The sequence below is a fragment of the Larus michahellis genome, chromosome 12 (assembly GCF_964199755.1).
Source record: "Larus michahellis chromosome 12, bLarMic1.1, whole genome shotgun sequence".
Taxonomy (NCBI): domain Eukaryota; kingdom Metazoa; phylum Chordata; class Aves; order Charadriiformes; family Laridae; genus Larus; species Larus michahellis.
In genome coordinates this window covers 17590624-17659370 of record NC_133907.1, presented here as the reverse complement: position 1 = coordinate 17659370, position 68747 = coordinate 17590624, and the positions used below count along the sequence as shown (strand labels likewise).

The following is a 68747-nucleotide window of genomic DNA, read 5'->3' as shown; positions in this document are numbered from 1 at the left end:
GACAGGGATGAAGTGTAATGTGTTGGGATTCTTAACTTTGGGGGGCACGTATGTATGTATAAAGCTGCCCCCCGCTTTAAGGGGGCTCGTCCCCGTCCCCACTGTGCAGTTGTCACTGGGGCTCCCGTTGCCATGGCCCGTGTTCCATCTGCAACTGCCAGTGCCCGGCGACGGGCACAACGCATCCCCTCTGCCCTGCGCCCGACAGCCCTTCTCTCCTGCTCCCCACACAGCCCTGCTCTCCTGCTCCTCACAGCTCCGACCCTCCACCCAGCCCTTCCCTTCCCATCCCGCCTGCTCCATTACCTTTCCCAAAGCGTTGTGATAATGAAGGCGACGAAGACCAAGATGCTTGCACTGGCAGAGGTATGTCCCTGCTCCCTGGAGGGGGGCACCCCCCAGTGGTGGGGGGGCCGGCAGCTTGGCTCGCCCTCTCCCCCCACCCCTGCAAGGCCAGGGGCTGGCAGAAGCCCTTCTGGGCTGCTCATGCCCTGCTGGGGTGCAGCATCCCTGCGCGGGGGGACACGTCCCCACACACAGCCCAGGCTGCCCCGGGCTGCTGCCGCAGGGATGCTCGGCGGGAGCAGGCGGGTGCTGGCCGGAGCCTGAGCCGGTGCCTGCGCTGCCCCTTTCCAGGCTGGAGCCGTGGGAGCTGAGCCCTGCCAGCGGAGCAGCGCTGAGCCCAAAGGCCGCCTGCACCGAGTAAGGAGCTTCTGGGCGCCCAGGCACACCACGCGTGGACCGGGGTCTGTGTGTGGGGGCCCCGGCGTGTGTGCCCGTGGCCCCACGGGGCAGGGAGCAGGGCTGCTCACCCCTGCCCTCTCTGCACCATCAGATCCAGAAGACTGTGCCCCACCCGAAAATGATGAAGATGCAGAAGAACAGGAGCCTCCAGCTGCAGGCGCTGGGGCATCAGCTCTGGTGGGTGCTGGTGGCCAAGGAGCTGCCCAGGTCCAGCCAGCTCCTGCTGGGGATGTGCCCACGGCTCTCCCTGGCCAGCGAGAGGGGCAGGGGTGTGGAGAGCCCTGTCCCACGGGTCCACTCAGCTGGGCAGGGCAGGACGAATGCACTTTTCTGCTTGCCTCTTGTCTTAGGATGTTAGAACTTGCGCTGGAGGCTGCGGAGGATGCTGCCAGGAGTGTGAAGACAGAGGAAGACATGGAGGTCGAGGAGGTGGAGGAAATCGAAGAGATGGAGGTGGATGTGGAGGAGGAGGAGGCGATGGATGTGGACCCGCCATCAGGAGGACAGGCACGTGCTCCCCATGCACTGCCCGCAGGGAGGGAGGGTCTCCTGCCACCGGGATGGGGCTGGGGCTGGGCTGGGTGGTCCCCGCTGCAGGGACACGGCGCCCGCTGCCCTCCTGCTGGCGGCACAACGGCCCCCAGCGCGCTGCCCTGAGCCCCCCTCCGCTTTGGGCCGGGAGCGGTTTCTTAGGGCCGGGACAGGCAAGTGTAAGCCCGAGCCCAGGCGGGGCTCAGCGCTGGCGGCAGAGTCCCGCTGTCCCCAGCGTGTCCCAGGGCTGTGGCCATCGAATGCCCGTCAGGGCGAAGCCTGACCCGAAGCAGCTGCTGCCGCTGAGCCGGCTCGGGAAGCCCCAGCTCTGCTCGGCGAGGCGCTGCTCGTTAGCCAAACGGCCGTGCCGCTGGCTTTTCTTCCAGGGGCAGCAGACCAGTGGGAGTTCGAGGCAACGTACTGGAGCTGTGAAGAGGAAGAGATGTATATAGTTGTATTTCTATAGTTGTTATATTTCTATAGTTTTTATGTTGTTGTATTTCTCTAGTTGTTGTATTTCTATAGTTGTGTTTCATAGTTACTTGTGGTTTTGTCAGTAATTGTAGGTAGTTGTGTTGTTGTTAATAAAGAGTTGTGTTCATGTTTTTCACACCCAAGTTCTCTTTGCCTTTGTTTGGGCACCCGCGGCGTTTGCAGAGTTGTGGTTCCAGTGTGTCGGGGATCGCGGGGCTGGAGGCAGCTGGGGGTGGTGGCACGGCCGCCCCGGGGGCAGGGGGTCCCTGTGCACAGATGGGGTGCGGGTGACGGAGGGGACGTTCCTGGGCACCAGCGGGGTTCATGAGCTGCTGGAGAGTGGTGTCCCCAAGAGCAAAGGGGTCCCCAGCCAAGCACGGACTCTGCCATGACCGACCCCTGCCATGATGCCATCAAAGCAGGCAGGAAACCTGCTGCTGCCCTTGCTGCTGGAGGGAAATGAAAGGGAGGGACGGGGCACAAGCCAGGATGGGGCTGTAGAGCTGTAAAATGCAAACTGATCAGCCGAGGGCCATGACATCCTTGGGAATGGCTGGTACAAGGATGATGGGAGAAGGTTTTGGAGCTGCAGGGGCTGATGTTTAAGGCTTTGAACATCCCCACGCTCAGGTCCTTGCTTATAGTTCTGCCTTGCTTTACCCGGGGCCGTGCCCAGAGCCAAAGCCTGGAGCAAAGCCCTCCTTGTCCTGTGTCACGTCCCACTCCCAGGAAAGAGGGGGAGTAAGTGACTTCAGATTCATAAATTCTCAAGAGTGCGCACTAAGGTGAGATAAATCTCAAGGTCCATATAGAAATATTTATTAGCTTCCCCAAACGGTTAGCATAGGTTTTAACAAGTCCACAATAATTGGTTAGGTATATGACAAATTACGGCAAGTGGTGGGGTATGCATTGTGTTACTTAACAACAGGTACAGGACAACTTATGGCAAGCGGTACTTAAGGTCATACTTAAGGTCATTACTTAACAGCTGTAAGAGTAAAGAGAAACTGAGAGATAGAGAAAGGAAAAGACAGAGATAAAGAGATCACCGTTCCTGGTTCCAGCGTCTCTTTCAGGGGATCTTCCCAGCTATGATCTTCTTTCTTGGGAAGGATCTTCCCAGGCATTATCTTCTTCTTTTGTTTCTTCTTTGTTCCCCCTTAGGGGCACTTATTTTCCCCTTTTCTGTTTGCTGAATGAGCATGGTCCAACCCCTCTTGCTGAGGACAGCCTCGTCCCAGGCTTCTCCCTTCTCCCAGGTGAGGTGTAGCTTGGTTTGGGTGGAGAGACGAGTGTCATAGTCATACGTGTTTAGCGTGATCCCTATAATCCTCATTAGCATATGCAGGGTGTGCGCTTTCATATGCATTTCGCGGATAATGATGCAAAGGTCACTTATCGGATGCAATGGCCTGGAGAACTGAGAACTAGCGAGCTCACCACACGAGTGGCAGAACAATCCTGTCTTCACAAGACAGTCCTCCCATGCTTTCAGGTGCCAGAAGTGTTGGCCTTACCAGTTCCTTGAAGGCCGGTCCTGCATTATTTATTTCCTTGCGAGCGTTTGAGGCATTCCACTGAAGGCTTGGAGGGCCTTCTGCCCCTCGGCAGGGAATTTCCAGCCCGTCTCTTACACCCTGCCGGCATTCCTGCTGCTGGCAGCGGCCTCGGCCCCTGGTCCCCACTCGGGGCGAGCCGTGGAGGGGGCAGCGCAGGCTGCGGGGGGCTTTGGGGAGAGGGAGCTGGTGCAGGGGTGCGGTGGGGCCCGTGGGCGCAGTGTGTCGGGGTGCGGGGAGCCGTGGGTGCCGGCAGAGTGGCGAGGGGGGGCGATGCCGTGCGGGCCGGGGGTGCGGGATGCGGGGAGCCGCGGGGGGCCGGGGCTGCCGCCACGGGGCTGCCGCCGGCCGCTCGGGAGCCGCGGCCCCGCCCGCCCCCTCATTAGCCGCGCCTCATTAGCGCCTCATTAGCGGCGGCCGGGGCGTGGTGCCCTCCCCGCGGAGGCGGTCGGGGAGCGCTGCCGGCCATGGGGGTTGCGGGCGGCGGCGCCCTGCCGTGCTGCTGCTGGCCCTGGGGGAGGCTGCCCGGGCGGGGGTCGGGCTACGGGGGCCGGGCTGCGGAGGGGCCGCTGCCTGGGGTGCGGAGTCGGGGGGCGATGCGGGGTCCCCTCTCTCCGTGTGGCTGGGTCGGGGCTGTGTGTGTGTGTCCGGTGGGTGTCGGCTGGCGGAGCCGAGCTGTCCGTGCCCCCCCGGCTGTCAAGGCTCCCCTGGACACAGGGGCTTCAGCCAGGGACTCGCAGGTGTCCGGGCTGTCCCAGGGTCAGGCGCTGCAGGGAGCAGCCTGCACCCGGTCTCCAGTCGGATGCTGCTGCCCAAAGCCATCCTTCTCCCTTCCCCCCCGCATGCTGAGACCCTTCCTGCGAGAGCTTTCCTCCTTGTGGCTTGAGTTGAGCTCAGCCCTGGTGTTGGTGAGTTTGTAGCGAGTGCCCCAAGATGATGGTGTTGGGAGGGCATTAACTTCAGCAGAGCTGTAATAATCCCAGATGAGCTGGGTAAGGAGGGTGGTGTTGGGCGGGTTTGGGGAAAGGTCTGCTTAAAGAGCAATCGAGCAGAAGGGGCAAGGTGGGGGGCAAGTGGGAAGTCAGCAATAAAATGTTTGCGGGGATGACTGGGGGCATCTTTTTGTGCCCGGCAGTGAGTTGTGGGGAGCGCAAAGGAGTTGCGAGGAACTGCAGGGAGCAACGGAGGGAAAGCCCCGGTGCCTTGGCTCGGAGGAAAGGTGCCAGGGCAAGGCAGGGGCCGAGTGCCCGGTGGGTCAGGCTTCCCAAGCTGCTGCCGAGCCCCCCGCGGGCTGGGACGGAAGGCATCGCCCTCAGCGGTGGGGTGGAGGCTGCGGGACGCGCTCCTTGGTGCCAGCCCCGCTGGCTGGCATGTGTCAGGGCTGAGGCGGGCGGGTGGCAGCAAACTGTTTCTTCTGCCAGCAAACATGCCGATGGGAGGTTGTCTGTGACCTGCTCTTTATTGCCCCCTCAGCCTTCTCTTCTCCAGGCTAAAGAGTCCCAACTCTCTCAGCCTTTCCTCATAAGGGAGATGCTCCAATGCCTCCATCGTCTTTCTTGCCCTACGCTGGACTCTCTCCAGCAGTTCCCTGTCTCTCTTGAACTGGGGAGCCCAGAACTGGACACAGTATTCCAGTTGTGGCCTCACCAGTGCAGAGTAGAGGGGGAGAATGACCTCCCTGGACCTGCTGGCCACACTCTTCCCTATGCAGCCCAGAATTCCATTGGCCGCCTTGGCGACAAGGGCACATTGCTTGCTCATGGATAATTTACTGTCTACCAAGACCCCCAGATCCTTTTCTCCAGAGCTGCTTTCCAGAAGGTCCACCCCTCACCTCTACTGGTGCCTGACATTCTTCCTCCCCAGGTGCAGGACCCTACACTTGTCCTTGTTGAACCTCATTAGTTTTTTCTCTGCCCAGCTCTCCGGCCTGTCTGGGTCATGCTGGATGGCAGCACGGCCCTCTGGGGTGTCAGCCACCCCACCCGCTTTGGTATCATCGCGAACTTGCTGAGCATACGCTCTGTCCCCTCGTCCAGGCCCTTGATGAATACGTTAAACAATACTGGTCCAAGGATTGACCCCTGGGGGACACCACTGGTTACAGGCCTCCAGCTCGACCCTGCTCCATTAATGACGACCCTCTGAGTCCTGTCACACAGCCAGCTCTCAGTCCACCTCACTGTCCCCTCGTCTAGTCCACACTTCCTCAGTTTCCGAAGGAGGATGTTATGAGAGACAGTGTCAAACTCTGCCCTCATCCAGCCAACCAGTTATAACATCATAGAGGCCTCTGAGATTGGTCAAGCATGATTTACCCTTGGGAAATCCATGTTGACCACTTCCAATCACTTCCTGCTCCTGAACATGCGTGGATATGACCTCCAGAACGAGTCGCTCCATTACCTTCCCAGGGCTGGAGGTGAGACTAACTGGTCCGTAGTTCCCTGGGTGCTCCTTCCTGCCCTTTTTGAAGACTGGAGTGATATTTGCCTTCCTCCAGTCCTCAGGCACCTCTCCTCTTCTCCATGACCTTTCAAAGATGATGGAGAGTGGCCAAGCAATAACATCTGCCAGCTCTCTCGGCACTCGCGGGTGCATCTCATCAGGGCCCATGGACTTATGGATGTCCAGTTTGGCCGAGTGGTCTCTAACCTGATCTTCCTCTACTGGGGAAAACTCTTCCTCTCTCCAGACCTTCCCCCTTGCCTCCAGGGCCTGGGATTCCTGCGGGTCGGCTTTAGCAGTGAAGGCCGAAGCCAAGAAGGCATTCGGTAGCTCTGCCTTCTCTGTGTCTTCCAACACTAGGGCGCCCATCTCATTCGTTAGTGGGCCTACATTTTCCCTACTCTTCCTTTTGCTATTGATATACTGAAAGAACCTCTTGTTCTCTTTAACCGTGGTGGCCAAGACGAGTTCTGCTTGAGCTTTGGCCCTTCTGATTTTCGCCCTGCATAGCTTCACTACATCTTGGTATTTTTCATAAGTAGCCAACCCCCTTTTTCAAGGATCATAAACTTTCTATTTTTTTTCCCTGATGGCCAGCCTAAGCTCTCTATTTAGCCAGGCTGGTCTTCTTCCCTGTCTGCTTGTTTTCTGGGACTTGGGGATGGCCTTCTCCTGAGCTTTTAAGAGTTCCTCCTTGAAGTAAGACCAGCCTTCCTGGGCACCTTTCCCCTTCAGGACTGTCCCCCAAGGGACACTCTCAACCATGCTCCTAGGCAGGCCAAGGTTCGCCCTTCGGAAATCTTCGGGAACCGCTGTCGGGAAACGTCTAAATTATCCCTGCCACCCTCAGAGACACCCCACTCCCACAAGGAGTCAGACAGCTGAAGGTGGGGGGGTTGAGGTAGGAGGCAGCTTTCCACCAGTTTTAAGCTGTGCTCCTGAAGCGGTGTTTGTGAAGATGGTTATGGGCTTGGAGGGGCTTGGTTTGTGGATTTGTTTGGCCTTAAGTGTATTACCCTTCAGGGTAACGCTTTCTGTGGCAGCTGGAAACAGTCCTTCTTGTACACCAAACCCAACCCCGTATTTGGAAGGGGCATTTCGGCTGCTGCAATGTGCGTTTTCTTCCCTGGGTGACACTTGGCCCCAAGCATACACAGCCTTTCACTTTGGCACATTCTTGTCCCCCTGGCTGAAAGATTCTGTATTTTCACGGGTTGAATGCGTCCTCAGCCCACCACAGGCCATAATGACTGTGCCTTTACAGACCACTTCCCTTGCTCACTGCTTTCAGATTTGAGCATCGAAGCCATGGAGGGAGCAGGAGAGCAGCAGCTGGATGTAGAGCACAACCTGTTTAAGCAGCGGTGGGATAAAGGTGGCAATCGCGTGACTCCAGGGGCCGAGAGACACGGTAAGGCGCTCTTCTGCCTTTCTTGGGCGGATGCTCTGGTCGTCCTGCCATCACTGTGTGCCTGGTTTGGCTTTCACGGGAACAAGGGACAGCTGACGAGCATTTAAACACCTTTAAGGTGTTTAAAACTGAAACACCTTAAGGTTGAACCTTAAACACGTTTAAGGCACGCAAGTCTATGAAACGTGCAGATCAGTCCGACTGCTTTTATACTGGCTACTTTTGCGTGGCAAATCTTTGCCTAGTCCCTCTGAAATTATGACAAGGGCTCATGGATGCATTTCAGGAATAAAGCTCCCAAGTTAATGGTCTTTTAAGACTAGAAAGGAAGCAGCTGTTCTGGCCAAACTTGGCTTTGGTTGTATCTTTAAATCACAGCGGGCTGACAAATGGGATGACCTGGTTAGAGGAAAGAGCCTCTCCCCAGGGAAGGTTCTGGCGACTCAAGCCTTGAAGCCTAACCTTGCCCCTTACTGCAGGTACTTTGTGTGTGTTCATGCAGACCTGAGAAATATATTGTAGTTGACTTATCGCTTACAAGTTGTAGGAAGTGGCCCTTGGCTACGTGACCCTCTCCTCTACCCTTTCTACCTGTTCTGACTCACCCTCGTTCTTTGATACAAACCAGAGAGGATTCTGGCAAAGTGTTGCAGTCTAACAGGAATACTGTCCTGACTTCTCCTTTCCAAAACGTGATCTCCTGACTACCTTTTCTGGGAGACAGCGTCATTCTGTGTGTCAGCATAAAGGGAGTTTGTTGGTTTGCATCACTTGGATGTAACTTTCGGGTGTTGAAGCTGAAAGGCTAAACTAAGGCAAGAGCTGAATGATGGGGAGGTACGAGGATTTCTCCCGTTGTCGCGGGAGTGTGGTGATAGTGCTCTCGCTGCGGTGTCCCTTGGCAGCCTTTCTCTACTCCCAGGACAGACGAGGCCGGGGGGCAAAGGGGACTGAGCCCCGTTTGTCGTGTTTCCCCCCTGAGCCCATGAAATAGCGCTGTATTCCCGGAGCCCGTTGCCCTGGAACTCGGAAGCTTTCCCTCCCGCCCCGGCTTCCCCGTTGCCTGCTGGCGGCCCGGGCCCTTCGCGCCGCCCGTCGGGGAGGACAAGGTCCGGGAGCTCCCCCCGGGCACGTCGGCGTTTCGCCCCGGGCCGGGCCCCCCGCTCCCGCGGCAGCCCGGGCCGAAGCCGCAGCCTCCGGCAGAGGCTCCGGCGCTGCCGCCGCCTTCCCCGGGCGACGGCCCGTCCCCGCGGCCCCGGCTCTCGCCCGCCGTCGCGGGCCCCCCCCGACACGCGGCTCGCGGGGACCGTTTCCCCGCGCTCCCGCCCCCAGCGTCGGCCGGGGCCGGTAACGGTCTCCGAGCGGAGCCGGCCGGAGCGAACCGCGGCCGGAGCGGCCTCTTCCCCCGCGGCAGCCCCGCAGCCCGCAGGAAAGCGCCGCCGCAGAGCGGCCCCGAGCGAGCCCGTCCCTCCCGCCCCGCGGCTCCCGGCGGCGCCCGTCAGGCGGCGGAGCCCGGCCGGCGAGCGGGGGCATGGCGGCGCCGGGCCCGGCCTCCCTGCAGCGCCGGCTGCAGAGCTCGCAGGAGGCGCGGCACCGGCAAGCGGTGCTGGTGCGGAAGCTGCAGGCGAAGGTGAGGAGCGGGGGCGCCTGCCCGGGGGGAGCTCCCCGAGGCCGGGCCGGGGGGCCCGCGCCGTCGGCGGACGGGACTCGGCGGCGGAGCCCTCGGGGGGCGAAGGCGCGGCCCCGGCGGGGTCCTGCCCGGGCCCTGCCCTGCGCTGCCGCGGGCGGGACGGCGCCGAGCCCGGAGCTCGGGGGAGGGAGGGAGGGAGGCCCCGGGAGCCGTCCCGTCCCGTCCCGTCCCGTCCCGTCGGCGGTCACCCCCGAGCCGCTCGCCGGGGCTTGGCCGGGCTCGGGGGAAGCGAAGCTTCCCGGTCCCGAAGGGACTCGGTGTCGGAGCGGCAGCGCCGTGGCGCGGGCTGAGCTCGGGCTGCAGAGAGCGAGAGAAAAGCCGGTGCCGGAGGAGCCGGGTCCGTCCCCGGCTGCAGTCGCTCATCTTCATGCCGTGTCTGCGCCCAGGTCCTGCAGTACCGGACCCGCTGCCGAGAGCTGGAGCAGCAGCTGGAAGCAGGAGCGGTGAGTGCGCAGGGCGCGAACTGAAGAGAGCGGCCGGAGCGTTCGGGAGCGAAAAAGCTCCCCGAGCCATGGCAGGGGAAAGCAAGATTGTGCTCCCGGAGGGTTTCAAGAAGCGCTGCGAGTTTGCCCGCCCCTGTTCTGCCCAGTTGCCGCTCTCAGAGCAGCCAGCAGTCCCAGAAATGCAGGATTTGAGTTCGGGGCAGGAGCGCTTTATTGCCGGGGAACGTTTTGTCCCGGCTCTCAGGAGAGGGCTTTGCTCCCTGTTCCGTTTTAGGGCTGTCTGTGAAATAGAATGGGGTGAAACACAGCGTTTTGGAAGGCAAGAATGCTGGCTCTGTGCTTTTTGTTCTGCTTCACGGCTAAAGCAGAGCTAGGAAACGAAGGGTAGGAGCGTAGGAGAGCATTGCCGGGCTTCAGCTGGAAGAACTGGACTAAACATTCGCTTTCTTCTGCAGGGCTGCCTCGCAGGCAGGTGGGAAGAAGCCACAGAAGCCCTGGAGAAAGGCCTGCTTCAGGTGGAAGAGGAGCAGCAAAGGTACAAGGGAGAAGCGTTCCCCCCTACTCGGTGCCCTGGAGAAAGGATCTCGACACAAAGACCGCCAGAACCCCGGCTTAACAGAGCTGGGGCAGCCCCTCCGATAGCCCGGCCGCAAGGCTTCCCAATCGAGTCAAAAGCTGGGTCTTTGCCTGTCCCAGGGATTGGGAGGGAGGAAGAGGAGGGAGAACATTGCAGGGAAGATGCCCAGACAGACGCAGTATGGCCTGGCCGGAAGGAAGGAAGGCACAAGCAAAGACGTGGGAGTAAACTCTTTATTGCAACGCAAGCGGGTGAGGTCTGTGTCTGCTGCCCAGGGGCTCTACACCTCGCTTGCCGCACACCTCCTCAGGTCATGGGCCACAAGCCTTCCCGCGAACCCCCTCCTTTCTGACGCGGGCGGCTGGGGCTCGCCTCCGACAGGCTTTACACGCAGTGATCTGCGCCGGGCTCCTGTCTGGGCAGGGGGCTTGGGACCTGCTGGAGGGACGGGCTGTCGGGACCACTGCGCGCCCATGGAGGGGAGGGCGTCCTTAGCGGGACAGCACAGCTTTCCCTCTCGTGGTGCGCGTGGTTTTGTGACACGCCTTCCAAAACTCAGTTCGGGGGACAGGGCAGGCCCACATTGACAGAACCGCTCCGACGCAGAGTCGACCGTGCAACGTGACCTGGTCCTCACACTCAAAGTGCTGGCTAAAGGTGTCTCAGAGTCAGCATCGCTACTGACCCTCCCGGCCAGCTTGGCCTCTTCCCGTCCCCACTCGTATTGGGAGAAGGTGTGGCCTTCCTCCAGATGTGCTTTCGCTCTTCTGCGTCGCCCTGATTTCAGGGAGCTCTTGGGTGGGGGTGGGCAAGCTGGTCTTCGAGGCTGCAGCAGCCGCTCGCCCAGGCAAGAAGTGTTGATGGCTCCCGGTCGTCTGGGGGCATCCTTCAACTTGGTCATGTGTTGCCGAAGCCTTTCCTGAGGAGGAGACACCAGGTTGTGGCTCGCTGTTGCCTGGACAAGCGCTCGCAGCCCTGCGTGCTGAGGCTTCCCGTGGGCGCAGGCCAGGGCTCCGCTTCAGCCGTGCGACGAGGGCAGAAGAGAAGGGCTTCCCTCGGCACTCTGCGTGGCTGCACGTCGCCTTCCTGCCCGTGCCCACCCCAGCACCCTGCGCAGGCTCAGCTCCGAGCCCCGTAGTCCTTTCCCCGCCACACCGCCCGGCCCCCCCAGCACAGCCCTCACCTCTTCTGCACCGACCGCCTCCCCAGCAGGCAGCAAGTGAAGCCCCAGCCCTCGGCACCATGCCGCTGACCGGTGCCCACCAACGCTCGGCTTTGCCTACCTCTTCTTGCCTGGACATCTGCTCGGCGCGCAGCTTGAGCGTGGTCAGGTACTGCCTGTACTCGTTGAACTCCTTCAGAGTGCAGACCACCTATGGAGAGAGGAGGGGAGAAACCCCCAAGAACAGTCAAGCCAGCAGACTGCCTTCCCCGAAACAGCCCCAGCCCAGCCGAGGGGAGCTGCTCCTCTGCAGGAGGGGCATCCCTGCTCCCAGGGAACCGCTTCTATGGGCCCCATGACGTCCAAACCTACTCTGCCATCACGGGTGACCAGGCCCTGCCTCCGCAGCCTCTGGAAGTTGTTTTTGCGGTTGTGATAGTCCTGCAGATACGGGTCGTGCAGGCTGTTGTACTCCGTGCGCAGCAGGCGACAGTGGGGATCTCCCAGGTCGTAAAAGCCTGAGGGCCGTTGAAGCTGTAAGAACAATGTTCCAGAGTATGAACGGGCCAGGAGAGAGCAGCAGGGAGGAACGCACTCCCGAGCTCCTCACGCACACAGGGTGGCATTTCCAAACCTGCGAGGTATAGCCTAATTCCTGGCTTACTTCCCACCCCGAGGAAAGATCTCTCTACTTCGGAGACCCTCCAACGGAGGAGAAACCCTGTGCCTACATCCTCCTGTCTGGTGGCTATCCCCTCTGGCTGTAGGAATGCAAGAGCTGCACCCACTGCTGCACCTGTGAGGAGCTCAGCTGAAATGTTGCCTACAGCCACGTCTTCTCCTCTGGCAATTCACTCTGATGGCACCAGTGGGCTTGTGCTCCCCAGAGGTGCCAAGCTGTCCGTGTGGAAAGGCAAAGGGAGTTTGAAGGCCTGACACCAACGCTCTTCTCCATCCGGCTCTAGGCAGCGTGCAGCTCTGCGATGGGCACGTCCTCCTTTCTCTCGGCACCACGGCGCCAGGAGCTTCCCTCGACTCCCAAGCCCTGTCCGACTGAAGGGCTGCAGCCCCCGCCGTAGCGCAGGTGGCCTCAAGGACTTCTCCGAAGGACGGGGACCCCGTAAAAGGGGAGAGCTTTTCTACCCCTTCCTACTGCCCTTACCTTTTCCCCCAGCTTTGCTCGGCAGTAGACAGGCTTGGAGCCGCGCACCACAGGGATCTTCACCCCGAGCGGGAGGTCCACCAGCAGCTCAGGGTCCCTCAGCACAATGGAGCCTTCTCCCAGGTGCTGTCTTATGTGCCCGAGCTAGGAAGACAGAGACACTCAGGCGCTAGCTCAGGAAGCCTCCCGCACGGCGCTTGCAAAAAGGGCACGTGCCGAGGCCCCGGAGCAACCCCCGTGTCCCAGGCTGAGCCCTCTCCATCGGCCCACTGCTCACATCTCTCCTCATTTGCAGTGCTCTCGCCAGCGCGTCTGCCTTTCGGACGCCAGCAGTGAGACCGTGCTCCATGGCTCCTTCCAAGACTTCTCCTGGAACTGTGACCTTGCGCTGGCACCTCTCGCTACAGAGGCACCCAGCTGTAGTCACCCTCGCCAGTCCCCAGCCAGCGGCTATATAGAGCACTCGCGCATTGTTGCGTCGTCGCGTTGCCGCGTTGTGACTCACTGCGTCGCCGCGCCGTCATCCTGTTGTATCACTGTGCTGCCATGCCACCGCCCGGCTGCTGCGCACCGGCCTGGGGGGACCTGCCTGCAGGCCCGTTTGGACAGAGCTGTGTCCACCCGCTCTTGCTGGCCCAGCTTGGAGAGGTCATCTCCACCGGCCCCTTCCCACCTCAGCTCCTCTGTGATTCGGGGAAGCAAAGCAGGCATCCTCGCCAACCGGCAGGAACTGCAAGGAGCTGCCGCACCACAGATGCTGGGTTTTGGCTCAGCTTTACCCCCTTTTCCGTTTTAGAGCTCTTCCCTCTTTGGCCGCTGGTATTTTCTGGTGCTGACGTGGCTGCACAGAGGGTCCGAGGGGCTGGCTGCTCACAGCGGCAGCCGAGCTGCTCAGGAGCAGATCCAGCTGCTTGCAGCCAGCGCTTCCCTCTCTGCGCTGGCCGTCTGGCAGGGGACAGGAGGGAGCTCTGGTTTGGCCAGCCGGGAGAGAAGGACGCCTGGGAGAGAGGGGCCGGCTGTGGAGGCGTGGGGTGAGCGCTGGTGGTCCTGAAGGGCTGGAACTGTCCTGGGAACCAGGCTGGGATGGAGAGAAAGACGGAGGGAGGTGAGGCCCTAGCTTGAGCCGCTGCCCACAGCCTGCAACACAGAGCAGTTCATGTGGCAAGGCCTTCCAGAAGTTGGAGCTCAAGAATTTCTGCACAGCATGTCCCTCGTTCCCTGTGTCCCAGGGCTGTGGCCACCCCTCGAGGTGCCTGCTGTGGGCTACCTGCAGCTGGGGTTACTTTCTCTCTGCAGATGGGCAGCGTTAGACCAAAGACGTGAGAGGTTTTGCGGGCAGGCCATCTTCTCTCCTCAACAGAACTAGGAAAAGAAGCGAAATCTAATGAAGCTGCAAAACGCCGCAGCTCAAAGGCTTCGAAAATGAGGGGCTGTTTGCGGGCACGGCCTGGTCAAGGGGAAACGTGGTGCCGAGGAGAAAAAGGGAGAGGTGACGCCGGGGACAACAGAAACACCCCGAAAGCCTGTCAGGGGCGTAGGCGCCTCTGGCTGGATGTTACGGTTTGAAGAACCCGCAACAATTGATTGTCATTCAGAAAATTATTCTCTCACTCGATGACCCCTCCCCACCCGGGAAGGGGAGTCGGGAAAAACCAGGAAACCCGAGGGTTGAACCTGAAACAGATTTAATAGAATCAGACTGGATAATTGACATTAATAGCACTAAAGAACCCAGTATTGATCCCGATCCCGATATAAAATACATGAGGATTATACGCAGCCCCTTCTCCCAGCAGGAAGCTGCAGCCGCGGCAGGGGACAGCAAACGCGGGACACTGTGAGTGCTGCGGCCTCGGGAGGAAGGGAAGGGAGCGGCAGATCTACGAGCAGAGGCCTGCGTACGGCCAAGGACGCAGCGAGCAGAGCACACCGAAACAGGGACGCAGATGGCGATACGGATGGACCGAAGAGGAACTGGTTCGATCTAACCATGGAACAAGAAAACAGCTTCGCCTGCTTCTCTTGGTGGGAGCTCACTAAGGCGACCGGGTTAGTGATCCGAAATATGTGTTTACTTGCCCAGCAGGTGCACGGAAAGTTTGAGAGCTTTAGAGCTCGGGTATAAAAGCCGAGGCTTGAGAGTGCTCATCACAGCCGGAGTCCACCACAATGGTTTACTGCGTTGGATTTAAAGGATGCTTTCTTTTGTATCCCACCAGAAGAAGGAAGTCAGGAGTTGTTTGCCTTTGAGTGGGAAAGTCCCACTAAGGGACGGAAAACACAATTCTGTTGGACTGTACTACCGCAACGATTTAAGGATTGTCCCGCGATTTTCGGCAATCAGCTGGCTAAAGAATTAGAGAACTGGCAGAAGGAAAGTGTGACGGTGACCTTGTTACGGTAGGTGGATGATGTTCTTCTGGGGACACAGACAAAACCCCATTTTGTGCAATATACAGTTGATCCCTTGAATTTTCTAGGAGCAGCTGGATAGCGAGTATCTCAGGAGAAGGCTCGAGTGGTGCAACAAAATGTTGTCTGTCTGGGTTTTACGATCACGCAGGGAGAAGGGAGCCTGGGAATGGAGCGGGAAGAAGCAATCTGTCCAATACCTGAACCAGGCTCTAAACAGGAGCTGAGAGCATTTTTGGGAATGGCTGGATGTGGATCATTAATTTCGGCTTGTTCGCGGAAACCCTCGTATGAAGCTATTGAGGGACCTGGAAATCTACAATCGTTTGTTCAATTGAAACGCGCGCTCATGGCTGCCCCGGCTCTCAGACTCCCAAAGCTGGAAAAACCTTTCGAGTTATTTGTTTACGAGAAACAACGTATTGCTTTGGGAGCACTGATTCAGAAGACCGGATCCTGGAAACGACCGGTAGGATATTATTCCAAGCAGCTGGACCTAGTAAGTAAAGGTTGGCTTTCTTGTTTGCGGGCGGTGGCGGCGACCGTAATAGAGCTCGTAGGAGAGGAACAGAAGTTAACCCTGGGACAGAAGCTGATCATTCAGGTCCCACATGTGGTGGCTGCTGTTTTAGAGCCAAAGGGGGGGCATTGGCTGGCCCCTGGCCGAGGGATGAAATATCAAGCTGTTTTCTTAGAACGGGATGAGGTGGGATTAAAAGTGACTTCGGTACTGACCCCAGCAACCTTGTTACCTTTTCCGGGCGAGACCTAATTAGAACATGATTGTTTGGCACCAGTTGCCCAAGTTGATTCTAGCCGAGCTGATTTAAAGGGTGATCCTACAGACTCAGCAGAAATTAATCTAGTTGTGGACGGGAGGAGTTTTGTTGGTAGCGGAACTAGGAAGGCAGGATATGCTGGAACCCTGGAAGCAGCAGTTAGAGAGGCAGAAGCACTCCCTCCAGGAACTGCAGCACAAAAAGCAGAATTAATTGCGTTAATCAGAGCTTTGGAAATAGCAGCTGGGAAAATTGCGAACATAGGGACTGACTCGAAAGATGCTTTCGGGGTGTTACATGCCCACGGGGCACGGTGGAAGGAAAGAGATCCCCTCTCTGCTCAAGGAACACCAGTTAAATGTGGAAATTTAATAAAGAAGTTACTAGAAGTGGTGCAAATTGCCTAAACAAATTGCTGTAAGGCACTGTAAGGCTTATCAATTCGGCAACACTTTCATCCTTACAGGAAACCAAAAGGCAGATCTGACTGCTAGGCAAGCCGCAGAAAAGAAAAGCCTCGGGACGTGGCCTGAAAGATACCACCGTTTAAGTCAGCCTCCCAAGTCTACAGAAGGGGATGAACAATTAGCTAAGTTGTTAACGTCTGATAAGGATGAAAACAGATGGTGCATGACCAGGGATCAGCGTGTGATATTACCCGAGAATCTTATGCGAGACATTTTAGAGAAAGCCCACGAAGAAACTGGTTGGGGAATGGAGGCTTTAATAGATAATACTAAGACTTATGCTCTGGGAGTGGGAATGACCAGTATTGCAGAAAGTGTTGTAAACAAACGTGAAATATGTCAGAAGAATAATCCCCATAGTAAGCTCTTCCCTCCTCCTCCCTCACCTGCTCCTTTCACCAGTGGGCAGCAACCCCACTCCCGACACCGACCCGGGGGGGGATTCTGCATCTCTGGGGCCTCATCCCAGAGAGAGTTTTCATCCCGAGCCAGCCTGTCCCGTGGAGAAGGGGCAATAAAGAGCAGGTCACGGCCAGCCTCCCCTCGGCAGGTTTGCTGGCAGAAGAATGCGTGCACAATATCAATAAAAATTAAAAGAAAAAAAAAAAAAAGAGTAGTAGTTAGTTTTCCATTCTCCTTGAGCAAAAGAGTTTTGCTGAAGTGTTTTCCCCTCCTGGCCACAACCAAAGCTCCACATTTTGGCTGGGGCAGGCGGCAGGGCTGAGGACCCTCCGCTTGCCTCGGCAGCGGCACCTCGTCCCGGCTTGTTGAGACCCCCCCCGGCGCCACCCCCGCCCCGTCCCGGCTGCCCCCCGCCCGCCTCAGCCCTGACACAGGCCAGCCAGCGGGGCTGGCACCAAGGAGCGCGTCCCGCAGCCTCCACCCCACCGCTGAGGGCGATGCCTTCCGTCCCAGCCCGCGGGGGGCTCGGCAGCAGCTTGGGAAGCCTGACCCACCGGGCACTCGGCCCCCGCCTTGCCCTGGCACCTTTCCTCCGAGCCAAGGCACCGGGGGCTTCCCTCCGTTGCTCCCTGCAGTTCCTCGCAACTCCTTTGCCCTCCCCGCAACTCGCCGCTGGGGACACAGAGCTGCCTCCATTCACCCCCGCAAACAGTTTAGTCCCACCCTTCTGCTCGCCCCCTTTTGCGGAGCTCCGCCGGGGCAGGGAGCCCATGCGGGGGCAGCCGGGGCCGCCCACACCCAGCACCGGCACCCCCGGCCCGGGACCCAGGGCAGGGACAGCCGGGGGGGCTCGGACAGCTCGGCACCGGCAGCCGACACCCACCGGACACCCACGCACAGCCCCGACCCAGCCCCAGAGAGAGGGGACACCGCATCGCCCCCCGCCTCCGCACCGCAGGGAGGGTCCCCACCCACGGCTCCCCGCACCCCGACACCCTGCGCCCACCGCACCCCTGCAACCAGCTCCCTCTCCCCAAAGCCCCCCGCAGCCTCCCCCCCGCAGCCTGCGCTGCCCTCTCCACCTGGGGCCCCGGCTGTGCACAGGGACCCCCTGCCCCCGGGGCGGCCGTGCCACCACCCCCAGCCGCCCCCAGCCCCGCCATCCCCGACACACTGGAACCACAACTCTGCAAACGCCGCGGCTCCCAAGAAATGCACACAGAGCTTGGGGGTGAAAAACAGGAACACAACTCTTTATTAACAACAACACAACTACCTACAACTACTGACAAAAACACCAGTAACTTCAAAACGCAACTATAAATACAACTATATACATACAACTATATAAATACTCTAGAAACACAACTGTAGAAATATAATAACTATATACATCTCTTCCTCTTCACAGCTCCGGAACGTTGCCTCGAACTCCCACTGGTCTGCTGCCCCTGGAAGAAAAGCCAGCGGCACGGCCGTTTGGCTAACGAGCAGCGCCTCGCCGAGCAGAGCTGGGGCTTCCCGAGCCGGCTCAGCGGCAGCAGCTGCTTCGGGTCGGGCTTCGCCCTGACGGGCATTCGATGGCCACAGCCCTGGGACACGCTGGGGACAGCGGGACTCTGCCGCCAGCGCTGAGCCCCGCCTGGGCTCGGGCTTACACTTGCCTGTCCCGGCCCTAAGGAACCGCTCCCGGCCCAAAGCGGAGGGGGGCTCAGGGCAGCGCGCTGGGGGCCGTTGTGCCGCCAGCAGGAGGGCAGTGGGCGCCGTGTCCCTGCAGAGGGGACCACCCAGCCCAGCCCCAGCCCCATCCCGGTGGCAGGAGACCCTCCCTCCCTGCGGGCAGTGCATGGGGAGCACGTGCCTGTCCTCCTGAAGGCGGGTCCACATCCATCGCCTCCTCCTCCTCCACATCCACCTCCATCTCTTCCACTTCCTCCTTCTTGTCAACCTCCATGTCTTCCCCTCTCTTCACACTCCTGGCAGCCTCCTCCGAAGCCTCCAGCGCAAGTTCTAACATCCTAAGACAAGAGGCAAGCAGAAAAGTGCATTGGTCCTGCCCTGCCCAGCTGAGTGGACCCGTGGGACAGGGCTCTCCACATCCCTGCCCCTCTCGCCGGCCAGGGAGAACCGTGGGCACATCCCCAGCAGGAGCTGGCTGGACCTGGGCAGCTCCTTGGCCACCAGCACCCACCAGCACTGATGCCCCAGTGCCTGCAGCTGGAGGCTCCTGTTCTTCTGCATCTTCATCATTTTGGTGTTTCTCATGGTCTTGCAGATCTGGCGGAGCAGAGAGGGCAGGGGTGAGCAGCCCTGCTCCCGGCCCCGTGGGGCCCTGGGCACACACCCCGGCCCCCCCATGCAGACCCCGTCCCTGCGCCTGCCTGGGCCCCCAGAAGCTCCTTACTCGGTGCAGGCGGCCTTTGGGCTCGGCGCTGCTCCGCTGGCAGGGCTCAGCTCCCACGGCTCCAGCCTGGAAAGGGGCAGCGCAGGCACCGGCTCAGGCTCCGGCCAGCACCCGCCTGCTCCCGCCGAGCATCCCTGCGGCAGCAGCCCGGGGCAGCCTGGGCTGTGTGTGGGGACGTGTCCCCCCGCGCAGGGATGCTGCACCCCAGCAGGGCATGAGCAGCCCAGAAGGGCTTCTGCCAGCCCCTGGCCTTGCAGGGGTGGGGGGAGAGGGCGAGCCAAGCTGCCGGCCCCCCCACCACTGGGGGGTGCCCACCTCCAGGGAGCAGGGACGTACCTCTGCCAGTGCAAGCATCTTGGTCTTCATCGCCTTCATTATCACAACGCTTTGGGAAAGGTAATGGAGCAGGCGGGATGGGAAGGGAAGGGCTGGGTGGAGGGTCGGAGCTGTGAGGAGCAGGAGAGCAGGGCTGTGTGGGGAGCAGGAGAGAAGGGCTGTCGGGCGCAGGGCAGAGGGGATGCGTTGTGCCCGTCGCCAGGCACTGGCAGTTACAGATGGAACACGGGCCATGGCAACGGGAGCGCAGTGGGGATGGGGGTGAGCCCCCTTAAAGGGGGGGCAGCTTAACACGTACCTACCCCCCAAAGTCAAGAATCCCAACACATTACACTTCATCCCTGTCTTCAGCGGCTCTTCCTGACCATCCCCTCATGCCTGGCAGTCACACACACCCCACAGGAAAGGTCTTCTCCAGCTATTTCCTGCAGGAGCTGATGTTCACCTCACATCTCATGGCCATCCCTGTCTGGTCTCTGCTCTCGCTCTGCATCTGTACAGCACGCGGTGCTCACCAGTGCCCAGGGACCTTTCTCCAGTGACCAGCACACCAGTTGAGACCATGGTGTGTGGCAGGGCTCCCCGGGATGCTTGTGCCCCCTCCAGCTCTAAGGCAGGAAGAGCATTGCCCATCTCTGCCACGGCAGCAGATGGAGTTACGACAGACCTTGACAGTCCTGGTGGGTTATTGCCAGGGCAGGAATGCTCACAGCAGCTGGTGGAAGGCAGTTTCTTGGCTATTTAACAAGCGGGTTTTACCCAAGGCGTTGCAGCCTGTCTGTGGGACGCGGGGGCAAGTGGTGCCCGTCCTTCCCAAAGAGGTCTGGACGGATGGAAATGCCAAGGAAAAACCCAGCCCGTCCTCACGTGCAAGTGCCAGCCCAGGCTCCAGGCAGCGCCCTGCAGGCCTTTGAGCCGCCCACCCCTCACCCTCCTCCATTCCTTACGCTCTCATCGTACAACAGCTCTTACGGGTTTGGAGATGAGCAGCCATAACATAGACCCAAAGGCAAAGCCCCACAGCAAACCCGGCTACAACTCCGAAAAGCAATCGACAGCTCCCGCTGACACCAAGAGGGTCATGGCAGTCTGTGGGCAGGGCTGGAGCCTTTCCTGCTGGTGGCACCTGAGCCAAGGCAGCTCCTCGAGAGCACCCAGCTCTGCTGGGACGGGCCATGCCCTCTGCGTGGGCTCTGATGACGCTGGGACCCTCGGAGGCCGGGCAGCGCAGGGGCAAGTGAGCAGCCCTTGCCCACGGCTGCAGCATCGGGAATTCCCAGGGCCTGGGCAGGTCCCTTCCAGCGCAGCCCAAGGCCGTTTGCGCTGGCACAGCTCGAGGGAGACCCCGGCTCCTGCTTTCCGGGAGCCGAGCAGCCCGTGCAGAGCAGGGTCAGTAGAACTGAACGTGGCGAAGCAAAGCTCCTGCTGCGCCGGTGGATGAGCCTGGGACCCCCGGCTCTGCGGCGGAGTCGGGGCTCTGCTCCTTATCTCAGCCCTTCGCCAGCCAGGGCTGCTGCGGTGGTGTCATGGTTTGAGAAAACCCATAACAAGTTATTGTCATTTAGGTAACTATTCGATCACCTGATGACCCCTCCCCACCTGGAAACGGGAATCGGGAAAAGCAAGGCAACACGAGGGTTGAAATAAAAATAGATTTAATAGGAGAAGACCAAATGATTAACAATAACACGAAAAGAACCAGTATCGATCCCGATACCAATGTAAGATAGACAAGGGTCATTTCCAGCCCGTTCCATCAGCAGAAGCCGTGCACTCCCTGCAGGGGACTCCCAGCAAATGTGGGACACTGCGAGCGCTGCGGCTTCGGGAGGAAGGGAAGGGCTCAGGGCTCTGGCACCGGGGCAAGGAATTCTCTGGACCGCCAGCATCAAGGGAGAGAGAGAAACTACGCAGCAAACTTTCTAATTTATATTGCATGTGGCGTTCATGGTATGAAATAATCCTGTTGTCCAGCCTGGATCAAGTGCCCGGCTCTCCCTGCTCCTCATCCCTGCACCTGCCAAGGCTCAAAACCACCCAGACTTTGAATCCCACAAAGCCTAGCTGGCTAGGAAGTCAATATTGTCACAACTTCAGTCACTAGAGTCTTCTAAAAGTGCAGGTTTTCCAAGCATTGGAAGAGAAGTCATTCCTGTGTGGCTCAGTCCAGTCGAGGTGTCACCGAAGGTGTCCCCTGGCCCGTCCCTGTGCCCGGGCCGTTGTTGTCCTTCAGGGCAGGAGCTTTGAGGGCCCCAGAAGGGCCCCAGCTCCCGAGGGGAGGAAAAGGCCAAAACACCCAAACCCAAAGCCAACCCTACGTTTGCTTGGACCGGGGAGACATTCGGGCATCCCCCAGGAGACAGAGCTTGGACTCGGTCCCCCCAAAGCCCAAAGCTTTCCCAAGCGGCTCTCCTTCGGCTTCGGGGCCCTCACAAAGCCGAGGGAGCAGGAGGCCAAGGGCTGGCCATGGCATGGGGACAGAGGGGAGGATGGGGTGTCCCCCAGGAGACAGAGCTTCCCCTTTACCCCCCACACCCACGTTTGCGGGCGATACCCAGCTGGGAGGTGCCCTTGGCTCTCTGGAGGGGCGAGAGGCCTTGCAGAGGGAGCTGGCTGGACGGGAGCATGGGGCCATGGCCAGGACAACATACTCTAGACTTGGCTTCATGGGCTCCTGAAGAAGTACCACAAAGAAACACACCTGGCTTTTGCCCAGACCAGTCTACCAGGGGAATTCACTTATTCACCATTCAAGTCACAAGGTTTCAGAGCCCGTAACTCTCAATTTTTTCAGTCCTGAGCAAAAAAAAAAAATCCAAAAATATTTACCGAGCCAACGGTGACAGCAGCACTCATTCCTCCTCCTCCGTCACGGTGTGGTGTCCCCTGTGTCACACTGAGAGGCACAAAAGCCTCAGCTGCTGCTGGATCCGCTCCAAAAGCTTTGTGAGGGAGCTGATGGTGTCTACTCTCCAGCTTGGAGGTTTGCTCTCTACCGTTTCCATAAGGCACCACATTTGGACCAAAGCGCCAGAGATGCCGGCCACAGGAGACAGCACTCTGCAGGTGACCCTGGCTGCGTGGTGGCCCTTTGGCTCTTTCTGGCCACTGGTCCTGCCCACCTGGGGCTCTGCCTTTGCCCTCCTGGCACTGCTCCCAGCACAGCTCAGGCCGCAGCAGGAGCTGGGGCAGCCACAATCCCAGCGGGAACAGAGGGAACAGGCACAGCCACACGCCAGGCAGATTGTGCCAGGAGGGTCTCTGCCCTCGTGGGCTGGCACCGCGTCGGGTTTCCCACCGGTTCCAGCCCAGTGGCTTCTGCCCGTGGGCACCTACCCCACTGCTGACACCAGCCTGGGGGGGGATTCTGCACCTCTGGGGCCTCATCCCAGAGAGAATTTTCACCCCAAGCCAGCCTGTCCCGTGGAGAAGGGGCAATAAAGAGCAGCTCACAGACAACCTCCCATTGGCATGTTTGCTGGCAGGAGAATGCAAGCACAAAATAAACAAAATATTAAAAAAACATGAGTTTCCATTCTCCTTGAGAGAATCCTCCTTGAGAATCTCTCCTGGAGTTTCCCTTAATTGCTCTCTGCACTCCCTTGTAAACCCTTTGCACTCCCCACAACTCACTGCTGGGGACAAAGAGATGGCCCCGTTTATCCACACCAGTATTTTATTACCACCCTTCTACTTGCCCCCAGAAACCTGATTCCACCCATGTCCTGTTTAAGCAGACCTTTCCCCAAACCCGCCCAACACCACCCTCCTTACCCAGCTCTTCTACTATTACTGCAGCCCTGACACAGTTAATGTCCTCCCAACACCATCGTCTTGGGGCACTCGCTACAAACTCACCAACACCAGGGGTGAGCTCAACTCAAGCCACAAGGAGGAAAGCTCTCGCAGGAAGGGTCTCAGCATGCGGGGAGGGTGGGAGAAGGATGGCTTTGGGCAGCAGCATCCGACTGGAGACCAGGTGCAGGCTGCTCCCTGCAGCGCCTGACCCTGGGACAGCCCGGACACCTGCGAGTCACTGGCTGAAACCCACATGTCCAGGGGAGCCTTTCCTGGGGGGCAGAAGGTCCCGACAGCCCCACTCCTCCCGGCTGCGGGCATGCAGGGGGTGGCAGGACAAGTCTGGGGGCTGGAGCTATTGCTGAGGGCAGGGACAGCCAGGGGGGCACGGAAAGCTCAGCACTGCCAGCCGTCAGACACCCACGCACAGCCCCGACCCAGCCCCAGAGAGAGGGGACACCGCATCGCCCCCCGCCTCCGCACCGCAGGGAGGGTCCCCACCCACGGCTCCCCGCACCCCGACACCCTGCACCCACAGCAGCCCTGCAACCAGCTCCCTCTCCCCAAAGCCCCCCGCAGCCTGCGCTGCCCCCTCCACCTGGGGCCCCGGCTGTGCACAGGGACCCCCTGCCCCCGGGGCGGCCGTGCCACCACCCCCAGCCGCCCCCAGCCCCGCCATCCCCGACACACTGGAACCACAACTCTGCAAACGCCGTGGCTCCCAAGAAATGCACACAGAGCTTGGGGGTGAAAAACAGGAACACAACTCTTTATTAACAACAACACAACTACCTACAACTACTGACAAAAACACCAGTAACTTCAAAACGCAACTATAAATACAACTATATACATCTCTTCCTCTTCACAGAGTACCTCCCTACCCGTCCCTCCCCTCCCCCCAGACAAACCAGAAACCCACACCACAAAACCAAAAAAAAAAGCCAGCGAGCGCCCGGTGGCACTGGGACCCAGACCCGGCCAGGGAGTCCCGGTCCCGATGTAACCTTGGGGCTCCAAATCAACCCACATGGCCACGCTGAAAAACAGCAAATGTTGAATGATTGCTCCCACATGGAAGGTGCCAGGAGGGAAAAGTGGTGCTTGTTCTCCCTGTCTCTGGGAACCACTTTCATTGCCCCTCTTACCGTGGGGCTAACACTCTCCTCAGACCTGGCCTCAGAAACAGCAAATGTCTGATGTTTCCTCCTACATGGATGGTTCCATGGGGGAAAAGAGGTGCTTGTTCTCACTGTCTTTGGGAAACGCATTTATTCCCATCTAACCTCTGTGCTAACGCAGTCTCCAGACCTGGGCTCAAAAACGTGAAACGTCTGGAGATTGCTCCCACCTGGAAAGTGCCAGGAGGGAAAAGTGGTGCTTCTTCTCACTGCCTCAGGGAATTGCTTTCATCGCATTTCAAGCCCTCGTGCTAACACTCTCCCCAGACCTGGGCATCAAACGCCTGGAGATTGCTCCCACATGGGTGGTGCCAAGTGGGAAAAGTTGTGCTTGTTCTCACCGTCTCTGTGATCCGCTTTCATTGCTTCTCTAACCTCTGTGGTAACGCGCTCTCCAGAGCTGGGCTCAAAACCAGCAAATGTCTGATGATTGCTCCTGCATGGAAAGTGTCATGAGGGAAAAATGATGCTTGTTTTTACTGTCCCTGGGAACCGCTTTCATCACAACACAAACCTTTCTGCTAATGCTCTGTGGCAGAGAGAAAAAGATTTGCAGTGAGAGGTTCAAATTCACAATTTATTTGGACTTCACTCACAGGTCCGATACGACACTATTGCAAGTTTTATGGATACGATGGAAGAATGCACTACTGTAATTCAAGAAAAAATACCAAACAAGCCAACTCAAACAACAACAACAACAAATTATCCTTATCAAAACAAACATAGAAAGATCACAAGAATGAAAAAAACCCCGAACTTCTGGTCCACATTCAAGTTCTGCACAGCTTGTCCATTCCATGCAAGTGCAGCTCATGCTTCAGGTCGACACATCTTAGGTCTCCACCCCATTGCACTCCTTGTCCCTCCTTTTGTCGGGGCACACCTGCAAGCAAATGTAAAAGTGCTGCTCGACCGTATCTACGATCGACAATGAGTCAGTTAGAAATCTGGTATGATCCACCTACTACTTGTTAATCCAGGCTTTGCAAGCTGCAGAAGCACCTGTAAAGCATACGCCCGACTGGTCTGATTCAGCTGTAAAAGGGGATGCTTCTAAAACAGGTGATGGTTCGTTAGATTTGACTAGCATAGAAAGGTCTGACTTAACATCCTTTTGTCATTTAGATGTTTTTACTGGTCCTTCAGCAATAGTAACTAACTGGCCAATACCTTCCAAGTAGGAGTACCATTTCTGAACAGTGGGGTTTTGGGCAATTCCCTCAGTGGGAGGAGTCCCCTTCTTAACTGATTCCAGGAGAAGGTAAGGACTCCAGACAACCATATCTTGGCTCGTGCAGATCCACTCAGCCTCTTACTGCCCGCACAAGTGATAACATACCTTTTTCCCAATCAGTATATCTCCGCTCAGTATCATTAAATCAACAAGAGGAGAATTCCAAGGGTGCATCAGGACCTTCTGGTCCCCATTGAAAGAAATTACAATGAGAACCATGTTCGCTGAATCCCCACTCAATCTGCCTAGGATCTGCCTGGTGTATAGGGCCTAAAGTCTGATATATGCGAAGCTCATGAATCAGCAGATTCAAGGCTTCCTCATGCTGAGGGTCCACCACCAGCCAACATTTTTCTTAATCAAATTATACAGGGGTCTAGCAATTATGGAAAATCCAGGGATACGTTTGTGCCAATAACCTAAAGTCCCAAGTATCTGTTGCAGCTCCCTTTTGTTCTCCGGAGCTCTACCAGCTTCTATTTTTTCCAGGATATCGGCTGGTATAGCCACGGCTCCTCCTGACCACCAAACTCCTAAAAATGTAACTTCTTGACTTGGTCCCTGACATTTAGCAGGAGGGATTTCTAATTCCAAGGAAGTCAGTGTGTCCCAAACCTGACTAGACACTTCTCTGACTGCCTCGTCATTATCTCCACCTATTAGGATGTCATCAATGTATTGGTACATGTTTATCCCATCTGGTACCTTTATCTCCTTCAATATTTTCGCTAGTGCATTATGGGCAATAGTGGGGGAATGTTTGTATCCTTGTGGGAGCTGATTAAAAGTATATTGCACTCCCTCCCACACGAACGCAAATTGAGGTTTATCTTCCTCCTGAAGAGGAATCATAAAAAACATATCCTTAACACCTAAAGTGCACATCCACGTGTGACAGTTAGCTTCAATCTGGGTGACCAGGTCAAACGTTAGCAACAGTGGCCGTAAAGGGGCATTACATTGCTATTAAGCCTCCTGTAGCCAATTGTGAGTCGCCATCTACCGTCGCCATACCAGAGAATTATAGGGTGAGTGCGTCCTGATTATAACACCACGGGCGTCCAGGTCTTTAATTACTTCCCTGATCCCCATTTTGGCTGTGGCTGGTAAAGGATATTGATTAACATTTGTCACCCGAGAAGGAGACAGTCTAATGGCAGTCTCCAGTAACCGGACCTCACATGGTGGGGCTCCAAAGCTCCATACCGTGCTGTCTGGCAATCTCCAGACTTTGTTTGCTAATACATCAAATCCCAAAATGTTATTACAATAAGGACCGATGACTGCTTTTATCTTAGTCATTTGGTTTTCTCCTGGAAGCCAGACACACGACGTACCAATTGGTCTGATTTCAGGGACTCCAGTCCCTCCTATTACACTTATCTTCTTCCAGGTGGGGACTAATCCTTTCTTTTTTGCTGTTTTTTTGGTGATAACACTTATTTGAGCTCCAGTATCAATTAGAAAATTTACATGTATTCATCCGGGGCCAGTAGCTAAAATAATATGTGGGTCACTTAAATGGTTAGGCCATTGTGGGTTGGCCTAAAATACCCCCCGCGCTTTCTAGTTTTTTAGATCAATCAAAACCTTCCTTAAGTCTGCAAAAAGATTCGCAGGAGCAGAGGCTTTACCTTTCTGTGTTTTAACAGCATCAGTATGTTCTGTAGCTTTGTTAGTAGGCTGTTCCACCAGGTTTACCATTACAGGAATATTCTCTGTGGGCTGTCCATGTAACATTGATTGAGATATTTCTAATGCTAACGCCTTTCTCCACAGTTCATTACGCTGAGGGTCAGAATGAGAATTGGTTTGTCAAGGAGGACGGGGATTATTATGCCTGAAAAACCGTGCCTGCCGGACATGGCGCTGCGTATTTGAACCTTCCTCTCACCAACCCCTGTCTCTACCATAAATCACTATTTGTTGTAATAGTTCCCCCAGGCTAAAAGGGGCTGCCGTCGCCAATGGGGGCTGCGAGTATTATGGTCAATTGCCTGTGAAATCTTTTCCTTTCGGTTTTGCACGTACATTTTCACGGCATCAGGGAGACCTCTAATCTAATCAACGGTTTAAGGTGCACCGGATCCACCGGAGCAGCAAGGGGAATGCCCTGCTCACCATGCTCATTCATGGCTTGTATACAGGCAGCCTTTTGTACCGATTCAGCTAGCCTGGCTAACCCAGCAGTTTTAATAGCCAGTGGCTCGCCTCGCTCTCTAGAATCCATCCCTCCTGCCCAGTGGGCGACTCTAAGTGTTAAGGGTTGATCCCCGGCAGGGCCCCCATCCAGGAATACACCAGGACCCCAATAACCTCTAGCTTCCTCCTCACTCAGCAAGATAAGATCTCCTTCTTTTAGCGAAACATCCCATAAATATTCAGTTGCATTTTCCCCCAGCTTGCGTGAAAATTGTTCTTGCATTCGAGCAAGCTCAGGTCCCGAACGCGGGGTGATACGTGTTGTAGTATATCTCCGATTATTTCGATCATTTGACTGCACCTCTGTTTTCATGAGGGGTCGAATTTCAATATTACTTGCCCCCTTGGGCGCATCATCTGGGTCACCCCAGATATCCCGGTCCCAAGTATCAGGATCAGTGCACATAACTAAATTCTTGACTTGGGCGGGAGAGGGGGTCGGAGCATTTGACAACAACGGATCTAATTTTGCCTGTAACCTCCAATTCCTCTCCCTTTCAGCAATTAATTCATCTTTCAAAAGCATGTTTTCAATTTCCAATTACCCTTCATGAGCCCTTAAGGCTTCTTTTGTCTTTTGTTCTTCCTCTAAAGCAGCTTTGGTAACCTCAACTTCAGTTTGCAATTCACAGAGCTTTTTACTGCAATCAATCAGGGCGTCTGCCGTCGAGTCAGCTGCACCCATTTTCTTAACACCTTCAGATTTCCATGCCTCCTCCTGTGCACAGGTTAAACACACTCCAAAAACAGTGCACAGGACACCTTTACCCTTTCCAATTTTTTCCTTTTGTTCCTTCTTACACTGCTCTACCCATTCCACCACTTTCTCCTTACTTTTCCACAACCTCTTAGCCTTCTCCCTGTCCGCGGGAGAGGGTTTACAACCATGTTTCTGCAATAGTTCTTCCGTTGTACCCTGCTCGCTGCACCAATTGATGTGGCGGAGAGAAAAAGACTGCACTGAGAGGTTCAAATTCACAATTTATTTGGACTTCACTCACACGTCCGATACGACACTATTGCAAGTTTTATGGGTACAATGGAAGAATGCACTATTGCAATTTAAAGAAAAAAAAATAATCCACAGAATACACTATTGCAACCTAAAAAGTGATCCCGAAAAGTAACAACACAAACGACAAGCACGCTAGATATTAATACCTTAAAAGAGTGCACAAATCACGGTCTTAAAGTATGTCAAATATCATACGTATGTTATTAAATCACTTACCCCCTCTCTCAGGTGAGGCCGCTCAGTCCCTGGGAAGCTGCCTTGCACGGCGTCCTGGACAAGGGGGAGAAGAATCTCCTACAGGCCAGCTGTATCGTTGGAAGACTCCCCATTTTCCTCCCCAAAACTTAGGGTTTAAGTATCCTGATTCAACGGGTGGGCAGGAATTGCACTATCTGGGATGGTTATTCCTGGCGGTTTGATGGCGCCTCGAAGGGGTGGGCAGCTCCCGCCGGGGTGGGACGGTTCCTCCCCCCCTCCCGTACGCAAAGCGCTACTCCTCTCCCGAAAGATCTGCTCACCGTGCGCTGCTGGCCCCGCCGGGCAGCTAGGCTGATCTCCGGAGGGCGCTAGGGAAGGACCCCAGGGCTTCCCCGGGCGGAGGCCGGGGCAGGACAGGACAGGGCGGGGCGGGGGTCGGGCCGAGCGAGGGCCGCTCTCACCCGGCAGCCTCACCTCGGCCCTGGCGAGCTCGCCCGGCCCGGCCGGCGTCCCTCGGGGTCCCGCCGGGGCCGGGGCCGTTGGCGGGAGGGTTCTCGGCGGCAGCGGAGACCGGCAGCCGCGGTCCCGCCCCCGCGGCCGGCTTGGGGCGGTGCTGACTCGGCGGGGCGGGGCGGGGCGAGGCCAGGCCGTCGCCGGAAGCCGGGTTCGATTCCGGGCCGCGCGGCGCCATGGTTCCGCTGTGGCGGCTGAGGCGGTTCGATGCCTTCCCCAAGACCCTGGAAGACTTTCGGGTCAAGACGTGCGGGGGCGCGCTGGGTGAGGGCGGCTGGGGGCCGGCGGGCGGGCGGGCGCGGGCCTCGCCGTGGGTCGGCGGCTGGCCGGGGGGACGTTGGGGGCGGGCGGCGGCTCGGGGCGGTGGCGGGGCTGACGGCGGCTCTCGTCTCCCTGGCAGTGACGGCGGTCAGCGGGCTCATCGTGGCGCTGCTTTTCTTCTCGGAGCTGCAGTACTACCTCACTAAGGAGGTGAGTATCGGCGACGGGTGGGGGCCGAGTCCCGGCGGAGAGGCGGCCCGGGGCGGTCTGCCGTGCCTCCGCACCCCCTCCCGGCCGCCGCCTCCTCCGGACTGCCTGGGCAGCAGTTTCCCCCACCGCAGAGCTACCGGTGGGCCTCGTCTTCCCCTGCCCGGTCGCCTCGGCGCGGGGAGCCGGCTGCTCTCCCCGGCGAGCTGCTGGCGTGAGGGGGCTTGTGGCCTCCTGAGCGCGGTCGCCCGGGGGTGGCCCGGAGTCTCTGCCGGCTGTCTGCGCCGTGTGCCGGCAGGGAACGCACAGCAAAGAGAGAAAACGCCAAGGGACCCCCCCCCTACCCCCAGTCCTAAGATTCCCGAGTCCTCGCCGCCTTCATAAGTCTCCCAGGGCGGGCGGTAAGCTGCCGCGGGCGGTGCGGGAGGCAGCAGCTGGGGTGTCTCACAAATCCCCCATCTTCAAAATGGGCTGCCGAGCCGGAGCAGTCAAGGGAAAGAGGCCTTAGGATTTGCTTCCAAGTGAAACGGGACCCTTTTTTTTCTTTGTTCCTAGGTTCATCCGGAATTATATGTTGACAAATCAAGGGGAGATAAACTGAAGATTAATCTGGATGTTATTTTTCCACATATGCCTTGTGCTTGTGAGTCAGGCTTTTGACTGCTGGGGATCGTTTTCACGCTTGCCAGATGCCCGAGAGACTCCATGTGCCTGGTGCTTCCAAGAGCTGCGCTGCTGCTTGGGCCACCGATGGGGAGGAATTGGTGATCCCGTGTGGTTACGCGGTGATTCCAGCCAGGCCCACTGGGCGCTTAAGCCAGCGCTTCCAGTCAGGCAGCAGTATTTTGCTAGTTTATAGATGAGGACAAGGTGTACAAACCCACTTACTCTTCTGTGTGGTGTTGTACTTTGTCAGAGGGTGCTGTAATACTGAAAAAACTGGCACAGAGTTCACTCGGCACTCAAGATTTGACTGTATTGTTGTTGAAAAGCTTTAGAGTCTCCTTTGGAAGTTACTTGATGAGGTACAGCTTTTGCGTGGTTTTTGTACTTAAATTCTGACACAACTTTTAAAATTTCTCCACAGTTTTTAAAATCAGAATGAGTGTTAACAATCTGATTGCCTTTTAACTAAATTCAAAATAAATAGGATTTAGTGATTATCCACACTATCAATCACTTTATCCACAACAGGATAAAGTGATTGAAAATTGCAAATCTTACTGGGTATTACTGCTGTGCACGTTATCCGACTGTCCACTGATTTTCCCCGCCTCTTATTCTGTTGTAGTAATTCCTTTGGGTAACGCGCTGGGCTCTGAATGCAGTGAGTCTGAGTTCCTTCTGACCACCCAAGATATTAGTGGTCTTTGCCTTCCTCACATTTAAAAGGGCGTGGGGAGGCCAGTAAGACTGGAAGCCTCTGCTGTTTTGTGCAGAGAAGCTGTTAGTTTTGTAAGAGAGCGTGTAGGCAGTCAGTGTATCGTGGTGCTTTGACACCAGACAGAGACCACAAACCTTCTCAGTCGTCTTTCTGAAAAGGGATCACGAGGAAACACACTGGCGGGGAAGGGGGAGGGTGAGGGGGTAGAGGTAGGACGCAGCTTTCAACTGATTTTAAGCTCAACTCTGGAAAATGGTTACGGGCTTTGAGGCTTTGAGGGTTTGGGGGTTTTGCCGAAAGTGTGTTTGCCTTTGAGGATAACACTTCCTGTGGCAGCTGGAAACAGTCCTTCTTGTACATCAAACCCAACCCCGTATTTGGAAGGGTCGTTTAGGCTGCTGCAACGTGCGTTTTATTCCCTGTATGTCCCTTAGGCCCAACCATATGCATTCTTCCAGTTTGGCACACTCTTCCCCCTGGCCGAAAGATTCTGTATTTTCACGGGTTGAATGCTTCCAGCCTGCCACAGGGCATAACAAATGGGCATTTACAGACCACTTTCCTTGCTCGCTGTTTTCAGATTTGAGCATTGATGCCATGGACGTAGCAGGAGAACAGCAGCTGGACGTAGAGCACAATCTGTTTAAGCAACGTTTGGATAAAGCTGGCAATCGTGTGACTCCGGAGGCTGAGAGACATGGTAAGATGCTTTTCTGCCTTTCTTGGATGGATGCTCTCGTAGTCTTTCCATCACTGCATGCACATTTTGAGATTTACGGGAGCAAGTGACAGCTGAAGAGCGTTTAAACACCATAAACTCTTGAAGAGTTTATAGGTCCCAAATGTATTAAACTGGCAGATCATACAAGCTTCTGTTGTACTCGCTACTTTTGCGGGGCCAATCTTTGCCTCGTCCCTCTGAAATTATGACAAGGACTCACGGCTGCATTTCAGGAATAAACCTCCCGAGTTCATGGTCTTTGATGACTAGAAAGGAAGCAGCTGTTCTGGCCAAACTTGGCTTTGGTTGTATCTTTAAATCACAGCGGGCTGACAAATGGGACGAGCTGGTTAGAGGAAAGAGCCTCTCCCCAGGGAAGGCTCCGGCCACTCAACCCTTAAGCCTAAACTTGCCCCTTACTGCAGGTACTTTGTGTGTGTTCACGCATACCTGATAAATGTATTTTAGTTGATCTATTGATTGCAAGTTGTACTGAGTGATCCTTGACTATGTAAACCTCTCCTCTACGTTTTTTACATGTTTTGTCTCATTGTTGTACTTTGATACAAACCAGAAAGGATTCTGGCAAAGTGTTACAGTCGAACAGGCATACTGTCCTGATTTTTCCTTTCCAAAACATGAGCTCTTTATTACCTTTTCTGGGCAATAGTGTAGTTCTGCATATTAGCATGAACTAAATTTGTTGATTTGTACCACTCAGATTTAACTTTTCTGTTCTTGATGTTGAAAGGCTAAACTAAGCGTTCGTACTGCTGTGTCACTTAGCAGCCCTTCTGTGTTCAGAGGTTGCGGTGTTACAAATTTAACGTCTAGGGACAAAACCAGCTTTTCTGTATCTAATTCTCTATTAACACATGTATGCCTCCTGCCTTACTCGTATTGCCAGTCTCCATTGGGATTACTCTGTCTGCACTGGTTGCTCTGACTCCTTATATAAGCAACGGAGAGGAAGGGAAACTTGCAGGGAGTGAACTGTCTCGGCTGGAAGAGGCATTTTTAAAAGAGATCAGATGCATTGTGTGCAGCAAGCAATTTCGTCTGCTGTCCGGCAAAAGCACAAAGCTAGTTTGGTTTTCATCACCCACGTTGCAAGTTAGATCAGAAGTATCCACCCGTGATCATTGAACTGTGATTATCTGTTTCTATTAGTAACACTGACATTCAATCCATTATTTAGATGGCAGCTATAGCAGTAATGACCTTAAACCAGGGCCCCATCCCCGGAGGTGTTCAAGGCCAGGCTGGGCGGGGCTTTGAGCAACCTGATCTAGTGGGACGTGTCTCTGCCCAGGGCAGGGGGGTTGGAACTAGATGATCTTTAAGGTCCCTTCCAACCTAAACGATTCTATGATTCTGTGAAATTTAGTAAAGCATACCCAAATTTTATGGAGTGGTATCTGGAGACTTTTCATAATCGTAGTTACATGAAAATAGTTAACAGCTTAATGATTTATATGGTAGGTTGCATTGTGTGCTTGGATGTCATCTTATTTCCATTGAATGATAATAAATGATTGAATTCTTTAATGGTGGGTCTTAATCATTTCTTTCCCTTTAACGTGGACGGAGTTTTACAATTTCACATATCATATCTGCATGTGCATTGAGGACCATGTTTCATATCTGCACGCGCATTGAGGACCATGTTAACAGCAAGAAACCCTGCATGTAAAGTTTTATGTACTGTAGTTTCTTTATAGTATCTAAACTGTGCATTACCTCTGGATGCTGTCTCTGAGACAACTCAACAGGCAGCTACTGATTACATTTAAAAAGCTGTTTCTCGTTGCTGTATCTTGAAAGACTCCATTGTACAGATGTTCTTGTCCAATTGGAGGGAATCATGGCTTTGACAAAGTGTAGCAGTTATTAAGCTCTATTCTTCCTGACGCTATCTTTTAGCGTAACTGCAAGATTAAAAGCCATACCACTTCTTAAACAATGAATTCCTAAGCGCGCTTTCAAGTCCTTTAAATGTTGTAAGCTTCAGAAAGAGTCTCACACCGTTGTTTAATAATGGGTATATTTTCCTAAAAGTTTATATTTGCTTGTTCATAACTACCATAAAGTATTTGACTAAAGAAATAAGGTTTATGATTGATTTTCACATGTATTTCGTACTTGCTAATTAAAATCTCTTTTCTTCTGTGGCTAATACAGAATACAGGCATCTTTAATACTTACTTCCGTCCACCTGTTATACCTCCCAATCTCAACGAACAAGGCCCTGATAACGTTTTATCCCCTCAGCAATGTCTGACTATGTACCTTATCACCTTCCCAGCACAAGTTATCCAAGGAGCCACCTTTTCAAGGCTTATTCAGGGCAGTGCAGTAGTGCCTAGATAGTGAGCCTCAGAGGGCTTTTGTAACCCAGCAGACTTGGTCCTGTCCTTCAGGGTTTGTGAGTTGAAACAGCCTGATTTTAAGGGGGCCTTTTATAATAAGAGCCAATATTTTTGAAAGTTGTAGATACAAAATTCCTTGGCTCACTTATTCCTGACTCCAAAACTTGCAGACCTTTGATATTTGTTTTGGTTCTTGACAAAACAGAGCTCCTGTTTGAGGTTTTCGTAGGCATCTCCTCCCCTTTAGCGGATTTCAGCTCTCATCTCCTCTGTTACAAGTCCCTCTTCAGCCTTCTGCACATAAGAACATAAAACTCTGTGAGTTCGTGCCCCAGACGCACGGTGGCTGCACATTCAACACATGTGTGGCACGGATACTGTCAGAATTGTGAAGTCACGAAGAAGGTAGAAATTCCTTGGAGGTTTCTAGTGAGTGGTGGTTAACATTTGCGCCTTGTCAGCATTGTCATCCTGGAGGACTGGGTTTCAGTTTTCCACTCAGGAGACTTCCACTCTGATCTTGTTTCGTTGGAATGTGTTCCCTACATGCCTTGGAACGGGATTATGTGTTATACGCTGTTGACTCCGTTGATTGCTATTTAAAATTTTGGTTGTGTAACAGGTCCGGTATCAGTTGCGGTGTACTGATTTGGTCTGCTTTAGATAACATTTTAACAAAGCCCTCGTGGAAGTAGCATCTGATCAGTGCTACAGCAAGGCTTACAGATAGCCAGTTCTTTCTGCGGAGGGTGTTCTTGACACGGCAAATGCTATTCTGCTTCTTGATCTTCACACGTCAGCAGGCTCTGCGTGTACCATTTCAGGTGGACTTTGCGTGCAGGATGTGCAGCTTCCGACACAAAATCATAGTGTTCGTGTGTAGAATAAACCAGGAGTACAGTGTAGCATTTCTAGACATGCCTCATCACTTTGAATCTTTTTTTGTCTTAGAGCTGGGGAAAGAAGAAGCAAAAGTGTTTGATCCAAATTCTTTGGATGCTGATCGCTGCGAGAGCTGTTATGGGGCAGAGTCAGAGGACATTCGGTAACCTTTACACCTTTTTGTATTTTAGCGCTCAAATTGATAGAGTTATGTTGCATGCGCTTTTTTTTCCCAAATGTCTGTGAATGTCTGTGCAATGAAATCCTCCTGGGCATGTGTTGAGAGAATGACGAGAATTGGAAACAACAGTTGTCATTTGGTGTTTCTCATTCCCCCTACCTGCAAATTCTTGTAAGAATGGATCCGTGGTAGTCCATAGTTCTGGACTATCCTTCGCTATTACTCTCTCTGTAGTAACTTGGTTTGTCCCATCTGTCAAGTTGCGTCCTTCCCCAGAGATGTTTCCGTCTTGAGGGATTCATGATTCCAGCCTTCAACTTTTTCTTGGTCCAGCAAAACATGGAACCAAGAAAGAAAAACATTTTTTTTCAGTGACCAAGGTAGAATCCAGAGGTAGAAAAGCAATGAAGAAAGTCTGCCATTAACCCTCCTTCCCGTTTTGACAGTCTTGGCGTAAAAACAGAGAAAAGGAGGAATAAAAACAGGCAGATGCTTTGTTCACCCAGGGGAGTTCCAAACTGCTCAGAACTGTGAGACACTGATGTCGGTTTTGTAGCGAATTTCTTTGCCAAGGAGTGTCTTGGCTGTCTAAATGGACAGGCAGAGTCCTCTTCAGACTCATGCACTGCATTGAGACAGCTTGCATCCTCATGCCAAAACCTCAGAAAGTACATCAAGAAGCTCGAACTCCTTCAGGAGCATTAGGCCAGCTTTTAAGGTCCAGTCCATGATGTTTGCTTTATTGCTTTATTGAAGAAAAATCCACTAAGGATTTGCGTCCTGAACTTGAGCATCTATTTCTAGCGATGCAGATGGTAAGATAGTGCTTGTGCTTTTGCAGGTGTTGCAATACTTGCGACGACGTCAGAGAAGCATACAGGCGGCGAGGCTGGGCCTTCAAGAACCCAGATACCATAGAGCAGTGCAAGAGGGAAGGGTTTAGCCAGAAAATGCAGGAACAGAAGAACGAGGGCTGCCAAGTGTATGGTTTCCTAGAGGTCAACAAGGTGAGAGATGGATTTTGTTGTGAACCTGCTGCATGATGGTGGTGTCTGTGAAAAGGCAGAGTTGGGGCGTTCCTCTCCTTTTCTAGCTTTACATGTTCACGGGACTGTAATATAATAAACCCTGGGCTCAGCAAGGTAGTTGTGCCCGTAGAGGCGCAAGTTCAGTGGGAGAATCGGGAAGAGCAGTGGGAAGGGGATAATTCTCTGTTTCGTTGTGTGGGCTGGTAAGAAGCATGCTGGCTGGAGAAGCTTAGCTTTTCCTGCCATCTATCTAGCGAGTCTTCTTGCTGAGGTTTCTGGAGGAAGTGAGGCAGCTTCTTTGAGGTTAGATTGTCCCACCTGCCCTTCTAGTCTTAAAGCAGAGAGCACCAGAGGGTGCTGGAGATAACAGTAACCAACAACTCACCATCAGAGGTGCTGGAGAGAGTGAAATGTTATCTTTCTTTTAAAAAACAGTGGAAGCAAGATTATTGGAGTTGGTAGCCAAAGCTGAAAATGCTCAGAGAGGTGGTTTTTGCAACTGGCAAAAACATCTGAAAATGTAATATGAGATATACCGGATAACTACATAATTACCCTGTCATTTGGCAGGTTACCAAACCCAGAACACTTGGGCACGCAGGTTACATACCCAGGTACATTCTAGAGGTCAGGGCCAGGCAAATCTTTTTTTCTTTAATTCAAACTATATTTTTTTTACACATTTGTGTACTCTTCCTGGAGACCACATTCTTTATTTCTGGAAAGTAAATCTTTTACTCAAAGCCAGACATTGTGGTTCCAGCATCCTTATGGGACCCTCCATCACAATGTGTGATGAAAAGGAAAGCTTGAAAGGGTAATGCTGGAGGTAGAAAGGGTCCAGTGGTGGGTGTCGCTGGGGAAATTTCTGTGGGCCATTGTGTTATACACTTGGAATTTTGCACATCTTTCTCATCAGGACTGCAGTTAACATAAGCAGTAGGTTTGCACAGACGTCAAAGGTGTAGGATAGCCCCTGAGCTTGGGACATTCAGATCTTCAAGGGGAGAGTGTGTGTGATTGCTAGTAAGTGTCCATGAGGACTGGCACCTAATGTCCACATCCCTTTCAGATTCCAGGATGAAATTTTAACAACCTTTTGTCTTTCGGGGTTTTTGTGGGGTTTGGGGTTTTTTTTTGTAAGTATAGCGCTTTATTTTTGCAAGCAGCTTATTTTCATGGATGCATACGTAGGATCACTGTTGTTTATTGTATTGAGGTTTTGTTACCCTGCTCACTCTCCTTCTCAGTTACTTTCTCCACTCATTTTCTGTGATACCTTTTTGTATTTCCTGCAGCAGGAGTCAGTTCCCTCCCAATAGTTTAATTCCTTCTTCTTCGCGTTTTTATGTCGGCTAAAATGATCTGCATAGAACAGTTATTATCAACATCAGTATGTAATTATGGCTTTCCACATGACTGCCTGTGAGGAAGACGGGAAATTCATTTCTCTGTTAGGACAATATCTGCTGATATTGTCACCTATGAAAATTAGTTGCTTGATATATATCTTGTTTAAACAAAAATTTAAAGATCCAACACCAGTACAACTGCTTTATTTATATAGATTCAGACCTTTTAATGAAAGATTACTGTCTCTTGCAGGTAGCTGGAAATTTCCACTTTGCACCAGGAAAAAGTTTCCAACAGTCTCATGTACATGGTAAAGTATTTTCTTTTTCTTTCTTATTGCAACCTTTAGCTTCCAAGCGTATCTGATTGGGGTTTTTTGAGTATCTTTGCATTGTTATCCATGATAACAGCAGCACTGCTTCAGTGGGGTGGACATTGTTGAAGTTTTGTTACAGAGGTTTAGAACAACTAGAAAAGTGTTTTCTGGAGGTGCTGACACATGGGTGTGGAAGAACTTGGAGGAGAATGATTCTGGGCCGTCTCTCAGTCTCACTTGTTCCACAAAACTTTGCTGGTCTACTGTAAAACATCCTCAGGTGTTCGGTTCAGGACCCGAATATCATTATGTCTGGAAGGTATATTTTGGAGAATACCTCAGGACAATTTTAAAGCAATTCAAAACTTTAGAGTAAAATTTAAGTTGTAAATGACTTTGTCAAGTACAGATATATATACGCACACAGCAGCCAGAACAATAGTGGTAGTTTATAGAATCATAGAATGGTTTGGGTTGGAAGGGACCTTTAAAGGCCATCTAGTCCAACACCCTCTGCCATGAGCAGGGACATCTTCAACTAGATCAGGTTGCTCAGAGCCCCGTCCAGTCTCACCTTGAATGTTTCCAGGGATGAGGCATCTACTACCTCTCTGGGCAACCTGGGCCAGTGTTTCACCACCCTCATCATAAAAAAGTTCTTCCTTATATTTAGTCTGAATCTACCCTCTTTTAGTTTAAAACCATTACCCCTTCTTCAGTTGCTACAGGCCCTATTCAAATGTCTGTCCCCCATCTTTCTTATAAGCCCCCTTTAAATACTGAAAGACTGCTATAAAATACAGAAAAAAAGACAAGGTGTCATAATGCTCAATACGATTATGGTGCCATAGCTTTTCTGTGGAGTAACAAACCCTCTGAGAGGTGGCCCCTAGCTAGCTGGTAACACACACGTTGCTCCCAAGTCCTTCTCCTCAGGGCTGCTCCCAATCCATTCTCTGCCCAGCCTGGATTTGTGCCCGGAATTGCCGCAAGCCATGTGCAGGACCTTGCCCTTGGCCTGGTTGAACTTCATGAGGTTTGCACGGGCCCACCTCTCAAGCCTGTCCAGGTCCCTCTGGATGGCATCCCTTCCCTCCAGCGAGTCGACCGTGCCACACAGCTTGGTGTCGTGGGCAAACTTGCTGGGGGTGCACTCAATCCCACTGTCCATGTCTCTGACAAAGATGTTAAACAGCACTGGTCCCAGTACTGACCCCTGAGGAACGCCACTCAGCACTGGTTTCCACTTGGACATCAAGCCGTTGACCACAACCCTTTGAGTGTGACTACAGAGCCAGTTCCTTATCCACCGAGTGGTCCATCCATCAAATCCATGCCTTTCGAACTTAGAGACAAGGATGTCATGAGGGGCAGTGTCAAACGCTTTGCACAAGTCCAGGTAAATGATGTCTGTTACTCTCTCCTTATCTACCAATGCTGTAGCACCACTGTAAAAGGCCACCAGGTTTGTGGCCCTTGGTGAAGCCGTGTTGACTGTCACTAATCACATTCTAATTTTCCATCTCTGCCTTAGAAGAGCTTCCAGGAGAATTTCCTCCATGATCTTGCCAGGCACAGAGGTGGGACTGACCAGTCTTTAGTTCCCCAGGTCTTCCTTTTCTCCCTTTTTGAAAATGGGGTTACATTTCCCCTTTTCCAGTCAGTGGGAACTTCACCAGACTGCCACGACTTCTCAAATATGTTGGAAAATGGCTTAGCAATTTCATCCGCCAGCATCCTCGGGACTCATGGATGGATTTCATCAGGTCCCACGGACCTATGTACCTTCAGGTTCCTTAGATGGTCTCGAACCTGATCTTCTCCTATAGTGGGCGGTTAATCCAACTCCCTTGACCTGCTGGCCACGCTGCTTTTGATGCAGCCCAGGATGCGGTTTGCATTCTGGACTGAGAGCACACATTGCAGGCTCATGTCCAGCTTTTCATCCACCAGCACCCCCAAGTCCTCCTCAGGGCTGCTCTCAATCCATTCTCTGCCCATCTTGCGTTTGTGCATGGGATTGCCCCAACCTAGGTGCAGGACCTTGTACTTGGCCTTGTTGAATCTCATGGGGTTTACCTGAGCCCACTTACTGAGCTTGTCCATGTCCCTCTGGGTAGCATCCAGGTCCCTCTGGATGGCATCGTGTCCCTCGGTGTGTCAGCTGCATCACTGAGCTTGGCGTCATCCTCAAACTCCCTGAGGGTGCACTCAATCCCACTGTCAATGTCATTGATGAAGGTATAAAACAGTATTGATCCCAGTATGGACCCCTGAGGGACACCACTCATCACTGATCTCCATCCGATCATTGAGCCGTTAACCCTCTGGATGTGACCATCCAGCCAATTCCTCATCCACCGAACAGTCCACCCATCAAATCCATATCTCTCCAATTTAGAGAGAAGGATGTTGTGGGGGACCGTGTCAAAGGCCTTACAGAAGTCCAGATAGATGACATCAGTGGCTCTTGCCTTGTCCACTGATGTAGTCACTCCATCATAGAAGCCACTAGGTTGGTCAGACAAGATTTGCCCTTGGTGAAGCCATGCTGGCTGTCTTGAATCACCTTGTCCTCCATGTGCCTTAACATGGCTTCTGTCAGGATCTGTTACGTGATCTTCCCAGGCACAGTGGTAAGGCGACTACATCAGTCAGTTCCCTTGAGACTTGTCTGGTCAGGTCCTGTAGACTTACAGAACAGGTTCCTCGGGTGGTCTCCAACCTGATCATCTTTGACAGTGGGAGGGGCTTTGCTCCTTCAGTCCCTCTTTAACAGGGACTTGGTTAAAAATATTTGTGGTTTAATGGAATGTTTGTGGCAGTTCCCTGGATCAAGTTTTTTAAGCGTGAAATTTGTAGTAAAGGTTTCACAAAGGGCTATAATTTCAGCCTGATCTTTCCCCTCCATATCACTCACTCCAGTTTAACCTGTACCACTGAGGTAAAGGTTGGGGGAGGATGTGAGTGTGCTTTGCGAGAGTAACTGGGGTTAAGCTTTTGAGTGCAGTTTCTACAGATGGAGAAGCGCTCTTGTGGGGGAAAAAAAAGCCCCCACAAACAACCAACAAAAAAGCACCTGTTTTCCACCACAATATTATTTTTGTTAATAATAAAATGTTTCACTTCTTTCTGCAGAACTTGCTTTGTGTGCTTAAACTAGCATAACAGCAGCAACGTTACCACAGCCAGTGTTTACGACTCGTGTATCTAAGCTAACGAGAAGCATTTCTGCATCGCATCTGTTCTCTGTAACAGGCATGAATGCAAGCGGGCTGTCCCGATGGCAAGTTCTTGGTGTACGTAGAGGAGAGGGTGAGGTCAGGATGGCTCTCTAATTGCACCTGCCCCAGAAGTCTTTCACAACTGAATTCAGAATTCTGTAGGAAAACGCAGGTGAAAACCAGAAAGGACTATGTCGTTACTGCAAACCTTTTGGAGAGAGAGTTAGGAATATTGGTGTTTTGGGGACAATGAAAAGGAGTAGGATGATGGGCAAGACAAACTTTCCACTTTCTGGGAATTCTGTCACATTAAATAATGAGGAAAAAAGGCCCCTAATACTTTTCTCTATGTACAACTGTTTTCAGCTCTTGGGATCTCCTGAGTCTGTTACGGCCTGTTGAGATTCCTCAGTGGCTCTCTTTCAGGTACTTTTCCCATCTCACCATGAACCCATGTAAACGTTTTGCATTTACAAGGCCTTCAGTAGGTCTGCTCTGCTCTAAGAAAAAAACACCTCCCCTCGCTTGGTTGCTCCCACCAGCTGTATCTGATGGCCCTTGTTCCTCGCTGCCTGCGCTCCCTGCCTCTAAGGATGTTGTAGACCTTTCGTGTGCCAGCCTACGGGCCGTGGCTTTCCCAGGCTGAAGAGTCCCAGCTTATGCAGATGCTCCTTTGTGGAAGCCACTCCACCTCTGAGCTTCCTTGCTGGATTTCTCTGAAACTCTTTCAGTTCAGCTCTGTCTGAAGGTACCAGACTGTACCCAGGATTAAGGTCCAGGCTGAGCATGATGCAGGCAGCGGCATAACGATTTTCTTCCTTTTGTTCTCTCTTACTTTCCTAGTTATTCATAACATCTGATTTCCTTTTTTCCCAACCTTTTCCTGGGCAGTGTTTTCGTGGCACAAACTAACAGCCAAGGAGTTTTTCTTGAGCCCGAGGAAAATGGATAGCTCAGGGCCTGGTTTTTTTCTTGTATGTGAAGCTGAGACTGTTTTCTGCCTCAGTATAACCTTTCTTCATAATCCTTTTTTTGGTAGTTCTTTTTTGTTTGTTTGCAGAAATAAGGAAGGTTTTTTTCCCCCTTTAATTACAGGTAAAGAACTTGACTAGTATTAGTCAGAGGAGAGAGCTCTGTGAGGTATTTCCAGAGCTACCCTGGAAATACCTCATTTCCACAGAAGAACTTATACAAATGTTACGTTAATGCTCAGTCCTATTAATACACTTAACAGAATGTCACGCAGGATGAACTTGAACGTCTGAGAGAAGTCTGAATATTCCAAACCGTTATCATCAAAAGCCATGTTAACAATCCACTCAAAATAATAATTTTACTAGACCTATCTGATACAAAACTCTGATGACTGACAGTATTTTTGCTACTGCCTTCTATTCCAATTGGAATCGGTAGAGAATAGGGAGGGTAGACAAGATTGTCAGTACTGTGGGAGGTCTGTTCCATTGCACGGCTCTCCTTGCCTACGTGGCTGTATGATATTTGTACAGTGGATGGTTGGACCTGAGTCCGTACTTTCATTTTTTGGTGCTATTCAAATACTGAAGCTAGCACACCAGCTTTTTGTTCCTTGCGCTGTTACTCTCTCCTTGTCCCGAGGGTTACTGTTGTTTAATCGATCTCCAGCTGGGGAATTAGCACAGGCGTTCTCCTGACGGCGCGAAGGGTCCTATTTCAGAAGCACTTTGTAAATCTGACCATAAATGTAATCCTGAGCGGAGTTCCTGAACTTCTGTCATGTGCTTGGTGTTAACATCTTCAAAATGGTAACTTCTCTCCTGGGTAGAAGCAAGAGCGAGTTGAAATTGCTTTTTTCAGGAAGTAGAATAAGAAGTAAGAGGAGAGACGGGGCTAACACACATGCAAACCAGAAGAAGCGCTGAATAAGGTGCAGTTTTATTTCCATTTAGTTATGTTATGCTCATGCTCTTTAGAGATGCAAGTGTGTTATCTCATCATAGGGTAACATCTGCTGAAAGATTCAAACCATGTTTCACTTGTGTTTGGCATTCTAAGTGTCCTCAGGGTTTTTCGTAAAAAAAATCAAGCCCCTGATGTCTCAAACTCTCTCAGAAAAATGCATTACCAAAATCTTGTGTGACCCCAGACTTATTTCTTAACTATCCTTATACCATGTGATCTTTATGACCCAAGGGTATCTGATGTTCTCCTGATAATTTTCATTTTCTTTTTTTTTTCTTTTTTTTTCAAAGTACGCGTTTGGTATTGTTATAACACAAATTCGCCTTCGTGTCTTTGTACAATATTCATGTGTCTGAAGGAACTAGAAACACCGGAAATGCTGAAAAACTAAAACGGGGAGGGGGAAGTTTGTCTGTTTGTAAGAAAAAAGTTATTTTGTCCATTTTGTTTCTGCGTGCATGAATGTTAAATCCAGGTGAGATGATTTCGCTTCCCTTGTTGTTTGTGTGTATGTTTTCCTCTGCTTGTATGTAACCTTTGGTCTCATGTTCTTTTGATCTCGGTTCCATGTTTATACACCGTTCTGCACAGTCAGTAAATCCACTTTGCATTCCTTTTGGTTTCTCATAATCCCCAGGCCCTGAAGGAAGTGTAATTTGGAAACTGGGGGAGGGTGTTTTTCTGTCTTTAGGTAACTGAAAAGAAAGGTCCGTCTCTGCTGGGTTGATGCAAATTTTTATCCGTCCATATTCACATTGCCAGTATACCTAGCTGGAAGACTCAAGAATTGATGAAGTTTGACTCCTATTGTGTCAGTAAAAGACGTACTACTACTGTGCTTTCCCTCCTGGCTGGTTCACGAGTAAGGAGATGCTGTGTTCTTCTCAGCTGACCATTGGAGGCTGAGCACTTTATTCCTAGAGGTATTTCTGCAGCATAGACTTTGTTCATATTTTATCTTAGTTTTCATCGTTTCGAGATGTTTTAGTGTGTGTTGCTATTCGTTCTTCATCTCGGGTCATCAAAATGGTTCTCTCTAGGAGAATTCACGTGGCTGATCTTATGCCTTTGTGCCATCTACAATGGTAATTACCTTTTAGGTGGTGCATAAATATACTGCTTGTGCTTCTTGGACAGGTGCTGTGTCTGTCTGTCCTTTGCATGCTGTGCTGCCAGAGAATTCGAGCTGAAACTTTGTGAATTTGCTTTTGAAGGAAATCCCAAGTTATTGGAAGCACTGAAAACTGGTTGGTTTAAGCCTGCACTGTGATGATGCTCCATCTCCGATGCCAGAGAAGACCCCCACTCATGAATGTCATATCAGCTGCAAATGGGCTTGTCTTGTTCCTGAGCTCATCTGTGGTCTGATTGCACTGAGAAATCCCAGGTCATTAGGAGGAGGACTGAAGCAGGTCGTGAGGAGGACTGAAGCACTTCCAAGCAGACTTTCTGGCACTGAAACTAGTAGTACTGGTTCTCCTGCAACAAGGGAAAACCAGAGTCAAACGATATTCACAGATATTGATACTTACAGTTCCAAGCAGCAAAGCCTCAAGCCCTGATTGTTCGTGTGGTACTCGCTGAGATTGGGCTTGCTTCACTGATGTTTGCTTTGAATCTTGAACTGAGATTTTATGCTCAGTTTATGCAGGGTGCTGCAGGTTTTGGTGAAGTTACCTCTTTCACGTCTGCCTCTGCAAGGACAGCCTCCGGCACCAGCTGTGCCTGTTTGTGATTCTGGATATCATATTTTCTTTGCAGCAGTTCACACCTCTCCTTCCTTCCTGCCTCAGAGAAAAGAGGAATGTTTGAATGATCTAGCTTTTTAACCTCCTGATGTTTGTGCTTCGGGAGGTGCTGCTATTTCTGTCCACGCAGCACCCATCTCCTGCTTCAGCTGCAGTGGTTGGCAGCAAGTTTCCAACGTGTGGAAGACAAACCTTAGCGATAGGTTTGTCGGGAGAGAGATGATGGTCATATCGCTTCCTTCTTCCCTGCCATGTTTCTTCTAGTCTTCTCATTCATCTCTTAGTTTATCTTCGGACCGTTCTGTTGCTGGGGTGTCATCATGATGATGTCCCAGAGTCCCCATGTGATGTCCCACACCCGGTGTGCAGACGCCAGTACGCACACAGAGTAGAGGTATTATCTATTTATTTAATTTCTGCAGACATGGGTGCTAGGTGGTAATCCACAAAGCTAGCACACCGGCCTAAAAACTCTTAGGAATATTTATACGGTTCAAAACACAGAAATACACACCCTTGATGATAATTATTGGTTAGTACCTTATCTTAACAATTTCTGTTGGTTAGCACAGCCTCTCGCTCTCATTTAAAGTTACAAGGCCCTTTAATTGATGTGTGCGTGCTCCAGCACTTCAGGGCAGGGGGGCTAGTCCAGTTCAGTCTCCAGTTGAGTGGGTGGTCGCGATCTCCCACTGGCACCTTTACCTTTCCCCCAGTTACTGCAAGTTTTTGTTGACTTTATGCCTTATCCAGCATCTGTCTGGTTTTCAGCCAGTTTCAGCGCCTCCTGTGGTGGGATGTTCCTTATTATCAGCCTTCTGTTCTTCTTCAAGGGTGTATTCGTTAGTAAGGCATTTATTGTTTATACCAAGTGTCTGGTTTCACAGGGCCTTGTGACCTTTTTAAGCTCTTTATTCTTACTTAATGAGAGATTCTACCTTTTATAATATATTTTACCTTTTTAAAAGTACGTTCCACCTTCTTAAAGTACATTAATCACTATTTTTCAGGGAAGGCATTGCCAATCGTGCTTTATTGAAAGCCAGAGAGCTTTTCAGGACTCCTTAAAATGTATCATTAGATTCCTTCCATTCCCTAGGAAACAAAAATGACGCTGATGACAACATTCTGGACATTCTCTGTTCTAAAGACACCCTCTCAATGATCGTGACGATTTCTGTGGGTGAAGCAGTTCTGTGTGTGCTCCGAATTTTGTGGTTTTCTTACACCCTACATGGTCAACTGGAGGAACAAAGTTGTCTTTGAAGGCACTATTTTTATGATTGCCATTTGTTTTCCTCCTCATTAGCGGTGATGATTGTGGAAGGGAGAAACCCAAGTAAGCTGCTCTTTGAGATGGTGATGGCTTTGGAAAAGGAGCTGCCTACTTAGAGTCACTGAGCTTTGCCTAGATACGCATGAAGCTTTGTTAGCTCTCCAAGAGCACAGATTCACTGGTCTGTTGTTCATTAATGTTCTGCCTACACACTTGAGGGAAGGTTTATTCCCTTTTCTACTAGATACTTGTTTGACAGGCAGAATCTATTTGAAATCATCCTTGGACACCATGGATGACCCCTAATAACCTCTCATTTTACGTACTTTTTAATGTTTTGAATGCTGAATTGCAAAAGGACATACAGTCTTTGACTGAAGACTGGTTGTCATTTTTTAGGTCCCTTGGCGTCTTATTGGCAACCAAGAGCAAGTGACACTAATTCTTTTTTCTGCAGACTGCAGCCTCTTTCTCTGTTTCTTTTACTGGAGCCCTACTAGTTGTGAGACTGTTTGTATCGCACAAATTGTATTGTATTGTACAGATACCACTTCCTCATCTCAGCTCTTCTCTTGCCCGTCAACGTTCTTGGAAAAAAACCAATGTGGGACTCAGTCTCCATCAGTTAAGGACACCATTTCAGCGTGGAGGAGATCCAGATCCTCTGGTTGATCACCTGTACGATATTCCTTCCACGGAGTGTGTTTGTGTGAGCTCGTTCTAACTTGTGTCCCAAAGTAGTGTCTGCTGGGGAATTAGCTGTTTTCATCCCCAAACTGAATACTGGAGGCTGAGATTCTTACTTCATCCTCAGCATTGCTAAGGACTTTTCTTTTTCTGCTGGTAAACTCCTTTCAGAGTTTGGTTGTCTTGGTGCTGAAAGAAGCAAGGTCTCACCCATTTCTGTGCGGGGGGACAAACTGTTTTCAAGTTATATCAAGTTTGTTTTGGAGACCACAAATGTGACGTTTCCGTTTGTCACTGGACTACAATCTGTCAGAGCTCAAGTTGTACTGGTTGTGGGAATCCCTAACGTTTGTCAGCCAGCCATCTGGAGTCTCTCCATACCTTCCATACCTTCTCCATACCAAACAACGTGCTGTTGCAGAAACACCGTCAGGGATGTAGCATTTGGCAAAGTGGATTGAAATTGCTGCGTGAAGGGTTCAAGCGCCCACCTCTGAGGAGGTATGTCTGTGACGGTTGTCAGTTAGTCATGCACGGTGCTGAATATACGTGAATAGTCTTGCAAAACAAACAAGAAAGGAGGTTACTTAACCTCCTTTGAGAGATGCCATCCGAACATACATTTCCCCTGCCCGTTATCCTTCCAGGTATTCGTTCACCTCTGTTGGGATCTTGCAACAGAATGAACCAAAATGACCTCACGGTTTGCTACCTTCTCTGTGCATCAGATGTGATTAAAACAGCACAGGACCGATAAAGATCAAAAATTTGTTACCCAGCTTTGAATGTTAATATGTTGTGAATGTAAATCTCGAGTGCACTTCTGGATGGCTTTGGTTGCTCCTAAAATGACCTTTCTGTTACCTTAAGACTGAAAAAGAATCTAAATACGACCAGCATTGTTACCTGGCATGCTGCTTTAGAGCTCACTTAACATACATGGACATCCTGCTGTGTTTTTCTTTTTAGTGATTAATTCCTGCATTTGAGTTTCCTGTTACTCTTGAAATGATGGCTCGTCCATATATATCAGTTCTTTGGTTAGCTAGGGAGCCATTTTATGTGGTCTAGAAAGCACACCAGCAAAGCTGTTACTCTTCCCCTTTTTGGTACGAGTTTTAAATGCTGCTCTGTCTGAATCTCTGTATCTTTTAATTTTAAGGATCTGAATATTTCTCTTTTCTCTCCTACTCTGCTCATTTTTGCAGTGCACGCTGTTGAGAGTAAGTGTTGCTGTATCCTTTCTTCCCCCTCCCCCCCCCCCCCCAAACTGTTTACTGCAGAACTAATGTAATTTCTGTTATTTGCTGTGCCTATAAATCTCCTTTGGGAGGAGCTATTGATCTAGGCTGAGATTTGAGGCTTCCTGGAAGCTAAAAGGAGAGCCATCCCAGGTCATTCTGCTGTGGTAAACGAGGTCACCGGACGGAAAAAGCTGAGAATCTTTGTCTTAAATGATTTTAATATATCAGTGTTGGAGATAAAGTGTTGGCAGATTATTAGGTGCTCTATGCAGATAATGTAATTGAGGGGGACATGGTGACACTTTGGAGAGACTTCTGCCTTTTGAAGTCAGATGGGATAATTATCTCATTTAATCTCATTGTACAACTGGCCAGAGAATTTCTCCTGGGCGTTCATGCATCAAGCCTGCTAATCTCAGAATACCTGGTGGGAGAGTTTCTGAGGGTTTGTAAACTATTGGATTTTTTTTAAAGGGTAATCACAGAATCATGGAGTAATAGAATGGTTTGGGTTGGAAGGGACCTTAAAGATGATCTAGTTCCAGCTCCCCTGCCATGGGCAGGGACACCTCCCACTAGATGGTGGTAATGAGAAGAGCCTGGTCCCATCCTCCTGACACCCCCCCTTTCAGTATTTATAAGTGTTGATAAGGTCCCCCCTCAGCTGTCTTTTTTCCAGACTGAAGAGACCCAAATCGCTCAGCCTTTCTTCATAAGAGAGATGTCCCAGTCCCCTCATCATCTTGGTAGCCCTTTGCCGCACCCTCTCCAGCAGTTCCCTGTCCTTCTTGAACTGGGGAGCCCAGAACTGGATCCAGCACTCCAGGTGCGGCCTCACCAGGGCAGAGCAGAGGGGGAGGATGACCTCCCTCCACCTGCTGGACACACTCTTCTTGATGCACCCCGGGATTCCATTGGCCTCCTTGGCCCATTGCTGGCTCATGGTCATCCTGTTGTCCACCAGGACTCCCAGGTCTCTTTCCACCGAGCTGCTCTCCAGCGGGTCACCCCCAACCTGTCCTGCTGCGGGGGGTTATTCCTCCCCAGGTGCAGCGTCCTACACTTGCCCTTGTTGAATTTCATAAGGTTCCTCTTTGCCCAAATCTCCAGCTTGTCCAGGTCTCTCTGGATGGCGGCATGGCCTTCTGGTGTGTCAGCCACTCCCCCCAGCTTTGTGTCATCGGCAAACTTGCTGAGGGTGCACTCTATCCCCTCATCCAGGTCATTGATGAAGATACTGAACAGGACTGGACCCAGTACTGACCCCTGGGGAACACCACTCCTCACTGACCTCCAACTAGACCCTGTCCCCCTAATCACGACCCTCTGAGCTCTGTCTTTCAACCAGTTCTCTATCCACCTTACTGTCCATTCATCAAGCCCACTCTTCCTAAGCTTCCCTAGGAGGATGCTGTGGGGGACTGTCGAACGCCTTGCTGAAGTCAAGGTAGACAGTGATGTAAATCTAGTATAACAGAACACATGATGTAAATCTAGTATAACAGGTTAGTCAAGGACTGGTCTTTCTCAAGTGCTGCCCTTGGATTTCTGTGTTACTGCGCTGTAAGTGTAAGATTTGTCAGCCTTACTAGTCCTCGGCTCCCACTTCACATGCTAACAAGTGTGACTGCCCAAGCATTCGAGCTGCAAACGCCATAATCCCGCATGGGGTTCTAAGAGCACGGCTGCCAGGAGGAGCATCCCTGTCCCTCCCCGTGCATTGCTGCGCTGCGCCAGCACAGGCATTCGTGCGGCTGCGTGATTAACCTTCCTTTGGAGCTGCCCTGGCTGGAAGAATAGCCTCACATAAAGCAGTGGTTACCTTTCAGCCTCTTGCGTTCTCTGATGTGGCTCATGACCGAAAGGAGGGTGGGACAGGAACGAACCATCAACAGAAAGATCGGGGGACAAAGACCGTTTGATTCCTTTGGCAGTAGGTCCAGTTTAAATGCAGATCCACCAGCACCAGGATCTCTGTAGAACTTTATTTATGAACTGAAGGTTTGCCTGCTGGTGTCTGTAGAAAAGGCAGCAGGACTTGACGCTTCACTGACAGATAAGCCACTTAACTCTTGGTTTAAGTGCAAATAACACCGCAGTGTGAAACAGGGTGTTGCTGGTAACTGTTAAGAAGAACAGCATAGCATAATCCCAAGGCCACTTCTCCCTTCTTTCCTTTCCCTGCCCACCATTTCACACCTATTTCCAAATTTTCAGGAATTTCTTTTTGAAAACCAAATGAGTTCTTTGGTTCAGTTGCCAGCGCAGCACACGAACTGCTGTGCTAGTGGCAGCGATCAGTCTGCGCGCTTGTCAGAGACAGCGACAGGAATATCTGAAGCCAGTGCAGCTCTGAGCTCTTTGTAAGGCAGAACCCTTGCCTTAATTCCAGTGAGTGCAGCCTTAGTTTCTCAACATTGAACATTTTAACTGTGAAATGCAAGGGCCTCTCCCTAGATCAGTGCGCTAGGAGAAGTATAGTTAGGGCTTGGAATTTACTTTTCTAACTGTGCGTTCTCTGTTTTGCATGTATGTATCTTAGGGTTTAGTAAGGGTTTTCTATAAACACAAGTAATGCTTCCGGTGTTTAATTGAAAGATGTTAATAGGAAAAATGAGTTTGCAGCACACAATGTTTTAAAGGAGAGGCCAGTTTCAATCAGTTCTTCAGCCTTGCAGCCTGTCTTGTGCTAGGCTGTGTATCAGAAACCCTTCAAGGCAGCAGAATTCCTAATCTTTGTCAATCATGTGGCAGCACTTGGTGATCTGACTCCATCAGCTCCTGAAATAATAGCCCATGATTTTTGAGGTGTGCTTTTCTTTGCTAAGGTGAAAGGTGAGGTCTGGCTTCCGTGGCGTGTGAATTTACCTGTTAAAATGCGCTGCAGCTCTCTGGCTACTGTAAGATGATTGTGCGATGTTTGGTAAACCTGGTAGGAGCCGTACTGAAACTGAGTTGTAAGTTATATTTTCATCCTGAGGCTGATGCTTCTGGCATTGCATAAAGTCACTTAAGTAGCCAACAGAAAGATATCTGTTGCCTCCCGTTGCCCATATCCCTTCTGGAGGCGTGCGGTGCTGCTGGCGTCGTCATATTGCTGTACACAGGAAGGGCAGAGAGAGGGCAGGCCAAATTCCCCAAATCCTAGCACCGGTGGCAATCATCTTGGCCCCCCCAGTGGCTTGCAAATATCTCCGCAAAGACCTTTCCTTTCCCTGCGTGTTCTCCGGGCAGCAGTAACGAGGCTGATTGATAGGCAGAGTGCTGAGATTTGCTAAGACGACAGTCATTTCTTAGGGTACTTGCATGTGATATTAAGGCATGTGCTCTGCGTAGTTGTTAGTTTAGATCTGTTGTGCCGCTGTGTTTTACAGTAGTTAGAGGAGTTACGTGTATCAGGTGGTGACTGAGACACCAGTGAAGTTTTCCTTGCTTGCCCTTGGGATCTTGTTTTTGCCCTAGATTAAGAATACGTTCAGGTGAGGACTGGAATACTTAATATGAATTAACCCCAAATTAAAGTTACTTTCCTTCACCCTAGCGGTGTCTAGTCTATGTCAGGAGGGGGAATTGCAGCAGTTTTATCTATCACATGCCCTACTGCAAGGAAGAGAGAAACCCAGGCAATTTTCTTGCCATTTTAGATTGCGATGGAAATGAGAGGAGCTCCCTACCTAGAATAAGGTAAACAGATATGCTTGTTATCGCAGTCTGAACTATATTGTTAAACTATTTTTCTATTACAGTTCACGATCTGCAGAGCTTCGGACTTGATAATGTAAGTGTTCCCAAGATGGCGTTCTGGTTCTCTTGGTCTTCTGGATTTCCCTGCCTGTGCCGCATTGAGATCCTGGTGTATTGATCCCAGCTGAATTTGGCTGTATAAGTCTGGGCAGAACCTGGAAGCTGCTTTCACACGGGTCTCTGAAGTGTGTTCTGTGACATCTGCATGTTGCTTGGCAAGCCTGTTCCCTTCTTCCTGAGACTGCTTTGCTCCTTAATCTGCGCTTCCCAGTTTTCTGAGGTTGACATTTTCACCACTGCTTCTGGATCTGTTGGAGTTTACCTTGTGCCGGGAGGAAAGCAGATGATACCCGTACCAGTGCCACCAAGGCAGCTGGCAGCATGATGCTCCTATGGCAGAGAGAGGAATGGCGGGGAGAGCCCGCTCTGTAGATGGGAGGGAAGGGCACTGGGATCTGGGGATTTCCAGCAGCAAAGGGAGAAATTCCACATCTTGGAATCTCCCATGAATAAAAAAAAAAAGGGCAGGTGCTTTGGAGTTTACTGTTAGGACACACAGAGTAAGGGAGGACCTGTCCCCGTTCCAGAGCCACACTCAGAAAAATATACAAATAATTAACTTTCAACCCCTTACCTTGCCCCTGGGATGCTGTGCAGTTGTTTGAGTTATTAACGTTTCTGTTTCAGATCAATATGACACACTATATCAAACATCTCTCGTTTGGAAGGGATTATCCAGGCATTGTGAACCCTCTGGATGGGACGGACGTCACTGCACAGCAAGGTAAAAGCCAGCTGAGAGAAATCTCTTTTTAAGTGCCTGTATTAATGAGTGTTAGAAGAGAACAGGAGCAAATTTCCTAGTCTTTAACAAGAACCCTGACAGCATTGTGTAAAATATAGACTCCTCCACCTTTTGCTCTTTCTGGAACAGCTGCGTCCATTCATCTGGAACAAATCTGCCAACGTGTGTTGATTCTGTGACCTTTCTGAAAGATCTCTGTTTTCAGTGTTCGGGGATGCACAGCAGCAGGTGTAGCACATCATTATTAAATGTCTGCATCAGGTGTAGTGCAGGGAGAGCCCTGTCTATCTATTGCATGCAGTAGGAGATAACCAGAAGATGCAGAATAGGGGAAAAAAATGCCTAATTGATAGTGGCTGGAGAACCGTGCTGTATGCCTGGCTGTGATCTACCCAACAGTAACGGCTGAACAGCTGCAGTGAAGTTGAAATATTGCTGATCTTTCCTAGGTACCTCCAGTTGGCTGGCTTGAGAAGGAAAGGCAATTCTCTCCTCATGCTACTGCTGCTCAAACTGTAATCTTGTTTTATTCACACAAGACTGACTGTGTGCATTTTCCGTGAAACATTCTGCGTTTTATATGCAACTGCAGAAATTAGTTATTTTTTCAGATCTGTGAAGTCTGCAAAGTTTGTATTTGCAGGTACTTGGGGTACTGTTGTGTAATAAAGCTTGGAGAAAGAAGTTGTTTGCTTTGAGGTGGTGGTAGGATTGTTAATCGTACCTGAATACATTATTTTAAATTTTCCACCATTGATTTACATTCTTGTACCTAAATCAAAGGATGGTACTTAAAATAAAATACAGAAAAAAAGACAAGGTGTCATAATGCTCAATACGATTATGGTGCCATAGCTTTTCTGTGGAGTAACAAACCCTCTGAGAGGTGGCCCCTAGCTAGCTGGTAACACACACGTTGCTCCCAAGTCCTTCTCCTCAGGGCTGCTCCCAATCCATTCTCTGCCCAGCCTGGATTTGTGCCCGGAATTGCCGCAAGCCACGTGCAGGACCTTGCCCTTGGCCTGGTTGAACTTCATGAGGTTTGCACGGGCCCACCTCTCAAGCCTGTCCAGGTCCCTCTGGATGGCATCCCTTCCCTCCAGCGAGTCGACCGTGCCACACAGCTTGGTGTCGTGGGCAAACTTGCTGGGGGTGCACTCAATCCCACTGTCCATGTCTCTGACAAAGATGTTAAACAGCACTGGTCCCAGTACTGACCCCTGAGGAACGCCACTCCTCACTGGTTTCCACTTGGACATCAAGCCGTTGACCACAACCCTTTGAGTGTGACCACAGAGCCAGTTCCTTACCCACCGAGCGGTCCATCCATCAAATCCATGCCTTTCGAGCTTAGGGACAAGGATGTCATGAGGGGCAGTGTCAAACACTTTGCACAAGTCCAGGTAAATGATTTCTGTTGCTCTTCCTGTATCGACCAACACTATCATGCTGTCGTAGAAAGCCACCAAATTTGTCAGGCATGATTTGCCCTTAGTGAAGCCATGTTGGCTATCACCAATCACCTCCTTGTTTTCCATGTGCCTTAGAAGAGTTTCCAGGAGAATTTCCTCCATGATCTTGCCAGGCACAGAGGTGAGACTGACTGGTCTGTGTAGTTCCTCAGATCTTCCTTCTTTCCCTTTTTGAAAATGGGGGTTACATTTCCCCTCTTCCAGTCAGCGGGAACTTCACCAGGCTGCCATGGCTTCTCAGCTATAATGGAAAGCAGCTTAGTAACTTCATCTGCCAGTTCCCTCAGGACCCGGGGATGGATTTCATCAGGTCCCATGGACTTATGCACCTTCAGGTTCCTTAGATGGCCTTGAACCTGATCTGCTCCTACAGTGGGCATTTCCTTATTCTCCCAGTTCCTGCCTTTGCCTTCTGCAACTTGGGTGGTTTTGCTAGAGCCCTCGCTGGTGAAGACCAAGGCAAAAAAAGTTGTTGAGTACCTCAGTCTTGTCCATGTCCCGGATGACCAGGTCTCTTGATTCCTTCCGGAGAGGAACCACATTTTCCTTAGTCTTTCTTTTGTCATTGACATACCTATGGAAGCTTTTCTTGTTGCCCTTGATGTCCCTGGCCAGATTTAACTCTATCTGGGCTTTAGCTTTCCTAACCTGATCCCTGGCTGCTTGGGCAATTTCTTGTATTTCTCCCAGGCTACCTGTCCTTGCTTCCACCATCTGTAGGCTTCCTTTTTGCTTCCGAGATTGTCCAGGAGTTTCTTGTTCATCCATACATTTATCCTGGTGTTTTTGCCTGACTTCTTTGTTGGGATGCATCGGTCCTGAGCTTGGAGGAGGTGGTCCTTGAATATTAGCCAGCTTTCTTGGGCCCTTCTTCCCTCCAGGGCGTTATCCCATGGTGCTCTGCCAAGGAGATCCCTGAAGAGGCCAAAGTCTGCACTCCTGAAGTCCAAGGTAGTGAGCTTACTCTGTGCCCTCCTTGCTGCCCTGGAGATCTTGAACTCCACCATTTCATGGGCGCTGCAGTCAAGGCTGCCGTTGAGCTTCAGGGCATTTGAAAATAGGTTTTCAAAGCGACTCCTGCCTTCCGTTATCCTTAAGAGGAGTGAAGGAACAGGCTGGTCTGAGGCAGCAGCAGCAGTTCTGTTTTTTTGTTCTCTGATCCAGATCTTCTTTTTCACCTGATATGATAGAAACTGTACTTCTACAGGAATGAACTGTAGTGTTAATTGAAGTTGCTGTAGGATACTCGTTTGGAGTTGAGTGTGTTTTCTTAGGGTTGTGCTGTTAAATATAAATGTTTTCATGTACTATAATAAAAAATTTCAAGAGGTTATACGGCTAAAACTATAGCAAGATAACTGTTTTGTAAAATGTTTTCAATTTAGTCAAGGCCAAAATGGCAGTAGTTCTGGTTTTGGTTGGAAGGGGAACGAGTTTCACTTTGGCAAAAGGAAAACTCATGTCAGACGTTAACTTTACTGTCCTTGAAAATCTCCAGAAGCTGTTGCGTAGAAATCTGTTCCCTGACAAGTTGAAAAAAAACAATTTGTGTCTACCTAACCTGTCAGTTAAGCTTTCCAGCTCTTTGCCAGCTACTAATTGTGTGTCTCTGTCTTTGCTCATAGCTTCCATGATGTTTCAATATTTTGTCAAGGTGGTCCCCACGGTGTATATGAAAGTAGATGGTGAAGTAAGTACTGTTTTTTCCCCTATTGCTTTGGCAAGTGAAAGCCTTCAGAATTTCTCCTCGTATTCTGATGCTGACATTGTCTGATGTCTGGTGGAAACAACACCATCTGTTTGACTTTCTTCATATAACCGCCCCAGTAAGAATAAGAGTTTCCATGGTGTATGGTTGTCTGTAATGTTGCAGCAGTGATGAAGCAGATTTTCAGCCTGCTCTGTCCCACCTAGATCAAAGTGACATGCCATTTTCATCATGTTCCCTCATGAATCCCTCCTAGTGCATGATCAGGAGAAGGTAAAGCAGCAAGGAGAACCTAAAAATGTTCTTTGGAGAATAACCCAAGATCAGCTTGTCTCCAATTTAAAAGCTCCTTTAGCCTCCAGAAGAGCGTGGCTGGATTTCCAGCCCTGCTTTCAGGACAGGTAAGGTAAACAAATTACTGAGGAGATACCAGGGTGAGACGAAGATCCTGAGAACAGGGACAGATTTTTGCTCTCTTCTGAAGACAGCCTGAGGGAGCAGAAAGAACTGTAACTTCATTCATTTGGAAGCTGTCATTTTGCAGGGGATCTCAAGAGGTACAGAGAACCTCTTTTTAAAAACCGAAATGAACCTGTCGGTTATCATTACCAAAATGAACCTGTCGGTCTCAGGGCAGCAGACTGATGTAAGCTGTTGTGTTCCTTTTGCAAAGAAAACACCAGTAGAGGCAACAGCTCTACTGTTGCGCAGACTTCACCACCAGTGCTAACCAGCGTACTTGTCTAACCCCGTGAGGAAAAGACAGATGCCACATGCCACGGTGCCTCTGTGACCATTCACGTACAAGATGGCTTAGCTCCCTAGCTGTTTCCCAGGTTTAGGTTCTGTATTTTCTATGCTGGGTGGTCCATGCCCAGCTTCACTTTAACACCAAGCCAGTTTCCTCTGAGGTGAAACCGAAGTGTGGTTCTGGGCCTCATTCAGTGCAAGGACTGATCTACGCGGGGATGAAACTGCGCCAGAATTCGACTCCCTTCTCCTACGCAGTTTTATAACACTGTGCAAACCCCACGGCACTGGGAACCCTTACCACCTCAGGCTCTTCACCCAGACTCATGCTGCGCTCGGGCACGTACCACGTATCCTTGCAGTGAGAACAGCATACTACTGCACATCCATGCGACTTCCATGTTGGTTTAGGCACTAAGAAATGTAAATCGCCAGCAGTTCATTAGTTATGCCAGAGGCTGCATACGAACTACAAATCTGAGGGGACACACGGCCACAGTAGATACAATTCAAGCAAAGCTGTCCTAGAGCAGTGCGGGCAGAGCAATGTACCAGAATCCGTTGGAAAGGTAGATGCAGTTTATGTTTCTTCATCTGCCCTAAAGATTGAAACTGTTTGCAAGACTCAGTTCTCATGTGATAAATCCTGATGTGGGCCACTCTTTCTTCAATCCCCTGCCTAGAAAGGGCCCGTCTGTTTTTTTTCTGGAGGTTGGATGGAAGTTACTTGCTACGAGGTGATATTGGGAGAGCCTTCAAACAATCTTTGAAGCTCATTCTGCTTGGATTCAGGATGCCTCTGCAGTTTCTGTGGAGGACTGAAATGCCTGAAGTACGAAGGATAGTTAATAGGAGCCGTATCCTTGTGACCACCCCAGTGCCATAAGCCACCGTGGCTTCGGTTTCTCATGGTGAAATCTCGCATGCTACTGTAGATCTGTTGTTCAGATTTCAAAGGACTTCTCTGTCAAAAGAATTGGTTTTCAGTAGTCACCAGGAGAGAAATCCCTGCAAACAGTGATGCTTATACTTACAGTAACTATGGATCCTAGTACCCTGCCAGATGTATACCAGGGGCTGTGTTATACATTCAGTACTTGGAACCCCCAAACATGGAATTTAGTGAAGAAACTGCATAGTATCTTCCTCAGCTTGGATGGTAATTTGTGTCAGATAGCTTATTAGGGATGATAGAACATAATTTCATTTTACAGAAACCAAATTAATTTGCTCTAAGAATAGGACTGGTATGGACAACGTGTAGAAGAATGGCAGGGCACAGAAGAATGCTGCAGGGTCATCTTCGTTCATACAAAGATGGGCAATCTGTCCTTCTCCAGCCCTGGCGCTCTTATGCTTTTACATATTATTTCCTTTTCTCTTACCCTTGAATATATATATATAGCTTTCTCACATCAGTGCTGTCTCCTTGAAGCATGCTTAGGTGGACTACATTTTGGTAGAGGATGACGTGGACTTGGGGTTGAGGCTGAGAAGCTATCATCCGGTTTATGCCATTACTTGCCAGCAGAGACCAAACCAGTCCAGCCTGGGGACTGGTGCAGCACTCGTTCTTTGGGCTAGCTGGGACTTTAACTGATAGCCTGTAGTAAAAATAGACCTGATCCTGGTGGTGCTCTTTATGACCCTTTTTATGACCCACTGTCAGACTCCCCACGAGTGAGTGGGCAGGGCTACAATTCATATGGTTCACTGAACCAGTGTTAGGCTTTTCTATTCCTTGTTAACAAAACAATGTTTCCCGTGTTTGTTTCCTGCTAGGTGGTAAGGACTAACCAGTTTTCAGTTACACGACATGAGAAGATAGCCAACGGGCTACTAGGAGACCAGGGTCTGCCTGGTGTGTTTGTGCTCTATGAACTTTCACCCATGATGGTGAAGCTGACAGAGAAACACAGGTAAGAGACGTTTCAGTCTCTCTCACTGATTTTGTCATTTTGCATAGCTTAGAACTCCATCCTCACTTAGACGTGATGGTGCAAATGCCTGAAAGCCATCCAAGCCCCTTCGCGGTCCGTGGAGAGGAAGAGGCCCGACCAGAGGCCCTTGCTCTCAGTGTGAACATGTGAAAGAGCTTGTGGTTTTTCTAATATGACCTGAAGCGTTTTAATCCAGTATCCAGATGGAGAAGGAAATTGGTGCAGGGAGCAGAAGTCAGATGTAACGGTTCTTGATTCAGACTAATTTCTTCAAAGGTTTTTTTTTTAATAGGAAGACAGATTTATATAGCGTACCCACCTTACCAGCACCTACAGCAGCACCCACGCTCATCCAGTCAGGTTACTTACTCTGCATTTGCTATAGCTTTTCTTCGTGTAGTAGTCAGTGTGGAACCTCTTTCTTCTTTCCAGGTCTTCCATTAATCACAGGCATGTAATGGCAGGGGTCTGGGAGGGGTTGTACCTGTCCGATCTTTTAGGTTCATAACGAGGGACAGCCAATGTCCATACCTTAAAATGTATTAACGTGTGCTTAGGGATTTAGTTTTTGTGTTACAACAGCCTGCTGTGCGTTCTGTCTGGGTAGGAATGGATAAAATCTTAATGGTTAAAAGCTCATCCTTTAGGTTTGCGAATTCAGTACTTGCCTCCCGGGGTTGCCACTGAGCTCCTTAGAGCGCGCTGCGCTTCTGCTATTCGATGCTGCCCAGTAAAAGTATCAGTGAGAGACCCCATTCTGTAGCCAGTAGGGGTTATCTAATTGTTAAATCTGATAATTGTCAGCTATTACTGTTTATATAGTCGCGTGCTATGGTGAACATTATGATAATTAGGAATCAGTTTTGATGAGTTGCTACTTACCTGACATTGGTACCTGAGCTCATGCTGGTTGTTCAAATGTTTTTCCTCATTCTAGGTCCTTCACACACTTTCTCACAGGAGTTTGTGCCATCATTGGAGGCATATTTACAGGTATTGCACCTTTCAATATTTTTTTCTTTCTAAAGTGTAAACATTTGCCATCTTACTCTTTCTAAAGTCTGCATGGGAGGTAATAAATCCCTCTTTGATGGGAAGAGGTGACTTCAGCCCTTAGGAGGGGATATAGCGCGTTCTGCAGAGCCACGGGAGTGGCGTCAGAGGGTAATTAGCACTGCAGGCTTTCAAGATGCTGTAGACCTATTACAATATTTTATTTGATGAAATGTTTTCATTTCATTATGATATAGACCTGTCATAAGGTTTCATGGTGATGCTTTACAGGATGCTTTACATTGTTTTCAAATAATGCAGCCTTTCACATACCGTATGAATCCATCCGTACTGTTTTCTTGGCCAGCTTGGGTCTGTAAGCAGATTTCCACTTTCATGTGGAACTAAAGCCAGTAAAACCTGTGAACCCAGGCTGCTATGGGCATAGCCATCTCAGAGGTGTCAAACTGTGTGTTCCCGGACATCGGAGCTCCAGTGAGTGTCCTGCAGGAACTAAAAGTATCCCTCAGAGCCAAACAGGGTCCTGTAAGGAAAGGCTGGACTTCATTCTCAGGGCTGGCTTCTGGAATAGCTAACTGGTATCTGCTCAGCTCCACGCGTGTGACAGAGCCCAGCCTTGGTCCAGCCTTGCACTCCAGCTAATAACCCAGCGTGCTCTGAAACCCAGGCAGAGACGCTCACGTTCTCATCAGAGGCGTCTGTGAAGGGTCAGCCTGGAGATCTGGGCAGCAGATCTTACTGGGTCCAAGAAGCCAGCTACTGTATCATGGAACGCTTGTATCACATACCTATGTCACATAATACCTTCACCTGCAAGGTTTTCCTGTCGCCTGAGGTGTCCCAGTGCTCAGTTAACCTCATACTGTGAAACAGGATTTCTGTCTGTAATAAATGTGGTCATATGCATTTCTATGGTTGACTCAGGGGAAGGTTTTCAAAAATAATTTTCATGACAAATGCAAGCGGCCTCTGATGCTGATGAGGTTTGATGGCCAGTTCGTAATGTTTGCTGCCATAAGCCACGTTCAGACTCTCCGTATTCATGTTCTAGAGGACAGATCAGATCAGCTGTGTAACGGTTTTTGTGTTACAGCATCAAATTGATTCCACAAGTAGAGATAATTTCAGGGCAAAACAACCACAAAAGACAGTCATCTGAAGCGTTACTCAAAGACCATAGTAAGGCAAATAATTCCATGTTCTACGGTAATAAACAGAAGACTCGGTTACCATTTTAGCCGCTACTCTTTATGTAGTATTGAAATATCTGTCTTTGTGTAGGGACAAGTAGTTTCTTAGCTGAGGTGTTGAATAAAAGATGAAAAAGAACGTAAAGCTTCATAAAGACATTGAAAATATCTTCACTTACGGGCAGCCTGTGTTCCCTCCCTGCAGGAGCTCAGGGCTCCTGTCCTGTGAAAGCTGCCCCGGTGGATGCAGGGTTGTCTGGGGTTTGTGGTGCAGGAGACCCATTCTGAGCTTCTCCGTGGCCCCAAACAAGCACTGAATTACTAGGCTCCTTCAGTGCTAGAGAGATTTGGGAAAAATACCACAGAAAGAACTGAAGGTTTGCATCCTTGGTGGGTGAACATCGCGGTCTCCGATAAAGGGCATCCATAAAGGGCAGCGCGGGGTAGAGCAGCTCGCTTTTAGTTACTGCGAAAAGAGCAGGAGATGGGAAACCTGCTCTTGGCAAGCTGGGTCAGGGCAACGCCGTGGCGTAAAGCTCTTGGCATCAGCTTCCTCTCCAAATGCTTCTCACTCATCAGTAAACACCTGGCTCATTTTTACTTCTGTAAGAGAGATCTTCTTCTGGAGAAGTACGATCACCTGTGCCCTGCAAGCAGGATCTTGTCGGTCCTAATGACATGATGACCTTATTCTGCAGAGCAGCAGCAGCTGTCTGCCTGGGGGAGCTGGAATTCCTTTCCACTGACAGAAGGATTTGTGTTTTCTTTCCCTGGGATTTGTTCTCTCTTTGAGGCATGGCTAGCTTGGTCCATCTGTTTTTTTTTTTCCTTTTAGTTGCAGGATTCATTGACTCCTTGATCTATCACTCAGCTCGTGCCATCCAGAAGAAAATTGATCTTGGGAAGACAACATAAATAAGCAATGATCTCACCGCACAAAAAACCCTCTAAGGAGAACTAACCAGGTTTTTTTGAAACACAAGCGATGTTCTGAGGACACAAGAGAAGAAGTTCGGAATTACCAGCTGGCCCTGACTGCTCGTACGTTACTGTCCCGTTATTCTTTGTTTGGCATTAATTTGTGGGTGGAACTGCTTGAACCTTGCTGCTGTGAAGATGAGCCATCTTGTCTGGCTGTGCAGGCCCTACTGTAAAACCCCTTTGGTCAGTCCGTGTTCGGCCAGTTCCGCCCGCCTCCCCTGAAGAGCTGCTGGAGACGCTGCGTTCTGTTTGCCTCCAGGAGTAACGTACTGTATTGTCACAAGACCTGGGGTGGATTGCAGTTGCCATCGGATAAGCTTTCTAGCGACACCATCTGGCTTTTTTTTAATTTTTCTCTAAAATGTTGGGGAGCGCGCTGATGCTGCGTGCCAGACCGCTGTGGAAACGTGCCGAATCCCGTGCACTTTCCGCCCCCCCTGTCCTGGGCAGCGGTGAGACCTGGCACGTGGGTCGCGCTTACTGTCCTGTGGGGCATTGCAGCCGCCCCACGCTGCTCCGACGACAGACGCGAGTTGATGTTTCAGCAAAAAAAAGTGTTTTGAAGTTTTAATTGGTTTTTAAATCGGATGGTGTTTTTCATTTCCGCTCTGTTTATCTTTTGAAATAAAGTCCATCCTCTGTGTTTTGGAAAAGCATTTGGAAGAGTAATTGAATTATTTGAACTAATCCTGGTACTGAATGGGAAACTGTAATTAAAAAACACACCTGCCTTGTGGCCAAGTATGTAGACAGCATGATGAGCGTGGTTTGCATTTTTTTCTTTTTAATGATCTACACAAGTGAGTACAATGTTTGGTATGTGAAATTATAGTGGGAGAATTTGGAAAACAATGAGGAAAAATAAAACTCTGTGGATTCCTGCCTCATTTTTAGGCAAAGCAGATTCATTATTCTTAAATCTCAGCTCTGGATGTGTTTTGGTATTGACTCAAAACTTGGTCCAAGCCATTTGTCCGACAGTGCGCAGTGCGCGTGACAGGCACAGGATCAGATAATGCAGACAGAAAGCTATTTTATAATTCATTTGAAAGTAGTTTTTGTTTGTGATTGTGTTTTTAAAAAAAAAAAATAATAGCTGAACTTAGCTACAAACCAGGGATGATAAAAACCTGTGTTTTTTCAATCAGGGGGAGAAGCAGTTTGAGGGGTGGGTGAGGAAACCGATTCATCTGATTAATTAACACACAGTATCTGTCTGTTTTGTCAGGAACAAAAAGTGACCCGCACATCTCCAATCGCTCCGTAGAGCACACAGCTTTGTAACTAAATTTGAAAGAATTATCAGGAGGGGGAAGGTGAATTGAACTAAGATAGCAAGAGTTTAACCCACGATTAAACAATTGCCAGCTAATTGCTGGGCTTTGATAAGAAACCTCAGAAAAGCATTGGAGAGCGTGGCCCAGAGTGCTGCTTGGCACCTAGAGAAAACAGAGAGAAGGTGAAGGGACGGGTAAGTGCAAGACTTGTACTCATTGTGGCAAACTGGGTATAATTGAGAAGAGAAAGAGAAGATATCAAGAAAGGGAGATCCTACCTGGAGAGGTAGGAAATGAATGAAGCTAATAGTGAAGTAATAGAAGCTTCTGCTACAAAACGAGAGCTTTTGAGTAGGAGAGATCTGGTGCTTTTAGTAGACTGAAAGACCGAGTCACTAATGGCTATGGAAAAGCTGAGTCTGATTTGAGGATGTTCATGTTTGCGATGGAAAGGAGGAAAAGAGATGCTGCGAACTCTGCTCTGGAGGAGAAAACCTTTGGGACGCGAAGGCTGCAGGGTCTACTGTCTTGTCCTGCAGCGTGGGGCTGAGATTGTGCTGTCTTTTCAAAGCAGGAAGGGCTCAAAAAGTAAAGCGAATGTTAATAATAGATTCACATGTGTTTTCAATGTTTATTCAACATAAGATCATTTCAGTTGTGCTTGATTCTGTCATCTTCTGACTTAGCATGCTTGATTTTTTCCCTTTCTTCTTTGATACAACTTGTAAAATTTTTCCTTAGTTATAAAAAGACAGGAAGGGAAGCTGCCCCTCTCCGCCTGCCCAAAGAACAACTGCAGACCTCCCGCAGAAGCTGCCAGCGGGTGGAAATGTCAGCTCCGACACGCAGCCAGCCACGTTTGAGCGGCTGCCGTCATCTCCTGCTGCTGGTACCTAACAGCTTCACAGCCACCGCAGGGACAGTGCACGGCAGCTCACGGGTTCCACCCCCACCTCCGGCCACACCATCTCCCCTTCCTCTCTCCCAGCTAGCGTGGGCAGAGCCACGTCCACCCCGTGTCCAGCCAAATGCCACGGCCCTGGTGCCGCGGGAGTGTGTCACCTCCTGGCCCCCACAGTGTCCAGCTGGTTGGACCAGCAGAAGCAGTAGCAAGACGCTGGGAATCGCAGGGTCTGTGAGCCAGGGCGTGTGCGCTGCCGGGGGAGAAGCAAGCTAAAGAGCTGAGGGCAGCTGCCAGCAGTGTGAGGGGGCCGCTGGTTCTTGCACTGACAGCCCGGCTTCAGTTTCCTGGGGAGACATCATTTGTAGAATGAAATCCTGCCTTCAGCTGCCAGTCTCTCGATGAGGCTGAATTCAACATCAGCGTCGTGGACCCTCGTCCTGCGAAAGGCTCCGGACCAGCGGTTTTTCTCCCAGTAGTGGTGCCAGTTCCCTTCACTGTCTGCTCCGAAACCAAACACGGAGACCTGTGCACATGCCAGCAAGAGCCATCACTGCGTAGGCGCTCGGTGAGCCCGGGGAGCGCGCGGACAAGCGGTGGTGCGGTGGCAGTGCCCCGTCCTGCTGACCGTGCTCACCTGCTGGCAGGCGTGCAAGGCGAAGAGCAGGGCTGTGAAGCCAGTGGAGGGGTAGCGCCCGCGACGCTGCGTCCAGTTCTCGTGGATGTACTTGAGGAAAGCTGGGCTCAGGATCAGTACCTGAGCAGGGAGCAGAAGGTCCGTCAGCTGCTCACGTCGCTGCGAATGGCCAGCCCCTGCCACCAGTGCAGCCATCAGCCCTCCTGCTCGCCGGCTCTGCCCACATCCCACTGAAAAACACGCCTGGTCTCCTCACAGAGGAGCCCAGGAGGCGCTGGAGCCCGCCGAGGCCTTACCTTGTTTCTGTCAGCTTTGATGAACTGTTTCACTCTCGCGTATGTGCTGCAAAAGCCAGAGGAGGACAATGAGCATGGGCTCATCATGAGCACTCCTGCTGCTGGGGCCTCTCCTTTGGAGGCAGACGCTTTGCAGAGGGCAGCACCTGGCCTCATGGCACCATCAGACCCTTGGGCTGCCCCAGCAGCAGCACCTGGCCTGGCTCTGGGAAGAGACACATCAAGCCCGTGGCCCCACAGTGGGGACAGCCACCATGCCCACCCCCTTCCTCAAGCTGCAGTGCAGAGCTATGGCAGGGCCCTTGCCCAGGAGCCCTTCGTCCCACTGAGACCATGATGCTAGGGCTCCAGTGAGGCACCCAGGGCTCCAGTGAGGCACCCAGGTCCCCAGTGCCACCCTGTGCGATCCCCAGGGTCTCCAGCACAAGGGCTGCTGGCCCCTGAAGCGTACGCACTGCGTGAGCTCTCCGGTGGAGAAGGCACTGGCCACCCACTGCAAGTCCAGGGGCTTGAAGGGGACAAGGACAAGGTGGACACCAGGCCCCAGGTCCACGGCACTCTCCGGGTACATGAAGTGATGTGTTGTTCTCATGCCGACATCCTGCTCAAAGCCAGCAATCTTTGCTCTGTTCATCCTAGGGGACAGCAGGAAAGCACAGCCCAGACTGAAGGCGCACGCCCTGCTGGTTGCAGGCTGCCGGTCCCACCGGTCAAGGACATGAGGTGACCCTGGCCAGCAGCACAGGGGACATGGGCAACACAGGGCTGGTGTGTGCCCCAGGGTCGGGGGGGCGCTCCAGGGAGCAGGGCCAGCAGCTCACCACCCCCAGCCGCTCGCCCTTGCAGGGCCTGTGTTGGCAAATTTCACAGGGTGGCCAGGGGCTGGGACATGCCAAGGTCCTGGGGAGACAGGGAGGCGCCCTTCGAGCCCCTTTGGGTCACCCACCTCAGTACCCAGTCATGTGCGTCGATCCGCAGCCCGTGGCCAGACCCCGTCAGCCGCCCCGAGTTCCCCACAACCGCACAAGTCCTGCAGCGAGACGGGTCCCGCACGCTGCCCGTCGGGGCCGGGAGGACGCTGAAGAGCTGCTGAATTATGGCCTGGAGCTGGATGCCATTTCGGGGACCCTGCAGGGTCTGGGGGAGCAAGGGCAGTGACACGCAGCATCAGCCCCAGTCTCTGCACCACCACCACCCACCCCCCCCCCAACAGTACCCCCAAAGGGGGACGGAGCCCCACTCCTCCCAGCAGAGCCCTGGGAAAGGTACAGAAAATCCTGATGGGATATTTGGGAAAGGTTGTGGGACAGCCAAAACGAAGGGGGAGGGAGGGAGGGCTGTGGTCCCTGCACCCCCTCCGTGCCCCATTGCATCTGTCCAACTTGACCTTGGCCCTGACCCACTGCAAACGGATTTGAGGAGCCTGGGAAGAGCCATGAGCTCGTGCCCATGACGCCACTCACCAGCCACCACTGGACCACATCGGAGGAGAGCTCGTGGGCTGTGCCCATCAGCAGAGGCCCCACGGCCATGTCGTAGCGGGTGTTGAACCACGTGGAGCTGTTGGCACTGGCGGTGCAGCGGGCAGCCGGGCTCACAAGGAGGGAGGGAGCCCAAGGGAAGGGGCTGAGGCCATCTGTGGGGGCTCGGAGACATTGCCACAGGACCAGCAGCAGGCACAGGGCCAGCACCACCTGCACGTGCCTCTGGCACAGCATCCCTTATGCCACGTGCAGCGAGATGTCACAGGGCCCCGCGGCAGTGGCACCACGCCCTCCCTGCCCCGACTCCTGGGACAGCCCTTGTCTGCTCTCACCCGCTCTGCAGGGACCTGAAAGAGCCCGGTGTGTGTTTGCTTTTCAAACGGTGCAATGGCTTTACGGCTGTGCTCTGCTTCTGGCGCTGCCGCCGTTACCTCGGTCCTGGCGGGGCCGGCTGACGGCACGTGCTGTACGAGGAGCTGCTCCCTGCCCGCAACACTTTTAGGGTCTGGAAGCTGACCCGCAAACAAGCGGCAAAGTGCCATCATCCTGGCTGTAAGCCAAGCTCCAGCTGCCTGGTGGCGGCTCGCCAGCAAAGCAGCTCCTCTGCTGGCCTCGAGCCCTGCCGCCCCCCGCTCCCGGGCACGCCAGTGCTGCCCAGCAGCCCCAGGGCAGAGGAACCCCTTGGCCTCCCCGCCGAGCCCACGCGGGCACCGTGCAGCCGGCGAGACGCTCTCCCCACGGCAGCCCTGGGGTTTTGCAGCTCCAAGGGCACTGAGTCATTGCCAGGAGGAAGCAGCAGGAGGTACTAATGGCTGGCTGCGCGCGGGAACCTTTCTTTAACTCGTATTTAAGTGACATTTCTTTTCCCCATCTAAAAGGACTCGTATGAACCTAAAATCAGAGGGGAAAGGGTTTTCTAGTCCTCAGGGAGTTCACAAAGCGCTCAGCGTCCTAGGACCTGGCTCCCGTGGGCCAAGGCGAGAGCGAGGAGCAGGGATGGGTGGGCAACCTCCACGCCAGGGTCAGAAGCAGCAGCTTCAGGCTGGGGAGTCCCTCTGTACTGAGAAAGGTGAAGGAGAGAAAAACCCCTCCTGTCCTCACAGGAGGACCCCATGCTTCCCCCCAGTCTCCCAGGTGCCGACGTGGGGCCGTGGGTGAGCACCGGCTTCGTTTCACCACATTAACCATTTTCCGCGGCTCCTGCAGCGTGGACGTACCTGCTCGCTGTGGTATCCAACCAGCTACGCTCAAATCCAACTCCTCACAGGACGCACGCCTGGCAGCAAAACTGCTGCTCCCGGGGGTCTGAGCAATGAGCAGAGACGAGAGATGGCGGGGGGGGAGGTTTGGACAATTCCAGGTGGCCCCAGTGGGTGATGCTCCCCCGCAAGCAGTGGGTGATGCTCCCCCCCAAGCCTGCCCTTTCAAAAAGCAGCTGGGCCGTTCTCTCTTCTTTGAAGGGAAGCACAAACAAACCACCACCAACATGCCGGAAACGCAGATGTGTGTGGTCCCCAGCAGGAAGCGGCCATGGAACACCAGCTCTTCACCCTACAGGCCCCCACCACTCTCCCTGTTGGCAGCCGTGGGTCCCTGTGGCTTAGCAGTTTGCCCTCCTTTGCAGCAGCCACAAGCGTTTGCCACGACGGAGGCAAGAAGCGTCTATCCAACATGCTGGTCAGGCCAGGAGCCAGCAGTTCCCCCGGGGCTGGTTCAGGCACTCCTAGAGCCTTGGGGGTCGCAAAGCCTCAGCCCACAGAGGGGAACCAGCCGGCTGGGGGCCACACGGTCAGCACCCGCAGCACCATTAAGCCCGGCGCCAGGGGACTCAGGCAGCACAGCAAATATTCCGTGAAGCTTTTTGCAGTTGCCTGTTGCCGGGGAGGGCAGGGCTGTGGACAGGCAGGGTCAAGCAGTCCCATCTCCCTGCCTGCGCCCACGTCCAGCCCCTGCCTCCACAGACAGGACCTCTCCGCCTGCACCCTCCGTGGTGGCTCGGACAACCAGGGGTGCCCCGTGCCCAGAGGAGCCCTCACTTTGAGGTTTCCCCAGCCCAGCGCCATCAGCCGCAAGCCACCGCAGCGCAAACATGCAGCTGCAGCATTGAGCCGCAGCCAGAGGCCACAGCCCTGTCCCTGTCCCCGCTCAGCCCCAAGGGGCACCTCCGGGAGCTCCCCAGCCCCACTGCCAGGAAAGAGGCCCTCCTAGTGTCACGAACCCCTGGTCCCCAGCCCCTGGGGGCCCCTCACCTCCTTGGAGGAAGCGCTGCCGAGCACAGCCAGGCAAAGATGACACCCCCAGGCTCAGTGGCCCCGCCAGTGCGTGTTACGAGCTGCAACAACCGCCACGGGAAGAGGAAGTGTTGCACCATGACGTGGGGGAGAAGAGACCTCGCAGCAAGCGGCGCAGCGAGGTCGGGGCTGCCGTCCCTCCTCTGGCAGTGCCCACCACCCTGGCATCCCAGCACAGACCTCCCCTGCAGCCCAGCACCACGGCAGCCAGTGGTCCCGCTGGAGTTGGATGCCCTGGCCACGGTCCCAGGGCTGAATCAGGAAATCCGTCATTAAAATGTTCCTCTGAG

At 51.9% G+C, this 68747-nt stretch overlaps 3 protein-coding genes across 5 annotated transcripts; 1 reads left to right on the top strand and 2 right to left on the bottom strand.

Annotated features, from left to right (window-relative positions):
• Window positions 1-10157: 10157 nt before the first annotated feature.
• LOC141750101 (uncharacterized) lies at window positions 10158-12550 on the bottom strand. Its single transcript, XM_074604683.1, has 6 exons — window positions 12479-12550; window positions 12202-12345; window positions 11867-11936; window positions 11412-11641; window positions 11161-11250; window positions 10158-10796 (listed from the first exon to the last, which is right to left on the bottom strand). Exons 1-6 carry the CDS (start codon window positions 12548-12550, stop codon window positions 10158-10160), a joined length of 1245 nt encoding a protein of 414 aa, XP_074460784.1.
• A 16699-nt stretch (window positions 12551-29249) lies between these two features.
• Window positions 29250-62458, top strand: ERGIC3 (ERGIC and golgi 3). Of its 2 annotated transcripts, XM_074605696.1 has the most exons (14): window positions 29250-29409; window positions 29546-29616; window positions 30169-30256; window positions 31578-31697; window positions 35039-35132; window positions 35992-36157; window positions 37784-37841; window positions 47932-47946; window positions 51714-51745; window positions 52399-52495; window positions 55614-55678; window positions 58229-58365; window positions 59324-59379; window positions 61426-62458. In XM_074605696.1, exons 1-14 carry the CDS (start codon window positions 29322-29324, stop codon window positions 61503-61505), a joined length of 1167 nt encoding a protein of 388 aa, XP_074461797.1. In that variant the 5' UTR covers window positions 29250-29321; the 3' UTR covers window positions 61506-62458. The 2 variants fall into 2 exon arrangements, with proteins under 2 accessions (XP_074461797.1, XP_074461798.1); XM_074605697.1 differs by lacking the exon at window positions 47932-47946 and having other exon boundaries at window positions 29251-29409.
• A 1003-nt stretch (window positions 62459-63461) lies between these two features.
• LOC141750500 (CMP-N-acetylneuraminate-beta-galactosamide-alpha-2,3-sialyltransferase 2-like) lies at window positions 63462-68519 on the bottom strand. Of its 2 annotated transcripts, XM_074605698.1 has the most exons (8): window positions 68416-68519; window positions 67384-67471; window positions 66146-66513; window positions 65629-65819; window positions 65138-65317; window positions 64683-64728; window positions 64387-64506; window positions 63464-64275 (listed from the first exon to the last, which is right to left on the bottom strand). In XM_074605698.1, the coding sequence occupies exons 3-8, from the start codon at window positions 66398-66400 to the stop codon at window positions 64108-64110; spliced, it is 960 nt and encodes a 319-aa protein (XP_074461799.1). In that variant the 5' UTR covers window positions 66401-66513; window positions 67384-67471; window positions 68416-68519; the 3' UTR covers window positions 63464-64107. The 2 variants fall into 2 exon arrangements, 1 of the variants encoding a protein (XP_074461799.1); XR_012589682.1 differs by having other exon boundaries at window positions 63462-64275; window positions 64387-64562; window positions 64683-65317; window positions 68416-68514.
• Between the last annotated feature and the right edge of the window lie 228 nt (window positions 68520-68747).

Coding starts and splice junctions, on each gene's coding strand:
- ERGIC3 (XM_074605696.1), top strand. CDS start 29,322: ATGGTTCCGCTGTGGCGGCTGAGGCGGTTCGATGCCTTCCCCAAGACC. Junction 31,698..35,038: donor TCCGGAGGCTGAGAGACATG/GTAAGATGCTTT, acceptor TTTTTGTCTTAG/AGCTGGGGAAAGAAGAAGCA. Junction 52,496..55,613: donor GGACGTCACTGCACAGCAAG/GTAAAAGCCAGC, acceptor CTTTGCTCATAG/CTTCCATGATGTTTCAATAT.
- LOC141750500 (XM_074605698.1), bottom strand. CDS start 66,400: ATGCTGTGCCAGAGGCACGTGCAGGTGGTGCTGGCCCTGTGCCTGCTG. Junction 65,820..66,145: donor ATGTGGTCCAGTGGTGGCTG/GTGAGTGGCGTC, acceptor TTGCTCCCCCAG/ACCCTGCAGGGTCCCCGAAA. Junction 64,276..64,386: donor CCTTGCACGCCTGCCAGCAG/GTGAGCACGGTC, acceptor GCATGTGCACAG/GTCTCCGTGTTTGGTTTCGG.
- LOC141750101 (XM_074604683.1), bottom strand. CDS start 12,550: ATGGAGCACGGTCTCACTGCTGGCGTCCGAAAGGCAGACGCGCTGGCG. Junction 11,642..11,866: donor CCAGAGGAGAAGACGTGGCT/GTAGGCAACATT, acceptor GTGCGTGAGGAG/CTCGGGAGTGCGTTCCTCCC. Junction 10,797..11,160: donor AGATGTCCAGGCAAGAAGAG/GTAGGCAAAGCC, acceptor TCTCCTCCTCAG/GAAAGGCTTCGGCAACACAT.